This window comes from Triticum aestivum, chromosome 4B (genome assembly GCF_018294505.1).
Source record: "Triticum aestivum cultivar Chinese Spring chromosome 4B, IWGSC CS RefSeq v2.1, whole genome shotgun sequence".
NCBI lineage: Eukaryota > Viridiplantae > Streptophyta > Magnoliopsida > Poales > Poaceae > Triticum > Triticum aestivum.
In genome coordinates, this window is record NC_057804.1 from 9,269,198 (window position 1) to 9,341,286 (window position 72,089).

Sequence of the window (72,089 nt, forward strand, 5' to 3'; positions counted from 1 at the left end):
TTAAAAAAAGGTAAACATGTATTAGAGAAATGTTCATGACATATACAAAAAATGTAGAATGAAAACCCAAAGAAACAAACACAACAACCAAAATCAAAAAAGAAACAAATAAAAACATGAAGAAACAAGTGCAAACAAAATGGAACACAGTGAAAACTAATAAAGAAAGAAAACAAAAGAACCATTGAAAATCAAGAAAGAAATAAAAAACTAAAGATAAAAAAGAAGGAAAATGAGAAAGAAAATAGAAACCGATGAAAACCATGAAATTAACTAAGAGAAAGCAAAGAAAAAGCCTGAACTATAACGATGAAAAAAAGAAAATCAAATAAGAAATAAGAAAATCAAACAAAAAGAAAAGAAAACTAAAAAGGAAAATAATAATTAAAAGGCCCGAACAAATACATCAATGAGCAAGACCGATGAACGAACATAGGAGTAACAGGAAAGTTTCAGGTGAGATGGATGCTAGGTTCAGGAAAATATGAGAGACTAAATTCGATAGAGATTTGCTTAATCTGCCTCCCCAAGAGAATCTCCAATGTGGGTTCAAGACTTCCATCAAGAGAATATTCTTCTCTTGGAATACAAGACCTCCTTAGGAAATAAACTATCCTTTGTTCCCCTTTTATATTTGGGTGTGCTGGGTTTCTAAGATTATGTATGACTTCGGCTTAAGAGAGGCATATTTGGTTGTGGCTCTTTTCATCTCATTTGTTTTTCTTGTAATTAAAATATAATCCAAAATACGATCGAATGGTAAAGCAGGACAGAGGTAAAGTGCTTAAAGATACTTCCCCTCATTTTCATGGATAAAAACTACTGTACTTGCTTCATCCTACTTCACCTGTCCCATAATATAAGAATGTTTTTGATACTAATGTAGTGTTAAAAACATTCTTAGAGCATCTCCAGCCGCGACCCCAACAGGCCCCCAGGCCCCTTTTTTGGTGCTGGCGCCCAAAAAGTGGCCCAGTCGTGCCCAGAAGCCCATTTTTCATCGGTTAGGTCCAAAACTACCATCAGCGGACCCAGACCGAACCCGGCACGCTGGGGGGGGGGGGCCTGGGGGTGCTGGGGCAATCGTTTTTGGCATGAAAGAATGGCGGGCCCGCCGAGTCAGCGACCCCGCGCCTCGTCGTCCTCACATCGCCTCGGTTTCCTGCGGGGAATCAATGCCAAGGCTGCCGTCGATCAGCCTTCCATTGATTCCTCACGGGCGGCACAGTGAGGCGACGCGCCCCCTCCCACCACGCGTACACGCGGCGACGCCCCCCGGTCACTATATAAAATAGCACCTCCCCCGCCGGTGGATACACACCGCCCGCAGCCCCGCTCTCTCCCCGTGCACAGCCGCCGCCGTCGAGCTCTCTTTTCCTCTCCCTCCCCACAGCCGTCGCAGACGATGGGCAAAAGGTTCCCCGGCGACGCGCCGCTCACTGCACGAGTTGGATGCCCATCTCCTGCACGAAGCCAACTACCCGGCGCTCCTGACATGCGCGCGTCGGGGCGGTGGAGGCTCAACGCCGGCGGCGTCCCCCCATGCCCGATGTCACGCGTCCCGACAACTTCCGCGCCGAGATCCAGCGTGCGCAGGCGTCTCTGTCGGAGGAGGAGCAGGCCCTCCCGAAGTACGCCGCCGGCAACCACGAGGCGTGGGCGGCGTACTTCGAATGCCGGCAGGTGGAGCAGCTGGCCTCCACCAACAATGCGCCGGTGGTGTGGGGGAGCAAGAATAGCGACGGCCGCCGCCTGTGGTGGGTCGCCCCTGAAGGAAATATGCCCTAGAGGCAATAATAAAGTTATTATTTATTTCCTTATATATCATGATAAATGTTTATTATTCATGCTAGAATTGTATTAACCGAAAACATAATACATGTGTGAATACATAGACAAACATAGTGTCACTAGTATGCCTCTACTTGACTAGCTCGTTTATCAAAGATGGTTATGTTTCCTAGCCATGGACAAAAGAGTTGTCATTTGATTAACGGGATCACATCATTAGGAGAATGATGTGATTGACTTGACCCATTCCGTTAGCTTAGCACTTGATCGTTTAGTTTCTGCTATTGCTTTCTTCATGACTTATACATGTTCCTATGACTATGAGATTATGCAACTCCCATTTACCGGAGGAACACTTTGTGTGCTACCAAACGTCACAACGTAACTGGGTGATTATAAAGGTACTCTACATGTGTCTCCGAAGGTACTTGTTCGGTTGGCGTATTTCGAGATTAGGATTTGTCACTCCGATTGTCGGAGAGGTATCTCTGGGCCCTCTCGGTAATGCACATCACTTAAGCCTTGCAAGCATTGCAACTAATGAGTTAGTTGTGAGATGACGCATTACGTAACGAGTAAAGAGACTTGCCAGTAACGAGATTGAACTAGGTATTGGATACCGACGATCGAATCTCGGGCAAGTAACATACCGATGACAAAGGGAATAAACGTATGTTGTTATGCGGTTTGACCGATAAAGATCTTCACAGAATATGTAGGAGCCAATATGAGCATTCAGGTTCCGCTATTGGTTATTGACCGAGAATAGTTCTAGGTCATGTCTACATTGTTCTCGAACCCGTAGGGTCCGCACGCTTAAGGTTTCGATGACAGTTATATTATGAGTTTATGAGTTTTGATGTACCGAAGGAGTTCGGAGTCTCGGATGAGATCGGGAACATGACGAGGAGTCTCGAAATGGTTGAGACGTAAAGATCGATATATTGGACGACTATATTCGGACTTCGGAAAGGTTCCGAGTGATTCGGGTATTTTTCGGAGTACCGGAGAGTTACGAGAATTCGTCGGGGAGTATATGGGCCTTATTGGGCCATACGGGAATAGAGGAGAGAGGCCAAAAGGAAGGAGGCCTGCGCCCCCCATCTAGTCCGAATTGGACAAGGGGGGCAGCCCCCTTTTCCTTCTCCCTCTCCTCCTCTTTCCTTCTCCAACAAGGAAAGGAGGAGTCCTACTCCCGGTGGGAGTAGGACTCCCCCCTTGGCGCGCCTCCTCCCTAGGCCGACCGCCTCCCCCCTTGCTCCTTTATATACGGGGGCAGGGGACACCCCATAGACACAACAACAATAGATCCCTTTGGATCTCTTAGCCGTGTGCGGTGCCCCCCTCCACCATAATCCACATTGATAATATCATAGCGGTGCTTAGGCGAAGCCCTGCAACGGTAGAACATCAAGATCGTCACCACGCCGTCGTGCTGACGGAACTCTCCCTCGACACTCGGCTGGATCGGAGTCCGAGGGACGTCATCGAGCTGAACGTGTGCTAGAACTCGGAGGTGCCGTAGTTTCGGTGCTTGATCGGTCGGGCCGTGAAGACGTACGACTACATCAACCGCATTGTTCTAACGCTTCCGCTTACGATCTACGAGGGTACATGGACAACACTCTCCCCTCTTGTTGCTATGCATCACCATGATCCTGTGTGTGCGTAGGAAAATTTTGAAATTACTACGTTCCCCAACAGTGGCATCCGAGCCTAGGTTTTATGCGTTGATGTTATATGCACGAGTAGAACACAAGTGAGTTGTGGGCGATACAAGTCATACTGCTTACCAGCATGTCATACTTTGATTCAGCGGTATTGTTGGATGAAGCGGCCCGGACCGATATTACGCGTACGCTTACGTGAGACTGGTTTTACCGCCGTGCTTTGCACACAGGTGACTAGCGGGTGTCTGTTTCTCCAACTTTAGTTGAACCGAGTGTGGCTACGCCCGGTACTGAGAAGGTTAAAACAACACTAACTTGACGAACTATCGTTGTGGTTTTGATGCGTAGGTAAGAACGGCTCTTGCTCAGCCCGTAGCAGCCACGTAAAATTTGCAACAACAAAGTAGAGGACGTCTAACTTGTTTTTGCAGGGCATGTTGTGATGTGATATGGTCAAGACGTGATGAGATATAAGTTGTTGTATGAGATGATCATGTTTTGTTGAAGTTATCGGCAACTGGCAGAAGCTCTATGGTTGTCTCTTTGTTACATAAGATGCAAGTGCCAAATAATTGCTTTACTTTATCGCTATGCGATAGCAATAGTTGCAAGAGCAATAGTTGGCGAGACGACCATGTGACGACACATTGATATAGATCAAGATGATGAAGATCATGGTGTCATGCAGGTGACGATAGAGATCATGACAGTACTTTAGAGATGGAGATCAAAGGCGCAAGATGATCATGGCCATATCATGTCACATATTTTGATTGCATATGATGTTTATCTGTTATACATCTTATCTTGCTTTGATTGACGGTAGCATTTTAAGATGATCTCTCACTAAAATTATCAAGAAGTGTTCTCCCTGAGTATGCACCGTTGCGAAAGTTTTTCATGCTGAGACACCACGTGATGATCGGGTGTGATAGGCTCTACGTTCAAATACAACGGGTGCAAAACAGTTGCACACGCGGAATACTTAGGTTAAACTTGACGAGCCTAGCATATAACAGATATGGCCTCGGAACACGGAGACCGAAAGGTCGAACGTGAATCATATAGTAGATATGATCAACATAGTGATGTTCACCATTGGAACTACTCCATCTCACGTGATGATCGGACATGGTTTAGTTGATTTGGATCACGTGATCACTTAGATGGCTAGAGAGATGTCTGTCTAAGTGGGAGTTCTTAAGTAATATGATTAATTGAACTTAAATTTATCATGAACTTAGTCCTGGTAGTATTTTGCAAATTATGTTGTAGATCAATAGCTTGCATTGTTGCTTTCATATGTTTATTTTGATATGTTCCTAGAGAAAATTGTGTTGAAAGATGTTGGTAGCAATGATGCGGATTGGATCCATGATCTAAGGTTTATCCTCATTGCTGCACAGAAGAATTATGTCCTTAATGCACCACTAGGTGACAGACCTATTGCAGGAGCAGATGCAGATGTTATGAACGTTTGGCTAGCTCAATATGATGACTACTTGATAGTTTAGTGCATCATGCTTAACGGCTTAGAATCGGGACTTCAAAGACGTTTTGAATGTCATGGACCATATGAGATGTTCCAGGAGTTGAAGTTAATATTTCAAGCAAATACCCGAGTTGAGAGATATGAAGTCTCCAACAAGTTCTATGGCTAAAAGATGGAGGAGAATCGCTCAACTAGTGAGCATGTGCTCAGATTGTCTAGGTACTACAATCGCTTGAATCAAGTGGGAGTTAATCTTCCAGATAAGATAGTGATTGACAGAGTTCTCTAGTCACCATCACCAAGTTAGTAGAACTTTGTGATGAACTACAGTATGCAAGAGATGACGAAAACGATTCCCGAGCTCTTCGTGATGTTGAAATCGACGAAGGTAGAAATCAAGAAAGAGCATCAAGTGTTGATGGTTGACAAGATCACTAGTTTCAAGAAAAGGGCAAAGGGAAAGAAAGGGAACTTCATGTAGAATGACAAGCAAGTTGTCACTCCCGCGAAGAAGCCAAAAGCTGGACCAAAGCCTGAAACTGAGTGATTATACTGCAAAGGAAATGGTCACTAGAAGCGGAAATGCCCTGAATATTTGGTGGATAAGAAGGATGGCAAAGTGAACAAGGGTATTTTTGATATACATGTTATTGATGTGTACTTTACTAGTGTTTATAGTAGCCCCTGAGTATTTGATACTTGTTCGGTTGCTAAATATTAGTAACTCGAAATAGGAGTTACAGAATAAACAGAGACTAGTTGAAGGGGAAGTGACGATGAGTGTTGGAAGTGGTTCCAAGATTGATATGATCATCATCGCACACTCCCTATACTTTCGGGATTAGTGTTAAACCTAAATAAATGTTATTTGGCGTTTGCGTTGAGCATGAATATGATTTGATCATGTTTATTGTGATACGGTTATTCATTTAAAGTCAAAGAATAATTGTTGTTCTATTTACATGAATAAAACCTTCGATGGTCATACACCCAATGAAAATAGTTTGTTGGATCTCGATCGTAGTAATACACATATTCATAATATTGATGCCAAAAGATGCAAAGTTGATAATGATAGTGCAACTTATTTGTGGCACTGCCGTTTGGGTCATATCGGTGTAAAGCGCATGAAGAAACTCCATAAAGATGGATTTTTAGAATCTCTTAGTTATGGATCATTTGATGCTTGTGAACTGTGCCTTTTGGGCAAGATGACTAAAACTCCGTTCTCCGGAACAATGGAACGAGCTACTGACTTGTTGGAAATAATACATACCGATGTATGCGGTCCAATGAGTGTTGATGCTCGTGGAAGGTATCGTTATTTTTTGACCTTCACAAGATGATTTGAGAAGATATGAGTATATCTACTTGATGAAACATAAGTCTGAAATAGTTGAAAGGTTCAAAGAATTTCAGAGTGAAGTGTAAAATCATCGTAACAAGTAAATAAAGTTTCTGCGATCTGATCGTGGAGATGAATATTTGAGTTACGAGTTTGGCCTTCAGTTAAAACAATGTGGAATAGTTTCACAAACTCATGCCACCTGGAACACCACATCGTAACGGTGTGTCCGAACGTCGTAACCGCACTTTATTGGACATGGTGCAATTTATGATGTCTCTTACCGATTTACCACTATCGTTTTGGGATTATGCATTAGATACAGCTGCATTCACGTTTAAAAAGGGCACCATCGAAATCCGTTGAGACGACGCCTTATGAACTGTGGTTTGGCAAGAAACCAAAGTTGTCATTTCTTAAAGTTTGGGGCTGCGATGCTTATGTGAAAAAGTTTCAACCTGATAAGCTCAAACCCAAATCGGAGAAGTGCGTCTTCATAGAATACCCAAAGGTAACTATTGGGTACACCTTCTATCACAGATCCGGAGGCAAGTTATTCATTGCTAAGATGGATCCTTTTTAGAGAAGAAGTTTCTCTCGAAAGAAGTGAGTGGGAGGAAAGTAGAACTTGATGAGGTAATTGTACCTTCTCCCTTATTGGAAAGTAGTTCATCACAGAAATCAGTCCCAGTGATTCCTACACCAATTAGTGAGGAAGTTAATGATATTGATCATGAAACTTCAGATCAAGTTTCTACTGAACCTCGTAGGTCTACCAGAGTAAGATCCGCACCAGAGTGGTACGGTAATCATGTTCTGGAAGTCGTGTTACTAGACCATGATGAACCTACGAACTATGAGGAAGCGATGATGAGCCCAGATTCCGCGGAATGGCTTGAGGCCATAAAATCTGAGATATGATCCATCTATGAGAACAAAGTATGGACTTTGATTGACTTGCTCGATGATCAGCAAGCCATGTTAAATAAATGGATCTTGAAGAGGAAGACAGACACTGATAGTAGTGTTACTATCTACTAAGCTCGACTTGTTGCGAAAGGTTTTCAACAAGTTCAAGGTGTTGAATATGATGAGATTTTCTCACTCGTATTGAAGCTTAAGTCTGTCTGAATCATGTTAGCAATTGCCACATTTTATGAAATCTGGCAAATGAATGTCAAAACTGCATTCCTTAATGGATTTATTAAAGAAGAGTTGTATATGATGCAACCAGAAGGTTTTGTTAATCCTAAAGGTGCTAAAAAAATGTGCAAGCTCCAACAATCCATCAATGGACTGGTGCAAGCATCTCGGAGTTGGAATATACGCTTTGATGAGTTGATCAAAGCATATGGTTTTATACAGACTTTTGGAAAGGCCTCTATTTACAAGAAAGTGAGTGGGAGCTCTGTAGCATTTCTGATATTATATGTGCAAGACATATTGTTGATTGAAAATGATATAGAATTTCTGGATAGCATAAAAGGATACTTGAATAAAAGGTTTTTCAATGAAAGACCTCGGTGAAGCTGCTTACATATTGAGCATCAAGATCTATTGAGATAGATCAAGACGCTTGATAAGTTTTTCAATAAGTACATACCTTGTCAAGATTTTGAAATAGTTCAAAATGGAACAGTTAAAGAAAGAGTTCTTGCTTGTGTTGCAAAGCTGTGAAATTGAGTAAGACTCAAGACCCGACCACGACAGAAAATAGAAAGAGAATGAAAGTCATTCCCTATGCATTAGTCATAGGTTCTATAAAAGTATGCCATGCTATGGACCAGACCTATTGTATACTCTGCCCTGGTTTGGCAAGGGAGTACAATAGTGATCTAGGAGTAGATCACTGGACATTGGTCAAAATTATCCTTAGTAGAATAAGGATATGTTTCTTGATTATGGAGGTGATAAAAGAGTTCGTCGTAAAGAGTTACATCGATGCAAGCTTTTACACCGATCCAGATGACTCTAAGTCCCAATCTGGATACATATTGAAAGTGGGAGCAATTAGCTAGAGTAGCTCCATGCAAAGCATTGTAGACATAGAATATTTACAAAATACATACGACTCTGTAATATGACAGACCCATTGACTAAACTTCTCTCACGAGCAAAACATGATCATACCTTAGTACTCTTTGGGTGTTAATCACATAGCGATGTGAACTATATTATTGACTCTAGTAAACCTTTTGGGTGTTGATCACATGACGATGTGAACTATGGGTATTAATCACATACAGATGTGAATATTGGTGTTAAATCACATGATGATGTGAACTAGATTATTGACTCTAATGCAAGTGGGAGACTGAAGGAAATATGCCCTAGAGGCAATAATAAAGTTATTATTTATTTCCTTATATATCATGATAAATGTTTATTATTCATGCTAGAATTGTATTAACCGGAAACATAATACATGTGTGAATACATAGACAAACATAGTGTCACTAGTATGCCTCTACTTGACTAGCTCGTTTATCAAAGATGGTTATGTTTCCTAGCCATGGACAAAAGAGTTGTCATTTGATTAAGATCACATCATTAGGAGAATGTAGTGATTGACTTGACCCATTCCGTTAGCTTAGCACTTGATCGTTTAGTTTCTGCTATTGCTTTCTTCATGACTTATACATGTTCCTATGACTATGAGATTATGCAACTCCCGTTTACCGGAGGAACACTTGGTGTGTTACCAAACATCACAACGTAACTGAGTGATTATAAAGGTACTCTACAGGTGTCTCCGAAGGTACTTGTTGGGTTGGCGTATTTCGAGATTAGGATTTGTCACTCCGATTGTCGGAGAGGTATCTCTGGGCCCTCTCGGTAATGCACATCACTTAAGCCTTGCAAGCATTGCAACTAATGAGTTAGTTGTGAGATGATGCATTATGTAACGAGTAAAGAGACTTGCTAGTAACGAGATTGAACTAGGTATTGGATACCGACAATCGGATCTCGGGCAAGTAACATACCGATGACAAAGGGAATAAACGTATGTTGTTATGCGGTTTGACCGATAAAGATCTTCGCAGAATATGTAGGAGCCAATATGAGCATCCAGGTTCCGCTATTGGTTATTGGCCGAGAATAGTTCTAGGTCATGTCTACATTGTTCTCGAACCCGTAGGGTCCGCACGCTTAAGGTTTCGATGACAGTTATATTATGAGTTTATGAGTTTTGATGTACCGAAGGAGTTCGGAGTCCCGGATGAGACCGGGGACATGACGAGGAGTATCGAAATGGTCGAGACGTAAAGATCGATATATTGGACGACTATATTCGGACTTCGGAAAGGTTCCGAGTGATTCGGGTATTTTTCGGAGTACCGGAGAGTTACGGGAATTTGCCGGGGAGTATATGAGCCTTATTGGGCCATACGGGAATAGAGGAGAGAGGCCAAAAGGAAGGAGGCCTGCGCCCCCCATCTGGTCCGAATTGGACAAGGGGGGCAACCCCCTTTTCCTTCTCCCTCTCCTCCTCTTTCCTTCTCCAACAAGGAAAGGAGGAGTCCTACTCCCGGTGGGAGTAGGACTCCCCCCTTGGCGCGCCTCCTCCCAAGGCCGACCGCCTCCCCCTTGCTCCTTTATATACGGGGGCAGGGGGCACCCCATAGACACAACAACAATAGATCCCTTTGGATCTCTTAGTCGTGTGCGGTGCCCCCCTCCACCATAATCCACCTCGATAATATCGTAGCGGTACTTAGGCGAAGCCCTGCGACGGTAGAAAATCAAGATCGTCACCACGCCATCGTGCTGACGGAACTCTCCCTCGACACTCGGCTGGATCGGAGTCCGAGGGACGTCATCGAGCTAAACGTGTGCTAGAACTTGGAGGTGCCGTAGTTTCGGTGCTTGATCGGTCGGGCCGTGAAGACGTACGACTACATCAACCGCGTTGTTCTAACGCTTCCGCTTACGGTCTACGAGGGTACGTGGACAACACTCTCCCCTCTCGTTGTTATGCATCACCATGATCCTGCGTGTGCGTAGGAAAATTTTGAAATTACTACGTTCCCCAACAGCCCCCGTCCGCACGCTCCACGCCGTCCTCGTGTAACTCAAGGGCGACAACGATCCGCTGTTGACGTACCCGGCCGCCCCGGTCCCCTGCCGGAGTGGCGGCCAATGGATGCCGAGGAGGACCGGCTCCTCTTCCTCCTTCCCCCGATCCTCCTCCCACTCCTCTGGGGCGCCGGCGCTCTTCAGCGTCAAGGTCGAGCCCACGGAAACGCCGCTCGGCCGGCGCACCCGCAGCGCCGACATCATCATCAACGAGGGCGGGCGTCCCTCCTCCTCGGCTCCTCCCCACCTCATTAAGCCCAAGACGGAGCGGAGGCTCACCGTCGTGAAGACGGAGCCGGGGCTCGCCGACGTGAAGCCGGAGCCGGGACTCGAGCTCGACGACGACGCGACCATGTAGTGGGTGTGCGAAGACTGGGCACGACTAGATATGGAGCGCCAGCGCCACGCCCTGGAGGAGATCACCGCGCGCCGCTGTGGGCGCGACGAAGGGGGCGTCGCCGTGCTTGAAGACATCGACGATGACGCGCCGCCACCGGTTCGCTTGGCAACCCCGGGTAGGGGTCCAGCAGCGTGAAGAAGGAGAAGGACAATGACGGCGACTACACCGTGTGTTCAGCGAGTTCTTCGGCCTGTAGTCGCGACACTTTGTTTTTTTAGTAAATTTCTTGTTTTCTATGTAAAAAAATGTTGAACGCCGAAGTTTATGCCTTGTTCGCCGAAACTTTGTCATGTTTGCCGAATTTTAGCCATTTTTTAAAATAGTTTTAAAAAGGGCGTTTGGGGGCGACCCTGGGGGCGGCGGCTGATAACCCGATCGCCCCCAAGCCGATTTTTAGCGCTGGGTCGTTCATAGACGGTGATTTTAAGAGCCCCCTTGGGGGCCAACGGCTGGAGATGCTCTTAGGCTACTCATAGTGGGGAGTGTCATATACTAGTATCATGCATATGATACTACCTCTATAGTGCATAGTATCATAAAGTAATATCATAGATGATCTGCCCGCAAAAAAAGTATCATAGATGATCATATTTATTGCCATGCATGACACAAAGTAGCATAGCATTTAACATGATACGGTATCTACCTATGTTACTCTAAGGGGCTGTTTGGTTCTAGGACTAGCATTGCCACACTTTGCCAAGCTTACCTAAGGTTAGTTCATCAAAATGAGAGCCACAATTGGAAAGCCTAAGGGAATCTTGCCGCACTTTTTGTGTGTATGCCATGTGGGGTTCAAGTGTGGCCTGCCTAAGGTATGGCTTGAACCAAACACTCACCTAAGTTGGTCAAATTTGCCTAACCTTAGGTGTGGCAATTTGGCAAAGTTAGTCACAAACCAAACAACCTCTAACCCTCTCTTTTTTTAATTGTGTGCCACATAAGCATGTTTGCTAGTCCAAGTGCATGTTACCGGTTATGTTACTCTAACCCTCTCTCTTCTTTAATTGTGTGCCATATAAGCATGTTTGCTAGTACCAAGTACATGCTACCGGTTATGTTACTCCCATTATGGCCAGCCTTATATTTTAGGACAGAGGGAGTACAATATAAGACCTTTGTGCAAGCTATCTTCCCCACACAACACACTTCAATTCTGTCCCCTCCCTCCGGCATCAGGATCGAGAGGAGCCATGGTAAATAAAGTTACCATCTTTTTTAATTGACTGCAATGTCAATCCCGATAACTTGTACCTTAACACGGTCTTGGATAACTGGAAGGAAAAAATGCTTTCGAAGGCAGGGAAAGAAATCTTAATCAAGGCCGTGGCTCAAGCAACTCCAGTCTATGCAATGGCTTGTTTTGACCTTACAAAATCCTTTTGTGATCAATTGAGCGAGATGATCTGTAGGCATTGGTGGAGTCAAATGGATAAGGAAAACAAGATACATTGGGTGAGCTGGGAAAGATTGACAACGTCCAAACAAAATGGGGGTCTTGGGTTCAGGAATCTCCATTCGTTCAATATAGCAATGCTTGCAAGACAAGCATGGAGGTTGCTCCACAACCCAAATGCCCTTTGTGCCCGAGTATTATCTGCGAAATACTACCCAGATGGGCAAATCTTAAATGCAAAGCCTGCAAGGGGAATGTCATATACATGGAGGAGCATATTAAAAGGGATCAATTTGCTAAATAAAGGCATAATATGGAGAGTGGGGAATGGCAAATCTATTAACATATGGAACGATCCATGGATCCCAAGAGGAATATCAAGAAGGGTCATATCAAGGAAGGGCAACAATCTAATCACGCACGTCGAGGAGCTCATAAATCCAGTAACTAACACTTGGGACCTAGACCTACTGAACCAATCAATGGTAGGCGAAGATGTACAGGTTATACTCAGGATCCCAATTCATGAGCAGCTAGATGACTTCCCAGCATGGCACTATGATAAGAAAGGACTTTTCTCAGTCAAATCTGCATACAAAGTAGCACGAGATTGTGAAGCACATGAATCTGTGAAAGGGCTACCTGAATGCTCCAATCCAGTGGGAAACACATGTGGTTTTGAATGGAAGAAACTATGGTCACTCCCTCTGCCTAACAAGATTCTGCATTTCCTATGGAGAGTGGCCACCAACAGTTTACCATTGAGAATGAAGCTGAAACAAAGAGGTATGAATATTGATACCAGGTGCCCACTTTGTTTTAGATTAAATGAAGATGGAGGCCACATTTTTTGCAAATGCAAATTAGTTAAACCAATCTGGAGAGGACTTCAAATGGAGGACACAAGAGAGTTAATTGCTGGATGCCCAAGCGGCCCATCTCTCCTACATAAAATATTCAATCTAAACGAAGAAAAGAGGCTCACATCTTGTTGTTTGCTCTGGATCTGGTGGGCGGAAAGGAATAAAGCAAACCGAGGAGAGAAACCAAGAACATCAGATGAGATAATTACCTCTATCACAGTTCATGTTTTGGAATACAAGAACATGCAGGTAAAGAAACTAATACCAAGTAATAAGATGCAGCTGCAATGGTCTCGACCGATGCATAATATTTTAAAATCAACGTAGATGGGGCTTTTAGGGAACAATCCTTTTCAGATGGTTGGGGCTTTATAGTCAGGAATGATCGAGGAGTAGCAGTGGCAGCTGGACAAGGTCATCTTCAAGAAGTCGACAATGCTCTTCAAGCTGAAGCTCGAGCTCTTCTCCAAGCGGTGCAAATCACCTCATCAATGGGGTGTAATCAGGTGATTCTAGAAATAGATTCGACTGTACTGAAGAATGCTATCACATCAAGCGAGTATGATCTAGCGCCGCTAGGTATTCTATTTAGAGAAATAAAAGCCATGTTATGTGTTACTCCCTCCGTTTCTAAATATTTATCTTTCTAGACATTTCAAATGACTAACACATACGGATGTATGTAGACATATTTTAGAGTGTAGATTCACTCATTTTACTCCGTATGTAGTCACTTATTAAAATGCCTAGAAAGACAAGTATTTGAGAACGGAGGGAGTAGTTTTAAAAACTTTAGAATATCTGTTGTACCAAGATCATGTAATGTTGTAGCTCATGAACTAGCTGCGCGTGGCGCTCTGTTAGGGGATGGCGATCGTGAGGTCTGGCCATCTACCACAGTTTGTACTAAACCTGTGTGCTGGTGATATGCCGAGCACACCAGTTTAATGGAATACATTTGTGTTCCTTTCAAAAAAAAAAAAACACGGTCTTGGATTTGGCGCAGCACGGCGGCGGCACCAGCACCCGTGGCGGAGACGGCGAACGGCGCGCGCAAGGCTTCCATCTGGCCCAGCACCGGAGCAGCGCGGCGCACGGCTTCCATCTGGCCCAGCACCGGGGCAGCGCGCCGGGCTTCGATTTGGCGCAGCACGGCGGCGGCGGCGGCAGCAGCACCCGTGGCGGAGACGGCGAACGGCGCGCGCGCGGCTTCCTGCTTCCCCAGCACCAGAGCAGCGCGGCGCGCGGCTTGCATCTTGCCCAGCACCGAGGCAGCGCGGCGCGCGGCGTCCAGCTTGCCCAGCATCGGGGCAGCACGAGCGCCTCCGCCGATGCCACCGATGGAGGAAGGAAACCCCCGCCGCCGGACGTCTCGGACAGGCCGGTAAGTGCTCGTACGTACCTCGCAGTGGTTTCCAGTGAGGGTTTTCAGATGAGGTCGACCGTCGGGGGAAAGGCCCCAATCTTGCGGCGGCGGGGAAAAACCCCAATCTAGTTTTTACTGTGCTGTGTGAGCTGAAGGTCATCCAATGATGGTGCCCGAGCGAAATGGTGATGCCCAGGTTCACCAGCAATCCATTTAGCTGAAACCCACGACAGGTCATACTAGTTAGGCAAAGTTAGGATTTTGTAGTTCCAAGTGCTGCGGTGTGCCGTGTGCCTCCTCTGGTTTTACCCCATTGGGTGCTCAAAGGGTGCTGCTTTGGCATCAGTTCGTGAGGATCTCAGGATGGGGAATGTATGAATTTTATATAGAGTGAGGCATAACGCCTGTTTCTATTACAAGTGCAACACAAATTGCGTGCCTACCCTCGTTCGTCGAACACGATTTGACCGTTGCTTCGTTTCTCTGTGCACATTCAGGGTTCCTCCCGGCAAGGCGCGTCGGGTTCAACGAGATTGACGGACGCCCGTCTCATCGAGATGGGGTTCCCCGCAGAGAAGGTCGCGATGGCTGTCAAGCACGCTGGAGGAGGACAGGACGAGGATGATGCCGTCCTCGACTGGTTGATTAATCATGAGGACGTGAGCTGTTCAATTCCACTAAATAGCAGAGTGTATGGTGCAGTAGCTGCAGCGATTTTACACATTTTTGTGTGTTCTGTAGGCTGATCTACAGGGGTCCAGCTCATCAAGTGACCTGGAGGGGTTCGACAGTTCAACAAGTGACATGGAGGTGTTTCTCATCTCATCAACAGGCCTAGATGTATTATTACACTTCTCTTGTGAAAATTTGCTGCATTTGATAAGTGAGTATCGAATGACCTTTTGTCTACGTTTCCCGCAGGCGGTTGGCGAAGAGCTGACAGAGAGAGACAAGAAGTTCTTGACACTAGTGGAGATGGGTTTCACCGAAGAAGATGCCTCTTCAGCCATTGACCTATGTGGTAACTCACTCTCAAACATTTCCTCTAATGTTATTCTTTATACATGGTTCTTGACATGTCACTAGACTCTATTTTTGGCCACCATCATTCATTTAAAACCATTTGTGTCACCCCCTGGCCACTCCAAGCTCTCTCATCGACCGGTATTGCACATGTGGTGCCCTGTGCCATGTAGGCTTGCTGGAGTGCCACATGAGTCCCCGTACCATATTCGGACCTTCTAGCAGCAAATAACCACATGGGCACAAGCATTTCCCTCCAGTTGCTCCAAACGGCGCCAAATCCCCCACCCTTCCAAGCTAAATACACATTGCTGTAGTGTAGCCACACATTCTTGATATAGCATTATATGTTCAGATCACAATATATGTCATCCACACATCCACACAGAGATCAAATTAAAACGAACACTAGCATTTCATTGTACTGAAATTAAGATAAAGCATCCACAGACAAGAAGATGGCATCTCGAGGTCTAGGACATTCACGAAACACATCATGAGCAGATCATCTGTAGCTTGATCAGCAAGCAAAAGAAGCACCACAAGATCACAAAGTTCAGTTTCCAGACCCAAAGAGCATGTATCCCATCTTGCTCTTCTTTCTTTTCCTTGGTAGTATCGGAATGTTATCCTGTCTGAAGCTTTTGCACATGCCCAAAATCTCCTGTAAACCATCTAGCATATATATGTGCCTCACACACTTTCTATGATTTCTATGCTTTGCATTGGGGACTAGCTCGCTACCTGCATCATTGTTGCAGATCTGAATGTCCTTTCCTTTTGCAACAAGTTTAAGGACCAATACGAACTAGCACGTCTCCTCTACTACAGCCCGTGCCACATGGTTAATTGTTGGCATCCCCACCAGTTGCTGTTTTACTTCTAACGTTATCAAAATTTTGTACCAGGTGTGCATGAAGAAGATTCAGTACTTGCTGATGCAATATTGGCTGCACAGATAGCTAAGAGAGAAGAGGACTCAGCTGAAATTGTGCTAGTTGATATGCCTAAAGAACGTCCGTATTTTTACTTTGAGAATGTTGAACGTGCCCCGAAAGGAGTTTGGGACGAGATGTCTCGATGTCTTTACAACCTAGCGCCCGAGTATGTGGACTCAAAGGATTTCTGTGCAGCAACAAGAAAGAGAGGGTATATCCACAATCTTCCTGTAAAAGGAAGGTTCAGTATCAAGCCAATGCAACCGAGGACTATACAGGAGAAATTTCCACAGACAAAAAGATGGTGGCCTTGGTGGGATACAAGGACACAACTGAATTGTATACAGACCGTGATGGCCCCCGCTACAGCATCAGATAGGGTCCGAGAGATCCTTAGTGATTCTGATGGCACCCCAAGTGAGGCTCATCAGAAAGAAATCCTCCATCTATGCAGGCATTGGAATCTCATTTGGGTTGGGCCAAACACTGTTGCTCCGTTGGAGGCTGGCGAGGTTGAGTCTTTGTTGGGTTTCCCAACGGAACACACCAGAGTCGGCTTTAACAGGACAGATAGGTACCGGTCTCTTGGCATTCCACCTCTCTGTTCTAAAGGAGCAGTTTCCTGATGGGATCCGTGTCCTGTCACTCTTCAGTGGCATTGGTGGTGCAGAGGTTGCCCTGCATCGCCTAGGTGTTGGTCTAAATGTCGTGGTCTCTGTTGAAAAATCTAAAGTGAACAAAGTCATCTTGAGCAATTGGTGGAAAGAATCGCAGCAAACTGGGGTGCTGATTCAGAGGGATGACGTGGAAAAGGTCAATTACAATGAGCTCGAGATATTGGTGAAGAGATTTGGTGGGTTCGATCTGATCATTGGTGGAAGCCCATGCAACAATATTTCTGGTGGGAACAGGTACAGCCGTGTAGGGTTGGGGGGAGAGCAGTCTGGGCTGTTCTACCATTATGTCCGCATACTGAAACAAGTAAGGGAAATCATGCGAAAGATGAAGCGGCCCGCTTCGCTATGAAAGGTATATGATACTTATCTGCAAATGAATCTAAGTTAGCTTCTCCTTTAGGTTCTCTATCTATTATAGTGTACAAAGTAAAGTAGGTCACTCAGATACCTTAGAAGGTTCACTTTGTAGCTCAGGTTTACTCTTTCAGTACAGGCACTGGTTGCTTTCAGTTTTCCAGACACCTCAAGAAGTTTACTTCTAACCTTCAGTGCTAATTAATATTGTTTGCAGTTGGGAGATGCATTTAATTGGAGCAAGATTTCTAGCACTAAGCCAGACGATTACTTGAGCACCAACGGATATGGAAATTTGATTGTAGGCAAAGGACCTTGCTGTTTTTAGTCTGATTGATTGCAGCTTTTCATGTTTAAAGCAAACACCAGTTGAAAATGCCCAAGCTTTGAGCAAATTCTTGTAGTACTGTCCTCTTGTCTGTAGATTTATTGCATCATTGCATGTCAACACCTGCCAAGGGTGCTGAAAAAAAGTAGAATTCATGACATAAAAACACCTATAATGTACTGCCATGTCTAGACGAGCACCATATAAACATAGTGATGCCTGTGATACTATCCATTTGGATTTGGATGCATTGGAAGCAAATCCAGAAGTTATTCTTTTGGAACACTGTAGAAGAGGAGGTATATTTGATAAGTTTGTTGCGGTCTTGGGGGCAGTAGCAATTGCGCAGAGTTTCCCGGTTACAGTATTACACAGGTGTTTAGTTAGGAATCATGTGGAGATGTTTTCAGCAACCATATATTGCAGAGGTTTGCCACTTCCATCAACTATGGATGCATTTATCAACCATATATATGTGCCTGCAGGTCAATTCAACGACGAAAAACTGTGTTCGGATTCAGCCCAAGGGCCTTGCCAAATATTCGGCTAGCCAAAAATTATAGTCATCAGACCGACGGAAACTTTGTCAAATGCACGCTGCAGGTGTTTGGAGAGGCGTCTGCGCTTATAGGTAAATTATACAGGAAGTCTTCGGCCATCTTAATCCATGGTGACGATTGTTGGGACTAACCCCGGACCAGCTCGCCATCCCTCCCTCTCGCTCGCTCGGTCGCGGACAGAGGTAGACGACGGAGAGGAGGACACCCGATTTTTTTCAGGTGACGAACGGCATTGCCGCATGTACGGCCTTTTCTATTCCCAGCTCAAACTGCTCGGTGACACACCGCATCTCACAAACTGATTACAGCCGCTTAAGTAGCAGACACACACAGTGCCGGAGGCCACTAACCTAAACCACGCGCACACACACACGCACGCCCACCTCCTCGAATAGCTCCTACGGATGACTCGGCCAGCATCCACTACTAAAATGACACAACTACATGCACGAACTAACCTGCTAAGAGCATCTCCAGCCGTTGCCCCTCGAGAAGGCCTGAAAATCGTCACCTAGGGGCGAGCCGGAGCAAAAATCGGCGCTGGGGACGATTGGGTCCCCATCTCTTCCGCAAAGCGCCCGCTTTTCGGCCTAGTTTCGGCAACAAATCGGCCCGATATCGGCGCAAATCGGCCATTATTCGCCGTGGTTGGACGCAAATTCAATACAAGTAATTTTTTATCACATAGTTCATTACCGAAAATCAATAGAAATCATATAGTTCAGCAACAAATAATTCAATACAAATTAAGTTCAACAAATAAAAACTCTTATTTCATCACACGTCGAGCTAGGTGTTGCTCTTGAGCCTCATAGGTACTCCACCAGATCATGCTGCAGTTGTTGATGCATCTGTGGGTCTCGAATCTCCTGACGCATATTGAGAAAGGCAGTCCAGGTTATCGGTAGCTGATGATCAACTTGCGCAAGAGTACTGTCGGTGTCAAAACCGGCGGATCTCGCGTAGGGGGTCCCGAACTGTGCGTCTAAGGCTAATGGTAACAGGAGGCGGGGGGCACGATGTTTACCCAGGTTCGGGCCCTCTCTATGAAGGTAATACCCTACTTCCTGCTTGATTGATCTTGATGATATGAGTATTACAAGAGTTGATCTACCACGAGATCGATGAGGCTAACCCTAGAAGCTAGCCTATGATTATGATTGTTGTTCTTGTCCTACGGACTAAACCGTCTGGTTTATATAGACACCGAAGGGGGTTAGGGTTACATCAGGTCGGTTATAGGGAAGGGAATCTACATATTCGAATCGCCAAGCTTGCATTCCACGCAAAGGAGAGTCCCATCCGGACACGGGACGGAGTCTTCTATCTTGTATCTTCATAGTCCAACATTCCGGCCAAAGTATATAGTTCGGCTGTACGAGGACCCCCTAATCCAGGACTCCCTCAGTAGCCCCCGAACCAGGCTTCAATGTCGATGAGTCCGGCGTGCAGATTGTCTTCGGCATTGCAAGGCGGATTCCTCCTCTGAATTCTTCCAAAGTACCTGTTGCAAAGAGCAGTACCCGGCTCCTCATTTAATGTTACACTCCCTTGGCTTCTGTACTTCAATAATTTCCAGCTTTCACGTGTCAAGCGAATGTGAGGAGTCGGGGCATTTTTACACTTGCCACCCTAACTACTTAAATAAACCGTCTATTTAAAGAGACGGGGTGACGGTGTCCTGGACTAGGGGGTACTCACCACGTCGTCCCCCGATCAGTTAGATTGGGCCGAGGACCCCCATGGTCGTATACTCATGGGCCAGTTCGGACAGTTGCCGCATACAAGGAAGATTCCACAAGACTTGGTGATCAAGACAAGGACTCCTCCCCACCGGCGTATTCGGCTAGGACTATTGTAATCCTAGGCCTCTGGTACATTATATAAACCGAGGCTAAGCTAGTCGATAGATCATTATGACATTACTCATCATACCTCTAGGGTTTAGACCACAACATATGATCTCGGGGTAGATCAACTCTTGTAACCCCTATACTCATTGAAGTCAATCAAGCAGCATGTAGGGTATTATCTCATCAAGAGAGCCCGAAGCTGGGTAAAATCCCGTGTTCATGTTACCATCGATCCTAAGACGCACAGCTTGGGACCCCCTACCCGAGATCCGCCGGTTTTGACACTGGCATTGGTGCTTTCATTTAGAGTTCCGCTGTGTGATCGGCAAAAGGATCAATGCCTCGACTGTAGGTCAACTGCGACGTCGGCTTCTTCATCACCAGCTCGACTGCGCCCTACCTCCGATCGTCATGTTCGGATGAGGGCCTTCATCAATATCAACTCGGATCTCTATCAAGATCATGGAGGAGTCATCCATGGAGCTCGGGGGCTCAACGCCAATATTGCCCTCGGGCGACCGTGCTATTTTTCTGGACAGCAAACTCGTTTCCGCCGCCACCGCCTCCTCGAGTGTCGCCTAAATGATTGCTTCGGTGGAATTATGTGGAATTAAGTCTACAACAACCCTGCAAAATTTCGTCGAGTTCCGATGGAGGAATCTCCGGCAATCTCCGATATATCGGAGCCCTGTTGAATCTGGACGAGAATCCGGACGAGTTTGGAGCGCGGTGTCCAGCATCTAGCTCGTACGTCCTTTGGAAGATCCAACAGTTGATCGGCTGCGGAATTCCCATATCTACCACCTGCCAAAAATTCAGCTCGGCCCGACCGTCCAAACTCCGGGAACCTTCCGATTAGTGCATCACTTTTTGGATCTGTTTTCTGCGCGAGAACGAATCCGACCTGAGTTCATTTTCTTTATGAACAGCATTTCGGACATCCTTTTGAAGGAAGTTTTCGTATGGGGTATTGTGTTTTATTCTCAAACACATCCCATTAATATTAAAAGTATTTTTACAATACGATCTTCACCATCGCGCCGGTGTCAAACCGGCCCGACAACATCACTCCACGACGTCCGACCTGCGCTAGACACGTCGTCGCTTTGTTGAGCCGAGCTCAACTTCTTCGGATCATCATCTTGGCCAGCCGAACAATAGTTCGGCATCGCGAAAGATAAATCGTCACCAACATCGCCGCCCCACGGATTACACGGAGCGGGCACACCAGCATCGCTGCACGGTCACTTCATCAAGCCAACATTGACCACGTCACAAGCTACGACCTGCATCGGCATGGCCGAACCGTTGCTTCATCGAGCCGATGTCCATCGCGCCGAACTACTTCAACACCTCGGCTGACACATCTCCTCACCGACCTGCTCCGTCTCCTCGCCTAGACCGGGGGCTTCGTCATCCCTTCATCAACTTACTTCAAAGACTTCGGCGTCACCGGCCGACCGGCTTCATCCCATTTGCTGGACCACGGGCATTGCCTCGGCGAGCCAACCTTTGACAGCATCGTCATGCCTTCGCTTCATCACCCATCAAGCAATGGGTGTGCGGATCGAGTCCCAATTTTGGGAGTAACCTTTCTTCGGACCGCTACAACAAATAATCCAGGTGCTATTAATCCCAGCAACTTTTGCTTGTTCGGGTTTGTTTTTCCCAAGGAATTATTACTCTGCTTTGTTCCACCATCTATACACAGGCATATCAATGGGTGTACGCATTAACGATGATCGCATGGTGGTTCGGTCAGTTTCTGTACATAGTTCGGCAAACGCCGTATCTGGAACTTGGATCGACCTGTGAATTCGGGCTTTGCCACGCCTTTACCACATCACGCCTTGCATCGACATTGACCTCGACGCTCAGGCCATATCTCTTTCATTATTTACTTCGCTTGTATTAAATAAGTAGAAGATTTTTTTTAATATACAATATTATCTTTATTTGCGAAAACTCAAAACGGTGCCCGGGCTCATTTGCTCCCTCTCAGCAAAAAAATCAAAAAAAATACTAGAAAAATTCAAAAAATTCCAAATTTTTTTGCGGTGGTAGATAATTTGACGCGTGAGGTGTGCACCAAAATTCAACTCATTTGGACATCTGAGCAGCTCTCGGCAAAAAAGACAAATCGGGTCAAAACAGTGCGTGAACAGTATACATTTTTACAGACCTTGATTTTGTCTTTTTTGCCGAGAGCTGCTCAGATGCTCAAATGAGCTGATTTTTGGGGCACACCTCACGCGTCAAATTATCTACCACCACAAAAAAATTGGAATTTTTTGAATTTTTCTAGTATTTTTTTTAATTTTTTTCTAAGCGCGGGTGTAGCTGAGCCCGGGTGCAGATTAACCGCACTCCTTTATTTGTCATTACTTTTGGTTTGCACTATTTTATCTGTGCAGCCAATCGACTTAGACTGAGCCGTGATGTCGCTTCCATCGACCGAATTAAGTTGTCGCCTTGGCGCGCCGACCTGCTCCATTACCACGGCTGGACTGGGGGCTTCATCTTCTCGGAGTGCCGACCTCTCTGCTCGGCCACCTTGGGACCAGCCTGGGGGCTGGAACCTTGTCCCGCATCAAGCTCGGACCACGTCATCAATGCCGAACACATTAACTAGCTAAGTCGCTTTCATGCTCAGAAACTTTCAGTTTTAAATTTTGTTTGGTTCGACCAAGCATTATACTTTTTGGCAAAAAGTCGTTTGTGACAGAATTCCTTGCCAAAACTTTGTTGGCGATGCACAAATTCATATACCCCATTTATTCGGGGGCTTCCTTTATGAAGCTTTTCCTCTTGCATATGATTATACTTGTATGTCTTCGTTCTTTGTTCGTGTATTATGCCACAATATGCACCATATTGACTTAAGTGATTCCGCAAGCTGGGTTGCCTGGCTCCTGTGCTTACCCCTACATTCCCGATTGTTTGGCTAGGGAGTAATGGGGGCACCTCTGCGATTATCACGACCGGGTCATCCGAGCTCTGACCTCAGACTGGGTGAAGCCGAAAGCTAGCGCTCTTATTGTTTTCAATCATGGTCGGCACACAACGGAACTCATGAGTACAAAAAATCTATTGCACAAGTCTCATAGTAACAATGAGCACTGAGGAAAGGTATCGGTGGAGGTACTATTTTCTTCGAAGATGCTTCTTACACTCCGTTAGTATTATAGCATAAGTTCCCTGAGTGTGCTTTGTCTGTTACAGCCTTATGGCTTGATTGCCTGGTTATCGGAAACACCATCGATATTCTCGACAGGTGGAGTACATAACACTTTTCAGTCCTTAACCGAAGCCCCTCTTATTCTGGCATTCTGCAGTTCAGTCCATCGATATTGCCTCTTTACACATATACCCATGCATATGTAGTGTAGCTCCTTGCTTGAGAGTACTTTGGATGAGTACTCACAGTTGCTTTACTCCCTCTTTTCCCTCGTTTTCCTCTTCTTCTCGGATGTCGCAACCAGACGTTGGAGCCCAGGAGCCAGACGCCACCATCGATGACGACTCCTACTACACTGGAGGTGCCTACTACTACGTGCAGGCCGCTGACGACGACCAAGAGTAGTTTAGGAGGATCCCAGGCAGGAGGCCTGCGCCTCTTTCGATCTGTATCTAGTTTGTGCTAGCCTTCTTAAGGCAAACTTGTTCAACTTATGTCTGTACTCAGATATTGTTGCTTCCGCTGGCTTGTCTATGATCGAGCACTTGTATTCGAGCCCTCGAGGCCCCTGGCTTGTAATATGATGTCTGTATGACTTATTTATGTTTTAGAGTTGTGTTGTGATATGTACCCGTGAGTCCCTGATCTTGATCGTACACATTTGCGTGTATGATTAGTGTATGATTGAATCGGGGGCGTCACACAAGCAATGGCCAGTCGAAGCAAAAAAAGTTGAAACTGTGATATTCTCTAAAATCTCGCATATTATTTATGTATCGCACACCTCCTCATTTGCATGCTATTTTATTTAGAGACTTGCTTGTGTGAACAACATATTTTGGTTGTGGTATTTTGGTTCTGGATGATGTGAACTTGGTACTGATTGTGTAAGATTTAATATGGTGCTTGCTGAATCTCTTCTAAATGATGTGGACTTTCTTGAGTATTACTCTGTTGCTGGAAATATTTATATGCTGGAATTGTTAGATAGTCACTATATATTTGCTGGAATGTTGAAAATAGAGGGGGACTGCTGTCAAATTTTTTTCTGGACATGTTTCACAGTTTGCTTATTTGCCATTGAGGGCAGGATAGTCATTTTGGCCACTTACCGGTGTGAGATAACGCTGGACTAACTGCTAGTGGTATATAAGCAATAGAATTTGTTCATGTCTGGTATATAAGCATTGGAGCTTTGTTGGATGGAAAATCAGCCATTGTTGAGATTGTCGATGGTATAGAAGCAATTTTCTCTTCCTCTATTCCCATATTTTACAAATCTTGCGAATCAAACAGGCCCTGAACGTTTGTATGTATGTAAGGTTATGTGTAAAAAATGGCAGCTATGTTTGCAAGGCATGTTTTCTTCTTGTTTGGTAGATTATTATTCTTTTGACGGGAAAACCTCTCTGTGTTTTATTTCTTTGCCAACAAAGTTACATCAGTTATTACATGGGGTAACATATTCTTGTTTGGTAGATGATGTAAACAGGTGGATGAATGTTGTGTCATCGAGAGATACAACATCCTAAAATATGTTGATATGCAGAACATAATCGATCACACAAGGAATCACGTCTTTGGGCCGCTTCGTACTCCTCCCTCCGTTCCTAAATATAAGGCGTTTTAAAGATTCCAATATGGACAATATACAGAGCAAAGAAGGAAATTGCATACAGGTCCTTGAGGAACCCAACAACCACTCACTCCACCGTGAATTGAGGGCACAGTGCCACTGTCGACGGTCTCTGAAATCCATAGTCAGACCTTTTGCAGACGGGAAGTCTTCAAGCAACGGCCCCATCGGCCTAGCACACCAGAGAAAGCATGCACCACCACACCTCCAGCACTATTGACGAAGAAGGTAATAGAACTGGGGTCGCTCCTGTACAACAACCATGCGGCCAGATCAAAGGCCGGCGAAGAAGAGCCTCCCATCCAAAGGGATTTGGTGGAATACAAATTTGGCACTGCTTATTGTCATCACTTATATTTTAGGCCATACTTATGTTTTTTAGAGGAATCATAATGATTGGATTAGAAATAGCGGAGTCGATGAGATTTTCTTCCGTTGCAACGCACGGGCCATTTTCCTAGTAACTATAGAAGTACACATTACATCTGAAAGATTATTAAATGGATAAAATAAAGTCTCAATTTGCAGAAGCGTAAGTTCACACCATATACTAATAAGTTATACCACACACAGGCAAACCAATCCGACTGGCAAAGTTGAGTTCAAATACATTGTGTCTCTTTACAATGCATGTCTTAGTATCATAATGAAAATTAAGATAAGTAGATTTCTATGCTTAAATCAATACCCAATTTATAATTTGATAAGTGTGTAGGCATCTTATTTGTACCAAATCAAACCATGTGAATCTGGACGAGCATGTTAGCTAACAGAATCATATGTAAAAGTATAATCAACAACATTTTGGTTTCTTCGATGATTCTGTTACTAAACCCAACTTGGAAGCCGTATTTTCTATGCCCTTAGAAGTTTCCATGAATATGATGGCCTAATATACACTAGAAGCCACTATTAAAATATTTGTTAGTGTGTATATAATTTAAAAATCTCTACCATAATATTCAATAATATCAAAATATATATGAACACACGCATAGATATGCATATGTGTATACACTACATCATTTATGCAATATTAGAAAAATAAATCTGAAAGATTGTTTTAACAATAAAGAAAAAAATTTGGTACATCATAAAATTTTCATTTTGTAGAATTAAAATTTTCAATGATATACATTACAACTGCATATAAATGAATAATATAACTATTATTTGAAAACACTTTATGTGGCTAAGAAATAAAAATATATATTAATTATAATTGTAATATGATACACTTTGTTTATATAAGTATAAAAGTTTAGTATGAAAAACAACTAATTTACATTGCCCGGGCCGAAAAATACTTTGGACCGGCTCTGTGCGGCTGATACCAATGGGAGGAGACATTGAAGACCTGGTGCTTACCCAAAGCGGTGGCGTAGAGGATGCGCTAGGAGCAGTGGGATGGGCGGGCAACGTGGAGGATCCTGATCATCTTGGGATCGTCGGTGCGGAGCGAGAGGTCACGGAGGAAGGCGTAGCGCCAGATGGAGTCGTCGGAGAGGAGGCGGTGGAACCAGAGGCGACAGGTGGCGGAGAGGCTCAGCAGGTCAGGGGCTTGTAGGTGCTTGGCCACCTCCGTCCAAATGTCAGGGTCATACCTGCACCAACAATGGTATTATTGATCAGATTTCAAACATCCAAAGTTCAGGAAACCACCATCCCAATCAACCACTACTGCAATTCGAATGCTCTGATGCTGGCTGGATGATACCACTAGTGGTGGTTTCTTGAACTCTCTGCTGCAATCCCAAGCAGCAGAGCATTCGAATTGATTGCAGCACTCCACCGCAGCGGATAATTTCAAACCGCCGCACCCACCGCGCGAGACCAGGTGATTCAGAGCAGGAACTCGAATCGATCTGAATTGCAGCAGTCCACCACCATAGCGGAGAATTTCAAAGTGACGCACCCGCTGATCGCATACACCAGAGACCAGAGAGAGAGAGAGAGAGCGCGCAACACCTGCAAGGCTGGAGCCCGGCGCCGGCGGCTCGACTCCCGACGCTCTGCAGCCTGCACCTGGCCCTCTTGCTCAGCACTAGCCGCTTCTCCGCCGCCGCCCGCCGTGGCCCCTGCTCTGCGCCCTGCTTCCGTGACCGTGTCCTGGGCGGCGTGGGCTGGGGCGACGAGACCAAGTCGGGGTGGAGCCGCTACGGCCTCAGGCGCTTCCTCAGCCCCATCCACAGCCCCATCCACAGCCCCTCCTCTTCTCTGACTCCGTGCAGTCGGGGTGGCCGCCGGCGCCGTCTGCTGCTGCGTGCGGGAGGAGGTGCTATTTATTTTCTTCTCTTCTGCGAGAGTGGAATGAAACGGGCAGGATTAGTACATAAAACAAAATTTAGAATGCTAGTACGGATGTCCACAAGACATCCAAATCACAAGCTGCCTCTCCTACGGGCCAAATGAAAACTGCTCCAACAACCGCATTTCCTACGACCAATTAACAGGAAGTTAATGCCATTTGGGATGAATACTGTAGAAACTATGACAAGGAGATGAGGACACGGTTTCTCATGAACATAACAAAGGGCGCTCGGATGGAATTTCCCAAGTTTGATGGGGATGGATCAGACAATGTGAAAAAGGTACTTCCAAATGTCAGGTGCCCCAAAATGATTACAAAGTTTCTTTGGCACAGCTCTATGTAGTGCACGGGGGGGGGGGGGAGATGTATGGCTTAGGAGATCAGGCCTGCTTGAGAAACATCTTACATGGCCACAGTTTTGTGAACAACTTCTCAAAATGTTTTCACCAACAAGTTCCTATGATTTAACTGTCAGCTTCAATTCTTTCAAACAGGGAAATCTGTCCATTGCTGAATACATGGAGCAGTTTGAATCTCTGACGGCTCAAATGCAAGAGGAAAAATCCATCTCTCTCTTTCTGAACAATGGTTCATCAAATGCTATGTCAATAGTATGAAAGCACACATCAAATTTTCCAGATGAGACCACTCAGACCTCCAACTCTCACTGAAGCTTACTGGCTGGCTGTAGATAATGGAATCATTGCCTCCCAAAAAATCCACATTCCAAGTAGGAGGAGGAGGAGGATATGAGAAACATCCTTATAATGCCTTCAAAACAGTAGGGTTTGACACAAAATTGCCACAGCCAAAAATCACAAATATCACTCAGAAAACTAGAGAACCTGCTAAGTGTTGAAGATGTGGTGATGCATGGTTTCATGGGCACAAATGTAAGCAAGCTCCTGCTATTAACTTGTTAACAGGAGAAGAACCTACTGAAGTGACTGAAGAACAAGAAGCTGGATCTGAAGAGGAGCAGGAAAACGGCCAGAATTCCTCTGATAAATGTATGCAAATTTCTCTCAAAGCAATGGAGGTTGACAGTGTTAATACCATGTCAGTTTTAGTCTCAATTGAGGGCAAACAGGCCATGGCACTAGTAGATTATGGTAGTAATTCTACATTCATGAATTTGTCCTTTGCTCTAAAAACATCCTGTACTATCATCAAGGACAAATCAAGGCTTGTAGCAGTAGCTGGGGGAGGCAAGCTATGGTCTGGAGCTTATATTCCTGACACCCCATTCCCAGTGGCAAAAAGAAAAGTTCCAGCATACTTTCAGAATTCTGGATTTGCCTGGGCATGATATATAGTTCTGGGACGTGACTGGTTAGCAAAACACAGCCCTAAAACACTTGATCACATTAATAGAACTGTTACTATTATGAAAGATGGTCAATATCCTGTCAGCATACCAGTTTTCGAATCAATTACAGAGGCCACAGAAATATCTGAAACAGAAATGGAGAAAATGCTCAATAAAGGAGCACCTGGATTTGCTATTTATCTCTTAAATACTTCTAGTTCCTATACTGGTCTGACCAAGAATGAAATTCCTGTACCAGTTGCTGAGCTATTGCAAAAGTTCCCTGAAGTTTTCTCTGAACCTAAGGGACTACCACCTCCTAGAACTTTTGACCATGAAATCCCTCTCAAGCCAGGAGCTACGCCACCTTACTCTAGGCCTTACAGATTACCACATCATCACAGGAATGAGATGGAACATCAAGTCCAGTGCTTGCACAAGGCTGGTATGATAAGAGAGAGCCAAAGCCCATATGCTGCACCATCTATTCTGGTCAGCAAAAAGGTCAAAAGTTGGAGGTTACGCCAGGATTTTAGGAAACTCATTGTTGTGACTATCAAAAACAAATATCCTATACCTGTGATTGATGAGATGTCTGGAGCAAAAAAATAATACAAAATTGAATTTGAGATATGGTTATCATCAAATCCGAATGGGTGAAAAAGACATTCACAAAACAGCTTTTATCACTCACTTTGGGCATTTTGAGTACTTAGTTATGCCTTTTGGATTGGCCAATGCACCAGGCACATTTCAAGCTCTAATGAACAGTGTTTTTTTTCACCTTTTCTAAGGAAGCACACTCTGGTTTTCTTTGATGACATTCTAGTGTTTAGTGAAACTCTAGAAGAACACTTGCAACACTTGGAAGAAGTATTGTCTGTCTTGCAGAAAGAGCAGCTGTGTGTTAAACTTTCTAAGTGCCAATTTGCTGTTTCACAGGTGGAATATTTGGGCCACATAATTTCTGGGGAGGAAGTATCTACAGACCCAAATAAGGTCCCTGCTGTTGCTGAATGGCCCACTCCAACAACTGTGACCCAACTTAGGGGTTTCCTAGGCCTGTGTTGCTACTATAGGAGATTTGTCAAGGATTTTGGTCTGATTGCAAGGCCTCTCCATGATGCCCTAAAGAAGGACAGTTTTGTTTGGACACAACCACAGGAGATTGCTTTTAAAAGCTCTCAAACAAGCCCTTATTACAGCTCCAGTCCTAGCATTACCAGACTTTACACTTCCTTTCACACTGGAAACTGATCCATCTGGTAATGGTGTAGGTGTTGTGATCATGCAAAATAGTAGACCTATTGCTTATTACAGTCCCACTTTATGTCCCGAGAATGCTGCCCTATCTATCTAGTGAAGCAACAAATTTACACGGAATCAAATGGAATGAAGGATTGCAGAGGGGAGCTGTGAGCTGCACTAATAAACCGTTCATCATTCATCAACAAGAAGGGAAATGGGTGGAACCAGATATCCGGTTTCAGGCGCCGAAGCATGCCGACAATGACCATCAGGCGCCAAAACTAGGCTATTTACTTGCAGGAATAAGGGCATAAAATTAACAAAGGGTTGAGATGTTACTAACCAAAAGAGCAAAAGCAACACATCCAACATAAATAGCTGTTTAATATAAACAAGAACTGGATCAAGCATCATCCTCAGTTGTTTATTTGGCCCCATTATGAAGGCTGTGCTGCCCAGCAAAGGTTCAAATCAGCATAATGCAAAATGCAAATATTCAAAAAACAAAGCTAGTGGAGCCAATGCAAGAGCAGAATATATATATCAAACTGGCATCGACAGGATCATATGATTCACACTTGAATGTTTGACTATGGCTAACGCGAATGTAGAAGATTAATACTGTTCAGAACAAATATCGCATAAGCATGGCATTTGAAACATCAACTCCGACTAAGAGAAGACAAAGCATCAGTTCACTAGCACAGATATGTTAAATGTGACGTTCGAGCCTACCGTGAAGAGCAAACCCAGCATAGAAATCACTATGTTGACTAACCTAAAGTTCTTAGTGCTGAAGAAATAGACATTTACGCCTACGGCTCGTTTCTTTAGACTTAGATTTGGTAAGCCTGGATGTCTGAATGACACACATTTGATACTTGGAAGGAATGACATCAGCCATTTCTGAAGTACCCCCTCCGTTCGCAATTTACTTGTCATAAAAATGGATGTATCTATAACTAAAATACATCTAGATACATTCATTTTTTGGACAAGTAATTCCGGAGGGAGTACTCCACAGTAAGCATACTCATAACGATGGTTCTTGATCAACCGGTATATAGGATCCAACTGCTGAAAACAGCGTCATGGTGGCGAGTCCAGCAACCAAGCAAGCCGCGAAGCCGTAGACCCGCTGAATCTGTTGGAAAAATGAGCACGCGCAGCCAAGGAGCCTCGTGGCCGGCTAGCTGCTGCTCCGCTACGACACAAGCACGCGCAGAAGGTCCCCACCAGGTGTCTCCTCGGCTACGGTGGCGGCGTCGAAAGCTGGGCCGGGGCATGGATGGCCGGCGGCGTCGGAGGTAGATGCATGGGCGGCGCGGGTTTGTGGCGCTTGTGGCATGGCCACGCGGGGGAAGTCAGGCCGGGTCGATGACTGGAGGGGAGACGGCATCGGAGGGAGCGGCAGGGGGGCGGCAGATCGGCCGCGCGCCGCAGACCGGAGCCGGCGGCCGGTGGGCATGGCGTTGACCATGGAGGTAGGGAAAAAATTGAAAAGAGATGAGAGGCTGACTAGTGGGGCCATCTTCCACCTCACCATATTGTCCATGTAGACATGCCAAATCAGCCCGACAGACGGGTCCCACTCGTCAGTGTTGCTGTTAGAGACGGTTCAATTTTGAATTAGTGCGATTTGTTACTCACTTCCCGCAGAGTTGGTGGTTTTTTTGTAATTTTTAACAAAAACGATAATTGTTTAGTACTCTAGCCACAAATATGATGGTTTTGACCAATTTACTGGGTTGGCATGAACATGTGTGCTTACATGAAGGTTGAGAGCACATTATGAATCATCTCAATGATCATGAAAGCTATTATCTGCTTACGCAATCACTGGTTTGTAAGAGTAATCCTAGTGAGGTCTTCCGCTCCCGCTTAGAAAGCATCTTTGGTTTGTTCATGTCCTTTGCTCCTGCTTAGAAGCATATTTGGTTTATTCAGGTCTGTCCTTTAGAGTCGAGGTAAATACACTAGCAGTCATAGAATTTGCACATGATGGTCATGTTTGGTGCATAAACTTGTAAAATATGTGCTTGCAGTCATCAAACTTGCACGGACGTGCAAATATGGTCACATTTCACGTACACAGACGTATTTGTTGCCCACGCGCGTCGGGGGAAGAGTGCGGCGCGACGCAGCTTCGACCGGCGGGGAAAAGAAAGGGGTGGTGCGGCTTCGGACGACGGGTAGAAGAAAGCGCCGGCGTGGCTTCGAGCGGCGGGAAGAAGGAAGGGGCTGCGAGACACTGCTTCGGGCGAAACTCATGCTGGTTCGTGCTTGATTTTGGCCCGGAGTAGGTTCAGGTGAAAGTCATGCCAGCTTGTGTGCATTTTGTAGATGGATTGGAGTTCGTCCTCGTCGTCTTTGCCCGACGATTCGGACATTGAAGATTTGATCCTCGACGACGATGATGAGAACTTAGTGTTGTTGCATCTCGTCGACGAATTTGAGGCGGGGCCGAAGAAAAAGCGGCACGGATCGACGGTTGGCCGGCTATGCATTCCCCGCAACCGAGTTCTCGGCGACAAAATGCTCATGAAGGACAACTTCTCACCGAGGTACCGACCTATTCGGCTCACCTCTTTCATAGGCGATATCAAATGCTTAGGTTACTTATCGTCCGCATCGTCAAGGCTTGCGAGCAAAATTGCCGTTTCTTCACCCCCACGTAGGAATGCCGCCGGTTTGATTGGTTTCAGTGCATATAAAAAAATCAGCGGCCATGACAATGATTGCATATGGTGTTCTGGCTGACTACGCGGATGAATATCTTCGCATTGGTGAAGATACGACCATCAAAAGTGCCCGTGTCTTTGCGAAGACAATAATCCGGGTTTTTGGCCCGGAGTATCTTTGAACTCCAAATGAAGAGGACATTAGAAAGCTCATGGCAATGAATGAAACAAGGGGATGGCCGGGCATGCTAGCTAGTATTGATTGCATGCATTGGAGGTGGAAGAACATCCCGGTGGCTTGGGCAGGGCAATACACCGGCCACAAATGTAAACCCACCATCGTGCTTGAAGCCGTGGCTTCACATGATCTATGGATTTGTCATTGCTTCTTTGGTTTTCCGGGGATATCGAGAGGGCATTTCGTGTATTGCAAGCTCGGTTTGCCATTGCTCGAGGTCATGCTCGCTTCTGGGATAAAAAATCCCTCCGAAACATCATGACTGCTAGGAACAGATGAGACCAATGCATTTCTTGAGACCTACTGAAAAATTGAGAACCGTAATTCGCACAACCAACTCCAACATCATCTTATTGAGCATCGGTGGCAGCTCTATGGGGGGAGATAGATCCCCATTTGTATCCATTTATATTCCCATGAGACTTGGACAATTTGATGTTGTAATGATTACTTGAAATCGAACATTTGTAACGATGACTGTTGTTGCATTATGAGTTGCTTGACCATTTATACATTCGTATGTTGAATTTATTTTAGATTCCATTCGGTTGACATTATTGTGAAATGTGCAATTTGTTTGTTGTTTTATGAAAAGTTTACGTTGTGGCGAGCAGTCCAGCAGAACAAGATCCCACAAAACATCTGCAGGATCTGTTCGGCCGGAGCGCTCGCCGCACCGAATTTTATTAACGGGAGCCCTTATACGCGTTTTGTGGGACGAGCATTTGCGGGATCTGTTAGAGATGCTTAAAACGCAGCAATGCTATTTATTGCACATACATTTCAGAAAAACATGTTTTTTTGGGAAAAAACAAAACAAAAAAAAAATCATGAATTAGAAAAAAGTTCATGCCCACTTAGATCGTAGGGGGGGGGGAGGGGGGGGGGTTGTTTACCAATAACCCATTCAGGGATGCTTAAGGTGCCGTTTAGTGTTTGGCGGAGTCCAATCGCATGAAGAGGGGCCCACCGCACTAACCACTAGACCAAAGTAACCTTGTTGTCTACTAAAAGAAAGCAGTGGTAGTTAACCTTTTCGTTTATTAAAATGTTATACCCAATATAAATTATCTGAAAAAGAAACATAAATTCAAAAACAACTTCATGGATTTCAGAAAAAGCTCATGAAATGTTAAGAAATTTTTTAAAAGTTCAACAATTTTGGGAAAAAACCATCGGATTCGAAAAAAGTTCATCAAGTTGAAAATAAGTTCAGCGACTACGAAAAAAAGTTCATTGAATTTGAAAAATATTATCAAAATTGAATAAAAAACATCATTTTTTTTTGAAAAAAGTTAACCGATTTTGAGAAAAGGTCATCAATTTTTTTTTGAAAAATCATCTAATTTAAAAAAAATCATATAATTTGGAAAAATGTTCATGGAATTTGAAATAAATCATGTAATTTTATGTAAACTTCATCAATTGAGAAAAAAAGGTTCATGAATTGTAAAAAACAATGGCCTGGTGGTACGGGCGTAGCCCTCGCAACAATGAAGGAACCCCGGCTCCCGCACCTTTTTCCTGATGGGCCGGCACAGCTGGGCCCAAGAGGAGGCTGGCTGAATGGACGATCACGCTGGCTGACACGCATCTTAAAGCCTGTTTCATATATATAACGAGGCAACCCTAATTCTCACAGTATCTCCCTCCCACCCGCCGTCCGACCACCACTCCTTCCCACCCCTCCACCGCCGCAGCCGCCGATGAGGACCTGGAAGAGGAAGAGGCGGAGGGAGGTTCCCTCATCCGACCGAGGGAAACACGCCAGGCAGACCCCAAGTCCAACTGGCGCTGGCGGTGGCGGTGGTAGTCGCGCCGCGCATCTACCGGATCCGGGGCCCGTTGAGGTTCAAGAGGAATCAATGTCGACGGTCGCCCCCACCCGTTCAAGAGGAAAGGGTATGTACCCAACTTGTTCATATATGGACTATGATGATTTCATATTTGTCGCCCCAGTCTTAGGGTCCGTATAGGTGTTCATGACTTAAACAAGAAGATGAAATTTCATATGATTCAACAAAAAATTAAAACATGGGTCCTGAATAAACATAAATATCATTATTTATACTAAATTTATTTGTAATTTCTACACTATTTTTTCTATGTTACAATCATATATAATATATTGAGGTAAGTCTCATAAAGTGTTAAAAATGTTCATTTTACATTTTAGTGTGTTACACTTCTAATTTTTTAAAGAAAAAAACTTTCTAAATGAGATGAAGTTTAAAGAAACAACACATGTATTCCCAGATTAATTTGGGTAAGTTAATTAATAATTTATATCTTGGCAGGAATCTCAAAAGTGTGTGGTATATGAAATATCCCAATAACTGTTTTCTAGTTTATAATTAGATATGTGCAAATAAAAATCTGGCTTATTCTAGATGGATAGCGAGTAGTTGACAAAGTGCATCAGGATCCCGTGATCTCCACCATTTATCATTTTTTGACAAATGGTGAATTTTATTGGCTTAAAATGAAGCATCAAGAGGATACAAACACAATGAGACCACCCGGCGTCCTCTGCATAGCGAAGATGCACACATGCAACACCAACACACGCATACAAGAACATGCCAACAGATAGCAAAGTCATATAATACCAAAGCTATGTATAAGCGAAGGAAATACCCAAAAGAGATCAGATCTACATTTGGCAAACTACATCAATGACCATATCCGCACCAACCATCTCATGACACCACACAAGCAACGAAGTTCTTCAACATCAACACCTTCAAGAAGGGAGCGACGCTCAATAGTCGTCGTTGCCAGATTCGACCACTCAAGATTGGAATCTAGGTTTTCACCTTTAAGAAACGATCCAAGCATATCCGAGCAATGCCTTCAACAAGGTAACGACGTAAAAACATCGCTATTGCCAGGCATAACCAACTCGGGTCACCCAGGCTTTCACCTCGGAGCTCGAGACCGGGTGCTCGAGTAGCACCACCATCAAGTCACTCAAGTGCTGTCGCCAGCACACATTTCCATGATCCCAGCAGCTGCAAGCGATGTGTTAGTCGTCGCTGCACCACCATTCTTCCGCGTCAAGCCGGCGTCCATAGTTTGCATCTCACCGTTGAAGTCATCCACCAGACCTGGAGAGAGAAACCCTCACGAAGATCTTTCGGTGGTCACTGCAATCCACCATCTATCATGTAGAATGGTGTTTTACAAAAAGAATAAATACACCCAACCAATTAGTCGGCCCTGTATGCTAGTAAAAGAGTGTATTGTAGTTCCTTAACCAAGATATTACAATAGGTGACGCCAATATCGAGTTACTGTTGTTTTTGGCAAACTTTGGTCTTCCTTTTCTACTTAAAAAACTTCCAATAGAGCTTCATCATGGAGGCAGATTTAAACCAGTTAGTTAGATCTTGCTTGCTTGCTGCCATTGTATTTACCCGTGTTATTCGGCCATGTGCCAGTATGTTATTTGCACACAGTTTAATGTGCACAAGATTCTATGTTAGGATATGTTTTTGTTTGGAGGGCAAATTTTCCTTCTTTATTTTGCTTGAAGGCAGCCGTGCTTGGATTATGTATGCCATGTGTCATTCTGTTATTGCAACGGCTGAATGTATGCATGTATGCAAGATTATCTATGTAGAAATGTTTTGTTGTAAGATTATATCCTTTTTTTCTCCTTGTAAAGGCAGTTGTGTTTGCAATGCATTTTTTCTTCTTGTTTGATAGATGGATGTAAACAAGTGGATGGATGATGTGCCAATGACTAGACAGATCTTTTGCAAATATGGATGTGGGACTACTTTGTCCGAGTGCTGCTATGCACACGATGATGTGCAGACGATGATATTGTGATTGTCAAGCTTCAAAAGATTTCACTTTCTAAACCCAATGTGAAGCTACCACTAGGCATGATGTGAACATATAATTTCAACTTCATGATATTCAATTCATTCAACAATTTACTCATAGGATATAAGTGAAGCACAAGAGTAAATGACAAACTACTCAAAAAGATATACGTGAAGATCAAGCGAGTAGTTACGTAAATAGGTAGTAAATTGTGGAACCTCTTTTATTTAAAAACTTTCAGATCTAAGTATCTTATTAAAACAGCAAGCAAAAAAATTACATTCCAAGGATAGCACACATCATGTGAAGAATCAAAAACTTAGAATCAACTGATACTAACCGATAATTGTTGAAGAAGAAAGGTGAGCTGCCTACCGGGGCATCCCCAAGCATAGATGCTTGAGGCTTATTGGAATATTAACTTGGGATGCCTTGGGCACCCCCAAGTTGAGCTCTTATGTCTTCTTCATTCCTCTCATATTACGGTTTTCCTAAATCTGAAAAACTTCATCCATGCGAAACTCAACAAGAAATCGCGAGACAAGTTTGTATAAATCAATGCAAAAACCTTATCATTCTCTATTGTAGCAAATCACTAAAATTATTATTCAACATTGAATACTAAATGCCTTTGCATATTTAATACTCCTATCCTGAAATATAATCATTAAACAAGCAAACATATGCAAACAATGCAAACATAACAGCAATCTGCCAAAACAGTATAGTCTGTAAAGAATGCAAGAGTATCAATACTTATTAAACTCCAAAGATTATGAAAATCTATCAAAATGTAGAGAATTTATCAGAGCTTATTGTGCAAAAAGTTTCAACATTTTGTCACATTCTGAATTTTCTAGGGAATGTTTGCAACAACGGTAAACTTTCTGTTTTCAAATAGCAACAAGTAGACTTTAGAAATAAGCATGACAAAGGCTATACTTGACATTTTTATTGAAATAAAAGATGCAAAACATTATTCTAAATAACAGCAAGCAAATCCTAACAAAATAAGATGACGCTCCAAGTAAAACTCATATCATGTGACGAATGAAAACATAGCTCCAAGTGAGGTTACCGATAATGTTGGAGACGAAAGAGGGGATGCCTTCCGGGGCATCCCCAAGCTTAGTTTCTTGGATCTTCCTTGAATATTACCTTGGGGGTGCCTTGGGCATCCCGAAGCTTAGGGTCTTGTCACTTCTTATTCTCCTCATATCGACATCTCACCCAAAACTTGAAAACTTCAATCACACAGAAGTTAACGAAACCTTGTGAGGTAGGTTAGTATGATAAAGAGCAAACCATTTCACTTTTGGTACTGTCAAAGACAAGATTCATAGTTGTTTCCACACAATGCATACTGTAGCATATCATTTCTACAATTTATATTGAGCAATATAAGTCATAGAAACTAGGAAACAAGCAAACTATATATTGAAAACAGAATCTGTCAAAAACAGAACAGTGTGTAGTAATCTGTACTCAAACCATACTTCTGCTACTCCAAAAATTATGAAAAAATTAGGACCACCTGAGCAATTTGTATATTAATCTTCTGCAAAAAGAATCAACTCAAAATCACTCTTCTGTTAAAAATGATAGTTATTTTTGTGAGCGCAAAAGTTTCTGTTTTGCAGCAAGATCAAATCAACTATCACCCAACATGATCCCAAAGGCTTTACTTGGCACTTTATTGAAACAAAAATAATTAAACATGATTACTACAGTAGCATAATCATGTGAACACACAAAAACAATAGATAAAAAGTTTGAGTTGTCTCCCAACAAGCAATTTTTTTTAATGTCTTTTAGCTAGGCATGACGAGTTCAATGATGCTCGCATACAAGATAAAGATTGAAATATAACAAGAGCATCATGAATCATAAGTTCCTCTCTCATAATAATTTTCAGTAGCATCATGAATAGATTCATCCATATAACCATCAGGTAAAGCATTCTTTTCATGATCCAAAAGCATAGAAAATATACTACTCTTTATGGCATACATGTCATCATAATATTCATCATAAGTAGCAACTTTGTTCTCATCATAATAATTTTAAACCTCTTCCAAAATAGTGTATGTATCACTAAATAAAGTCATGAACTCTTTGAATCCACGTTCATCAAGATTGTAATAAGATTCAACACCCTCCAAAGTAGTGGGATCACTACTACCTAGTTGACACTCTTCCAAACCCACTTTCATCATTGTAATCATCATAAATAGGAAGCATGCTATCATCATAATAAATTTTCTTATTGAAAGTAGAAGGAATCAAATGATCATATTCATTATGCAAAGCATCCCCAAGCTTATGACAAGCATTATTTTCAGCAAATAAATCTTCAAACATTTCATACTCATCAAACATAGCATCCCCAAGCTTGTGGTTTTGCATATCATCATAATCATTCTTATCAATAACATGAATGGCACCAATAGTATATCAAACAATATTATCATATTCTTCCAAGCAAGTGCCAAAAAGATTTTCAAGACCATAGAAGACATCATTGTTTTTCCAAGCATAATCATCACAACAAGTAGTAGGCATCACAAAATCATACTCAATATCACCATCCTCCATCAACATATTTGATTCACTTTCATGAGGCATAATGGTGATAGGAGCAATATTACTTGGGAGAGATACCTTTTTACCTCTATTTTTTCTTCTTCACCACCTCACGTGTGGGTTTAATCAATTTTTTCGAGCTTCTCGTTGAAGAGATTGATTGGACAAGAAGCTCCTTCTCGTTACCTGATTCATCATAAAAAAACACTAGGAGGGTATTGGGAAATATTTTCCCTTTCATTAGTACTCTCTTCATATTCTATTTGTTTTATTGTCTTTAGATAGTTGGCAATATAAGTCGGAATTGCTGTCAAATTCGCTCAATTGGGGTTTCTCGGTTTGCGGGTCCAAGCGGCGATGCCCGAACATACCCCGTGTAGCCAACCCGTAAAAGAGCATCTACTGAGAATATCCTTTTTCCCGGGTCCATTTGCGGGGTCTGACTCTGCCCTCGCCCGCGTCCACCCGCAAAGCCGTTTTTCCGCGAACTGCAAACGTGTTTTGCGGGTCGGCGTTATACGGGGTCTGCTAGAGATGCTCTTAGTTCCGGTTCCAGACACCAACAAGGGCAAATCTGGAATGTTCCCCTTGAGCTTATTACTCCTCATGGCCAGGGTTTTCAGCATTTTTGATTGCTCCAAGCTTGCAGGCAACCTACCAGTTATGTTGTTTGTAGAGACATTTAAGCTAGTGATGAACAAGTAGAAGTTCCAGATCCAGTCAGGTAATGGACTAGTGGATGCTCTTACCCACTGAAAAAATAGTAAGTGCTGCACATGCACGAACATGCATGTTCCAGTTCACCATTAATCCCATCCCACTTGGCATGGGTTCATGAGATCGGGACTTGGTCACCGACAAGATCACACCGTCCAATAGCTCTGGAAATAAACAATTCAAGTCATTGATTTGCCACCACGGCGTCAATGATTCACCACGCACCTATATAAATTAACCTGTCGTGGTGAATCATTGATGCTGCGGTGGCGAATCATTGACGCCGCCGTGGGGACATTCGTTCCCTGTACAAAGAAAGTCTGGTCTGACGTTAATTCACGGGGACACACCTTATATACAGGTGTCATTAGACTTATCACCTTTGGATCATCGTGGAGTATTAGAGTAGTAGAAGCCGTGATGATATTGGTTAACCAACCTTTGCGCTGATGCCTAGCATCTTGCGATGTGATTAAATCTATGTAATACATCGAGGTCTCCCAGATCATTGCATAGCATCTTGATCACCGCATCACGGTTGATATGGCCACCTTTCACATGGGTATCATAGCATCTTGATCACCGCATCACGGCTGAAATGACACAATAAAATTCTTTTTGTGCTTGAAACATTACTTGATGTTTTTTAAATTAAATCTGGCCTCAGCATTGGTTGATGCGGATAACCAAAAAATATTAGTTGATGAGGGGGACAAACAAATTCAAAACTTGCATTGCCTAAATAAATCACAAATTGATTATATATAGGATGGACAGATGGACGAGTCAACGACTTTGCGTTTGAGGGAGAGTGGAAGAAAATTAGTAACCCTAGCTAAATTAGGTGTTTATACGGGTACCAGCACCGCTGGATGGAGTTCGTTGACTAGAGATGCCAGATTGGCTTCCGGCCCAATGCAAGGTCGAGTGGCAGTACAGTATATACTATATTGGCTAGCTAGCTATAGCTAGGTAGAGGTACACACAGAGGCAGAATTGATCCGTGCATCTCCATCTCGCCATGACGCTAAGCAGCTGGGTGTGCCTTGCAGCGCCGCTGCTGCTGATGATGTCGGCGGCGGCGGTCGCTGGGAATCCGGCCATGCCGATTGGGCAGCCCAACTGCAACACCACCTGCGGCAACGTGAGTGTGCCTTACCCGTTCGGCATGGGGTCGGGCAGGTGCTACTGGCCAGGGTTCAAACTCAGCTGCCACCACGGAAGCAAGCCCCAAGGCTGCTCCTCGGCGACGGCGGTGCTGGTACGTTTGAGGTCGTCGACATCTCCCTGCAGGACAAGTCGATGCGCGTCGTCAGCCGCGAAGTTCATGCCATAGAGATTGCCGGTTCGGGCGACGGGCGCGGCCAGTGGAGCTGGAGCCTTGGTCTCGGTGGTGGGGTGTCATACGCCCATACCCATACATGCTACACTCGTCGGCAAACGAGTTCATCCTCATGGGTTGTAATGTGCAGGCGACGCTGCTAAGCATGTTAGACTTAATCTTGATTCATGTATGTGCATAGTTTGTTTTTCAGATGGTTAGTGGGTTTAGTGGCCCGAGTGGAGGCTGGGTTAGGGCGTGCGTGAGCCAGCCCGGTGTATATATATGTGTTGATCAGATGAATGGAAAGAAGGCCAAGACACCTCCCTCCAACTGTTGCGGCCCCTCCTACCGGTCACGGCGGTATTTTGATTTTCGGCCGAAAGAAAGGATTTCAGCCATCTCGGCCTGGGCGAAATCTATCTTCGGCCAAAATCGGTCAAATTTCAGTCAAACTTTGGCAGAAGTTTTTTTAAATGGCCGAAATTCGGCCATCTCGGCCTGTGGCGAAGAAATCTCAGATTGAAAATCAAAACGCTCCCCCGTTGGCGCAGCTCTCCTCTACGTTTTGCTGTTGGCGGGGGCGTGTGAGGCCCTTGAGTAGAAGTAGAAATTCGTTATCTTTGGCGTTGGGTAGACATGTCTTGCTGCTGCAGCTGACGTGATCAAGCTTTGCTTAGGCGGTACAATCAAACGTGGATGAAGTTGGTTGAGTATGTTCTTTAGCATGGCGGGTGAAGGTGAGTTAAAGGTACGACGGACTTCTTTATCATTTTGAGGGCTGCTCAAACATGTAAAATGAATCAAAGATTTGTGTTTCTGCTCAGGAACTTACCATCAGTTGTTCTTCCTACATCTCTGAATCTGAATGACAGCACTGAAATCAGAGCTCCATTTTTTTTTGAGTAGTTTGGATTGCTTACCATATGTGTCACATGGTTGAAATCAGAGCTCCTGCGGCTGGGAACGGGCAACACCGTACATTCCAGGGATGATTAACTTCAAACTAGTTGGGCATCATTGAAGCTGTTTCTAATCATAAGGGCCTCTTGGATACACAGGATTCTGAAAGTGTAGGAAAGGACATACACATGAACCTCTACTACCATAGTGTAGCAGTTTTGGATTTGGAATTACCACTTCCCTCCCAGCTTCCCGCCAAAACACTTTTGAGGTGCTCGGAGCCGTTGATTTCCCACATTAGGTTGGCATCTACCGTTCATCAATTGTCAATGCTACGTATCCAACGGCTAGCATGCGCCGGATTCACCTCTCCGGCCGTGAGTCGCAGGTCCACACTGAACCAGCAGCATTAACCACGTAGAAGCTTTACAGTATTTCCCTTAAAAAAACATAGAAACTACGTGCAGAAACTTACACGTCTATGCTCTGGCCGGTCCCAATGGATGGATTTTTTTAGCTTGACCGAGCCACTTTGGCACATTGGTGAATAAACAGATAAACAGTCAATCGCATGTTCTTCAGCACAACACGCGGGAGAAGGCGATTTAAAGGTGCCACCAACTTCCTGATAGTTTCAGAATTAGTTAAACTTCATCAAACAAAGTGGTTGCAGTTACAATGAGAATTTGTTTCTGCTTCCAAGCATTAGGGCGACTTTGCTACGCGGGATTCTGAAAGCATATATAGGAAGGACGGGCACAAGAATATGATATAGATGTGCATGTGCAAAACAGAGAATTTACAAGATAAAAGCCAGAACTTTTGTAAACTTTACGTACATGTTTGGTTCACAGGAATACGAAGAACGCATATATCCTAGTAAACTGAGTCAAACCAAAGCCAAACACACTTGAAAAATTATACATGCTTCATGTGTACGTATGAATTATAAAATGAGTTTCAAGTGGGTCGTACAATAATATCCAGCGGGGCAAGAGAGAGAATTCAGCTGGTTATTATTCTTACAAGAAAATAGCATATGAGTAGTTCAGACTGTCCATTCATATTACAAGCTAAGGCGCTTTACACAATAGCAGTTGAAGAGTGTTCCAGATCGTAGCAAGTGATGGAGTCCTGACTCTGTGTTGCCATGGAGGGGCCTCTTCCTGCTGGGATCATCCTGTTGATGCTAACCTTCATCTTAATAGCAGTGCACAGCTTGCTGAGTACCCTGTCGGTGAACCGAAAGTAAGCCTTCCTCGCGACCACGCTGCATATGAAGGTTGTGAAAACCATGGAGATTCCAAATGCAAACCCGAGCAGAGTAAATAGACAAGTCAGCGTGCCAAATCTGAGTTGAAGTTTACGGTGCCGGTGTTTGTTACTCTCTGGCACACAGATTCTGTCAAGTGGAGGCCCGCATAGATTTTGGTTTCCCAAGAACGAGTCCAAATCGAAAGTTTGCAATTGATTTCCTGACGGTATCTCCCCTGAGAGATCATTGTAGGACAAATTCAGGAAGCCCAAAGAAGTTAGCGACGCAAAGCTGTCAGGAATTGGACCCGATAGATCATTCCATGAGAGATCGAGTGACTCTAAATCCACCAAATTCCCAAGTTCAGCAGGGATACTTCCTCCAATGTGGTTCCTTGACAGATTCAAGTTAATCAGTGAAGATAAAAATCCTATTTCGTTTGGAATCTCACCACTTAATAGGTTTGCTGAGAGGTCAATGCCCTTCATCACGTACATTTCTTCCTCATAAAGAAAATTATGACCTTTCGTCATTACCTCCAAGGTATCTGTGTATACGAAAAAGTAAGCACCCCCAAGACCATAAACCTTGTACTGAAGGAAAGGCGATGTTCTTCTGTCTTGGTCTTGATTGACCAGGTGCAAGGCTGTTAAATTTCCCCAAAAATGTGGTACAGGGCCAGATAGTTTGTTGTTCGAAAGATCCAAATAATGCAGAGCAGGAAGTTGGGACAGTTCTTCAGGTATTCCACCAGAAAACTGATTGGACCCCAACCTCACAAGTATCAGAGATTTTAGGCTGTCACCTATCCATTTTGGTATGTTTCCTGACAAATTATTTTCTGCAAGATCAAGGAACATCAACATTTGACATGACTGCAATGAGGTGGGCAATACTCCTGACAACCTGTTCTTGCTAAGATGCAGTGACATGAGGGAATTTAGAGAACCCATGGTAGATGGTATTTCTCCCCACAAGTTATTGCTTGAAAAGTCTACGGCATACAGCTCCGATTTCTTTTGCCAACAATTGGGAAGCTCTCCTGAAAGGTTGTTATCAGATAGGTCAATCAGTTCCAATGATATCATGTTGCATAAATCTGTTGGGATTACTCCACTAATGGAATTTTTTGACAGTGATAGGTAATGCAATTCTTTGTCTCGAAAGCTATGTGGCAATGGTCCTGATAAGTTGTTGCAGGATAGGTCCAACACTCGGATGCTAAGCGGCAAATCTGGAATGTTACCTTGAAGCTTATTATTCCTCATGCTTAGAGTTGTTAGCATTGTCAATTGCTCCAAGCTTGCAGGCAACATACCAGTTATGTTGTTTGTTGAGACATTTAAGCTAGTCATTGACAAAGAGAAGTTCCAGATCCAGTCAGGTAATGGACCCCTGATGCCTGCACTGCCTAGATCGGTCATCTCGATTATAGTTTGTGATTGCAGCCAAGTTGGAAACTCTGGTCCTACAAGGCAGTCATGCAGTCCGAGATTTATGAGCTGAAAAGGTGGCATCCAGCTTTGTTTGACTACAATCTCGAATGAATTTGATGCTAGATCTAAAGTATCCAATCTTGACAAATTGGCAAAGTGGAGTTCCGATAGTGTGCCTTTAAATCTATTGAAGGAAATATCCAAGTATGTCAGGTTTGATAGGTTACCAATACCATGTGGCACAACTCCAGACAGTGAGTTCGCACTGAGATCAAGGATTCTTAAACCTGACATGACCTCAAGCCAACCAGATAGGTTTCCGGTTAACTTGTTACCAGAAAGTTCAAGGATCTGCAACCGCTTCATACAGGGAAACAGGCTCTTGGCTGCTTCTGCAATATCTCCTGACAAGATGTTCCCGGACAAACTGATTTGAACCAAGTTGCACAACCTACTAGCTGATGTTGGTATTGCTCCAGTCAACTTGTTGTCCCCAAGCCCTATGAACATAAGTGAAGTCAGTTTGCCAAGGTCATCAGGAATCATGCCCGAAAGCCCACAACTAGTCATGTCCAACTCTGAGAGGGCAGATAGCTTGTCAATCCAATTCGGCATGGAGGAATTCAGATCGTTATTCTTCAGATTAAGCAGCGTAAGGGAAGTGAAGTTGACTTGAGAAAGAGAAGTGAGGTCGGTGGCAGGAAGACTAGCATCATTCAGGCGAAGCACTTGGAGTGATGGTAGCATGTTCACTGCCTGCAGCCAATCCACAGAAGCGGCAAGATACAACCAACTGAGGTCGAGATACCTCAGGGATGTCAGCTTGGAAACCCAACGGAAGTTATTGACAGTGATCCCAGGACCTCCAAACGAACCCAGATCAAGATAGACGAGTCTCGACAAATTACCGAGTTGAGGAGGAGCTATTCCGCCAAAACTGGCATGCGACAGATCAAGATACCTCAACATCTTGAAGGAGCCTATGAATTCCGGGATGGGCACCGCACCAAAGTCACCATGGCTCAGGTTGAGGTGCACCAATCTGGTCAAAGCAGCCAAAGATGGACTGATCTCGCCTTTGAGGGAGTAACCACCAAGGTCCAGCTTGACGACATGGCCGGTCTTCTTGCTGCAGCTCACACCGCCCCAGTTGCAGCAGTTTTCTCCTTGCCATGAGCGTAACCTCCCACCAGCATCAGTGATGCTGGCGTTGAAGGCAGCCAGTGCATCCCTCTCCACGCCGATGCACGCAGCTTTGCCCCTGGTGAAGTTGATCACGAGGCACCATAGGGCCAACCCCGTGAGCAATCTGAGCATGGTATGACCTCCCATGGCTGTGGAGTAAACTGTGAAGCTAAACTAAGCTGGCCAGGTAATACAGACCTCCCATGGCATCTCAAGCATCGTATATCCTCCCATTGTATTGCAGATCAAGATTTGTCTTCTCTCCTTGTCTGGTCTCCCTGCATGTCCTTATCTCAAGTCTGGTCTCGTATACCTGTCTTGTCTGCTTGCAGTTTGTGCTGACCAGCCAGCGGACTCATCGGTTCAAATTAAAATAACTGGTTAGACTGATGGTGCCGAGGAGACCCACAATTCTCAAAATTCTACCACAAATCGCGAGGAAGAGTGCCGCCTCCAAGAATTATATGGAGTGGCTATACACCACTTTCCAGTACGCCCTTTGCCCAAATCGAACATCTGCTTCGTCGTCGCCCTCTGTTCAGCCTGTTCCTTCGCCACCTGCAAGCACACCCCCAAATTTGAAATATGATAAGCTTCCTTCCCCACCTTCTGTAAGTGGCCATTTCTGGAACAATGTAATGTGGCCATGGTTGTCATAATAAGAATTTTTCAGAAGTAGTGTGCAGCTTGGTTCGATCCAATCCCCTGTCTTCATCCTAATTTGGTTCTGTAGTGTCACTGTGTCAGTGTGACTGTGCATGTACATGGAATTATCCAGACTGATCCCAGGAACTCTGAATGAGCCCAGATGAAGATAGCTGAGTCTGGACAAATTACCGAGTTGAGGAGGAGTTGTTCCGCCGTAACCGGCATGCGACAGATCAAGATACCTCAACATCTTGAAAGAGCCTATGAATTCTGGGATGGGCACGGCACGAAAATCCCCATGGCTTAGGTTGAGGTGCATCAATCTGGTCAAACCGGCCAAAGATGGACTGATCTCGCCTTTGAGGGAGTAACTACCAAGGTCCAGCTTGGCGACATGGCCGGTCTTCTTGCTGCAGCTCACACCGGCCTAGCTGCAGCAGTTTTATCCTTGCCATGAGCGTAACCTCCCACCAGGATCGTCAATGATGCTGGCGTTGAATGAAGCCAGCGCATTCCTCTCCACGACAATGCACGCAGCTGTGCCCCTGGTGTTGTTGATGATCACAAGATAGCAAAGGGCCGGCATTATGAGCAATCCAAGCATTGTATGACCTCACATGGTAAATTAAGCTAGCTGGGGAACACGGAAGCATCTTATGACCTGACTTCACTGCTAGTCTGGTCTCCCTGCATGTCCTTATCTCAAGTCTAGGAGATAAGTCTAGTCTCCACCTTCTGCAAGTAGGCACAAATGGGATAATAACAAATCATGAGTAGTAAACTAGCTGGTAGTGTGCAGCTTGGTTCTATATATCCAATTCCCTCTCTTCGTCCTAATTTGGTCCTGTAATGTCACTGTGTCACTGTGTCTGTCTGTACAGGATATGAGTATACAGTACTACTTAAGCAATCTGCAATTAACAACGCTGCGGTAGTGGTAGAAGTATGAAGTTCAGGGTGTGAGGGGGAGGGAGATTCCAACCTCTGACTCGTCGGCGTCGGAGGCGTGTCTCTGTAGCTCCTCGACGGTCCGCTCCGCGCCGCATCCGCCTACCTCTCCCTCCGACGGCGCCTCCGACCCGCCCCCGCCACCGCCGGAGGCTGACGCGGCGAACCTGGCCGCGCACGGCCACGGTCGCAGGGAGACGCGGCAGCTGTGGTAGGGCCTCGGAGCCGAGCCGCAGAGGAGCAGGCGCGGGCGGCATTTCCGGCGATGCGGGGCCGCGGCGGCGACGACCAGCAGGAGACCGGCGGCCATCGCCGGAGGAGATGGAGGCAAAAAAAAGGAAGACTGGTGGGACTAGACGATGGGATATTTTCCCAGGGAAGAGAAAGAAAGGATGCGTGCTGTCGATATTTCAATTTGAAGACTGGACATGATAAACAGTAAAATCTAAAAAAATTGTCAAAATTCGAAAAAATCTGAAACTATTTGTGGGCAAATGACATCCAAGAAGTTCGTGGCAAAAAGAAAAAGGCAAAATCGGCTATGAACAGTGTATTTTTTTCAAACTTTCACACAGGTTCGAAATTTGTCTTTTTTCCACGAGCTCCTCGAATGTGTCCGAACTCCACCATAGTTTACACGGGCGTCACGCATTCGTCAATTTTTTTTTCAGATTTTCTTGGATTTTTTTTCTATTTTAAATTTTTTTTACTATCCAAACCCGGGAGCATCTGCACCTATTTTTCTGGGACATATATCGCCGATTTTCTAATGGAACAATCAGTCTATAGTTTCCGTTGCAAGGGATCATGAAATCTTTATCATAATTGGTTCACTTCTACTCCCTCCGTTCAGAATTACTTGTCACAAGAATGGATGTATCTACAACTAAAATACATCTAGATACATTCATTTCTTAGACGAGTAATTCCGAACGAAGGAAGTATCTTTTTAGAAAAAAGCCAGGTTAAACTATCACATTTCTGCAATGTACTATTCTCTTGAGAGCCTCAAATTTTATTGTTTTTTTAGGGAAGACTTAAGCTTTATTAAAAGTTCGTAGCTCCATCTGCTGTAATCTCCGAGCTTATACACTCTGGAGGTACATGAAGCCAGGTCTTACAAAGAAAATTCTTACAACCTTCCCTTGCTAAGATATGTACGACTTTATTCGCAGACCGATGCACCCAAGCAATTCTAAAGCCACTAAACGTAGAGAGTAGGGTCTTCAACTTTTCTACTATTTGCCCATTGCCAGATAGATCCTTCTGCTCACTCGAGATCTTCCGAACGGCAACCTGTGAGTCTGTCTCAAGGATCAACCTCTGGATGTTTAGTTCTTGGGCAAGGATAACAGCTCGTCGGCACGCTAGTAATTCCACCGTCTCCGCATCAGCAGCAAGAGGAAAAAAATGGCACGCTCCCGCAATGAACTCACCATGGTTGTTCCTGAGAACAGCTCCTCCTCCTCATTATCCTTGGTGTTTGGCCAGCGCCCCATCAGAATTCGCTTTAACCCAACCATCGTCAGGTTTGCTCCACTTGTCCTGTCCCCTTACCACTGACTGTTTGATCACCGTGTCCTTGCTCGACCTCCACTCTTCCGTCAGGTACAATACTCGTTGAAGTACCAACTTTGGATCTTCCATCTGGTTGGTGTCCCTTGCCTTATTACGTGCTAACCAAAGCTCATACCAGCTCCTCAAGACCAGATCCCTTTCTTCATTCCTCGTCCTGCTCAACCGGTCCAACACCCATGCTCTCATTCCGCTGTAGGCCGCAATCCCTTCAGGCAGTCCCGCTAAGGGGGCGGCCACCGTGTCACCAAGCGGCTTCCAGTAATGGCGTGAGTGGGGACAGCGGCAGAATCTATGGATGATGGTCTCCTCCCTGCCACACGCGGCACGGAAGATTCCAGGCTTGATTTTCCGTCGGTGAAGCTCCATACCAACCGCCAGACCATTAGATAGCATGTGCCATGCATGTATTTTTATCTTATTCTGCAAGTCTGCACTCCACAACTCATTCCAACTCTTATGATCAGCCACAGATGAGGATCCTGAAGCCTGCTCCCTTTTGGTTGCCTTCAGCGACATACCAAGATGATATGCTGAGCGGACTGTAAAATGCCCACTCTTTGTGAAGTTCCAAGCCTTGTAGTCCCTTTTTCCCTGACCGCCTATGACAATAATTTTGATATCTGCTACGCCCCCTTTAGAGAAAACCCGGTTCAGTTTGTCGACATCCCACTCAGAAGACTGGACCTTTAGGAAATCTGCCACCTTGGTTAAATTTGGGACAAACACAGCACCCAGTGGTGTCATGCTCCCTGCCCCTGGGGATCCAATTGCTATTATGTACATTGATTGTAGAGCCGTCTCCCACTCTCCACACCAACCCTTGTGCTAACAGATCCCTCCCATGCATTAGACTTCTCCATGTGAAAGAGCAACCTTGTGGACAAGGGGCTGACATTATATCCATTTCCTGAAAATATCTAGCTTTTAACACCCCTGCGCATAATGAATTTGGCACCATAATGATCCGCCACACCTGCTTTGCTAGAAGAGCTTGGTTGAAAATCTCAAAATTTCTGAACCCCATTCCACCTTTCCTTTTTCTCGTGCACATTTTATCCCACGCCACCTAGTGGACTTTGCGTTCCCCATCGACTGCTCCCCACCAGAATTTCGAAGAGATAAATTTCAGGTTCCATCACATTTTCTTGGAGAGCTGGAGGCAGCTCATTGGGTATGTCGGTGTTGCTTGCAGCCCCGACTTCACCAACACTTCCCTCGCAGCCTTTGACAAACCTTGTCCTTTCCACCCGGCAACTTTTGCTTTTGATGATTCTTTCACGTGCTTAAAAGACCCATCCTTAGATCAACGTTCACTAAGGGCCTCTGATTCAACCCCAATGCGTTTTTCAGCTCACATTTGCTTTCCTCCCTACACCCTTTGCCAAAAAAGATAGACGATTTTTGCATACCTTCTGACTGGACGCCTCTTCATATACATGAATAATGGATCTAAGCCTCATCATATTAGAGTGAGAGGCTTATAGAAACACTATGCTATCATCGGCAAAGAGAAGATGTGTGATACTCGGTCCCGTCCTGCCAAAAGATACCCGCTGAATCTCCTTCTCCTGTTGCGCTTGCTTGAGTAGCGCTGAGAAGCCTTCTACACAGAAGAGAAAGAGATACAGAGACAACGGGTCCCCCTGTCGAAGCCCCCTCTAGGGAGAAAGCCTTCTGATAAATCACCATTCAGTTTCATAGAGAATCTTGCAGAGGTGACACATCTCATCACCATGGCCGTCTGATAATCCACAAGTGTAGGCTTGGCCCCTCGCGAGGGTCTTGTGATGTTGGTGTTGAAGCTGGGCCGTACCTGGCCATCGATGAAGCCACATGGTGGGCTCCAGGCAGGCAGGGCTGGATACCCCCATATCCAGGACACCGACATAATCCCCTCCCTCGCTCCCTCCGATACTGCACCAGTTGTAGATAATTCAAACTAGGAGCTCAAATGGATTCGAATAGCAGATCCAGCGCAGCCGAAAACTTCAAGCCGGCGCACCCGCCGCACGCACGCACGCATACACCAGAGAGAGTGTAAGAACCAATTTCCTCAGAGATCGAAGAACAACCAAATTCTACTCGGATAAGTGGAATTTCATGGACAAACTAGGTACAAGGAGGGAATTCGGGAGTTCAGATACTCGGCTTTTTGTACAGAGATAGGGTTCTACCTAATCCTATGAATTTATCGAATACAAGACTTGCCCGATCCAGCCTCGGAGCTCAGCTTATATCTATGATCCAGCTCACCGCTGTAAAACATAAACATCACTTAATGGTTACAAAGCAGTGACTGAGCTTAACGAAAGGGTGAAACGGTGAGGAACCCATCCGAGCCGTTGAGCCGATCTGAAATGGTAACTTCTCATCTAGGTCGTTGCTTGTCTAAATCCATCTTGCTTCTTTTTCCTCCCCTTCAGTAGTTGCGTGGTTCAGGTCCTGACAATGCCGCCGCCATGACGACCGCCTTGTCCTCGAGGCAAAACAGTTTATGACCAGGAAATGTTCTGTTGAGGCTCTCCCAATGCACTAGGCACCGCCCCACTGGATTTATACAAAACTTTTCTAATTATATACGAATTATTTTTTTAACATAAATATTTTATTAATTTGCTAGTCTTTTGACATCTATATTTTCAAATATAATTTATGTTACATTAAATGTGTATTTGGAAAGAACATTTATGTTCATTTTTTAACGATCAATGAGAACACTTTTGGCTGCAATGAATCTCTGCTAGATCTATGCAAATTAACAATGAAAAAAAATAATCTTCTTCATGATTGATGCCTATCAGTAGATGTACTATTGTGTATTTTATGCATTTGAAACTAGTATCTTTTATATCTTTCTCAAAGCTCTAGAGAATATGTGTCTACAAAATATCTTGATATAGATCCCTGATAATATGATTGTTCATATCAGATGGAATAATAGAACCATTAATTGTCACTATCCCATTAAGCCGATTCTTATTTATCCACCAAGACGAAAGCTGAGAAGTTGATTGGAGCCCTTGTTTGGACAAAGTTTGCCGATGGCGAGGCAAGATGGTGGAGGATATTGCCTGCGACCCCAGTCTAGATCTCATTGCAGGAACATCAGAATGGTGTTGTCCCTTCTTGGCAGATCCTACTAACATAAAAACAATGATGATTGTTATCGATGTTAAAACCGGCAGACCTCGGGGTAGGGGGTACCGAACTGTGAATCTCGGGTCAATGGTAACAGAGACATGGGAGACAATGTTTATCCAGGTTCGGGCTCTCTTGATGGAAATAAAACCCTATGTCCTGCTCTTATTTATATTAATGAAGTCCTGTGCCTCTGCCTTGTGAGTAGTAGTTTGGGACGTACAAGTAGGAGATGAGCGGCGGGCCACAACACAGAAGGTGACCTAGAAACATGATAATTCGATACTATTTTCAGGTCATACAGCTTCCATACAACATCATGCCATATGAATTACCATATATAGTCAGCTTCCATGCAACATCACGCCACCATGGCGTCAACATCTCCAGTATGCTTCTTGCTAGGTGATTTCAGCAACGGCACCCCTGGTCGTTTAGGTATTTGCTGTGTACCTGGCATGTCAAATTCCACATGTCTTCAGTAATAGTTTGGGAAAGAAGAACTGGTCCACAAACAACCAGCGCTAATACAACAATTGTCCTATATTTCCATGCGAAATGACAACTGAGAAAAGATCAAACTAGATAAGCATGCAACGCTCGCCCTATATCTTAAATTATATGTCACGGCAGAAGTGTGAATTGTTCTGGTGAGAATTTCACCGTTAGCATCCCCAAATAGCTCGCGTTTGACTTGGAGCTGGATGTATATCATCTCACATCTCAGTGCTATATATCAACATAATGTGTTCAAAACCTCCCTATGTTCCCCCCCAAACAAGTCTTGAGATGAATATAGCATCATGACCTAGCATATCTTACAATGGATTATCCACCCTGAACCCCCCAATATCGATGTGTGTGAAATGACGATTCCGTCACCAACTCCATCAGGAAGAACATGGATTAATCTGGTAGTTTAGCATGTATCGTTGGAAGTAACAGAGAGCAAGGCAGGGGTGAAAATAAAGTAGAGTCAGTTACCTGGAGCAGTTTGGAGATATGCCGAGATGCTACTTGCGTCGAAGCCCCAGGCTAAACCAAGAGTCCTCTCGGCGCGAAACTCGGCCGCTTGCGTGATAGTCTTGGTCTGCATGTCAACAGCAAGCACCCAAGCTGTGTGTTCGCTTTGGCGGTAGTCAATCTTGGCGAGGAAGTGAAAAATGGCATCATTCTGCAGGCTGAGGGTGGGCAGGCCAACGTGGAGAGTCGACAAGGTTGGGAGGGTAGCCGCTGTGGTACCAGAATCAACCTTTATATGGGTGGAATCGAGGTTGCCTTCGGTGTGCCAGTCCTCGGGCCAGGACCGATTTGCCTTCTGGATGCTCCATGCCGCGACCTCCCAACGATGGGAGGGGGGCGTAGAGGAGCTTCTGTCGGGGTGAGGCAGCATCTCGACATACTTGATGGTGTTGCCAAGGACCGCAATGTTGCGATGAGACCTTGGATTGCCAGCGCCCACGTTGGGGCGGGGCCTGAGGGGCGGTGGCAGATTCAGGCAGCTGAGCGTGGGGCGTCCGGCGAGCACGTCGCAGAAGATGATGTTGCGCCAGAGATCCACCCAGGCCACGGTGCCCTTGGGTCCTCCAATGGTGAATGTCTTGGTTGTAGAGTGTTTTTGTGGAGATGAATCTATCACCACCGGCTTCTTGCTCCAGGTCTTGGTAGCAGAGTGATAGATGCAGAGCTGAGGAGATTTTTTACCCCAGAATAAGTGAGCTTGTGCGGCAACGACGAAGTGACCGAACTCTGCCTGTCCATGGGGGCGTAGGTTGCCGGTGCCGGTGCCTTTGTTGGGCTCGCGCATGATGGCGAGCGAGAAGCCGTTGATTTCGTGTTGTGGGCCAGGGTGCGGGAGGTGGTAAAGTTGGCAGTAGCAGGCGTCGTAGACGAAGTATTGGCGATTTCGGAGAAGCTGGGCATCGGTTGGACGCTTACCGGGGACGACGCATAGGAGGACGAGGCCGCCGTCGGTCTCGGTGGCCACGATGAAGGGCGATACGGCGAACTCGGTGTGGTCCATGTGGGTGGCGTGGACGCAGAACTAGGAGACGAGCGGCGGGGCGACGGCGCAGAAGGTGACCTGGAGTTGGCCCTTGAGCTTGGGGGCCTTCATATCGCAGAAGGCGGTGGTGGCGTTCTTGCGGTCGGCGAAGTAGGCCTTTGGATCGATGAGGACAAAGGGCGGCCGCTCGCCGCCGTCGTCGGGGCAGCCGTAATCGGGAGGTGTCGGCTTGCCGGCCATCGATCCACCCAGTCTGCAAGGTCGCCGTGAATCGATCCCAAATCGATTGCCTTGTTCAAGCTGGATGGATCACAAGATCGTTGCTTCGTGTCGGCGGGTGTGTGTGGATGGATTTATGGGGCGCGATGGATCCAGGTTGGGTGGGGAGATGGATTCGAGATGAAACCGAATTGCAGTGGGAGTCGGAGTAAAAAGGAGCCTACCCAAGTGCTGCCCAGCCCAGCCCAGCCCAGTCCAGCCCGGGTTGGAGTGAAATTAAACATGCATGCAGGATGGAGGGCGCGTAGGAGGGCGAGGCCGCCGTCGGTCTCGGTGGCCAGGATGGAGGGCGCGACGAGGAACTCGGTGTGGTCCATGTGGGTGGCGTGGACGCAGAAGTAGGAAACGAGCGGCGGGGCGACGGCGCAGAAGGTGACCTGGAGTCGGCCCCTGAGATTGGGGGCCCCGGCCTCCATATCGATGACGGCGGTGGTGGCGTTCTTGCGGTCGGCGAAGTAGGCGCGTGGATCGATGAGGACGAAGGGCGGCCGCTCGCCGCCGCCGTCGTCGTCGGGGTAGCCGTAGGCGGGAGGAGCCGGTGGCCACTGCATGTCCTCCTCTTCGCCGCCGCCGTCGGGATAGCCGTAATCTGCCATCGGATCCCAAATTGTGTGGATGGATTTATGGGGTGGGATTGGCACGATCGATCCGTGTTGGGTGGGAAGATGAAATCGAATTGGAGTGGGAGTCGGGGTCAAAGGGGATCAATGAACGCAGGCCTCCGCCGCCGCCTGCTGCTGGGAGGAGCGAGTGGGAGCGGTGGGTAGTTATTGCCGGGGCTAGGGTTTTATTCGGGCCTCCTCCTCCGACCGCCGCCACTTTGGGCTGCAACTTGGGCCACGCCCCAGCCCACGGCGAACCACCTCCCTATTTTGTTCTCTTCATTTATTATATTATATCCCCCTCAAAAAAATTATTATATTATATATGATCCTCAAAATAATTATTATTATATTTATTTCTCAAGAAGAATATTATTATATATAAGGAAAACAAAACAGTTTAACATCAGCAGTAATACCAGGCACTGTCCGCGCGGCAAGCATGATAGGCAATCTTCAAACCGTTCAAAAAATAAAATAAGCATCACTAGGTTCGTCGATCAGCAAGCGTTTACCTTTTTTTTTTACTAGGACAATGTCCGTGGTTGCCACGGGACAGCATAAAAATGTTGCACTGGTTGCTTTCGTCCCTGCAACTTCATCGCTTCTTCCATTTATTCTAATTTTTTTCGACATGCATCTTATTTCTCCTACCCCACCAAGACAAATTTTGATCTACCTTCGCCCTCTTTTATCATCGCCTACTCATTACTCTACCTTCGGTGTCATCACTTCATACAGTTTTACTTGCACATGACAAGATAGCTCTAGGCCTAGCTTCTCAACAATGTATAAGTCGGGGCTAGGGTTTTACTCGGGCCTCCACCTCCTCCTCCTCCTGACCGCCACCACTTTGGGCTGCAACTTGGGCCACGCCCCAGCCCACGGCGAAACATCTCCCTATTTTGTTTTCTTCATTTATTATTATGTATATAATCCTCAAAAAAGTTATTATTATTGTAACATCCCAAATTTTCAATTTGGAATGTTATACATAGTCATTCATGCATATCATATTTTTCTGCACATTCGTTTTGCGATCCTCGAAAATCTAATCAATGAAGATAGCTCTAGGCCTAGCTATGACAAGATAGCTCTAGGCCTAGCTTCTCAATGTTGGAAATATGCCCTAGAGGCAATAATAAATTGGTTATTATCATATTTCCTTCATTGGTGCGCGTCGGTGCTATATAAACGGCTTTTAACCCCTTTCCGCGACGGAATTTGGAACCGTCGTCAAGTGAGTGTGGGCGATAGGGGGTCCTTCCCACACGACCCCGAAATCGTCGGGGATAGGCCCTCCTGGGACACAGGCTAGAGCCGTGTGCGATCGGGCGAGGCAACGAAACTCAATCATTTCCGTAGGTATGTACATCTCACACGGTGAATCTCAAAAAAACATCGCGCGTCCAGTTAATACCCTGCTCTCCTCTGAACAACAACGAAAACATCGCTCTTGTCTAAAAAAACGAAAACATCACTCAAGAAAAACTATGTAGTGCTCACACCTCAAAAACACAAATACTTCTCGAGCTGCTTGGTCCCAGCTGTCGGCCACTCCTTGCGCAATTCTCTCGTTTATTGACTACATAGGTTGACAATGGTGTGGGACCGTGATGTCAGGAAACCAGGAGGAAGCAAAAAAAATACAGTTGTAGTATATAATAAGGAGGCACTTGCGTACGTGCGGCTATGGCCCTGGTTGGTCCCCACTATCATCCTCTCCAAGTAAAGTCATCTCCTCATTACTCATGTCTGTTGACCATGTTGATAACGCGAGATGACGGCGCCACGGCGAGCGCAACAACTGGAAGGACGATAGAGTGGGCCTCGGGGGCCCTACGGATGGTCTGATACAGCGCCCGCTGCTCATTCGGGAAGCCAGGATCATAGGTCCACATGTCCGCGACGGCATTGTCGTTCGCTTGTTCACCGGTGCTCGTTGACGAGACGGAGGTTGCAACACAGGCCCTCCTGCGCTGATAGCTCTTCCGCCATTAGGGCGTCGAAGTGCGGCCGCACCTGCTCTATGGTGAACACGGCATGAACCGATTTGGACAGTGGTGCCGGCTCCTGGTCGGAAGCTACGTTCATCGTCTGATTGTCGTCACTCAGCTCGGCGAGCTCGCTGGCGAGCCAACCTGTCTGGCTGCTGGATCGACCTACTGTCAAGCATGAGTCTGACTGCCCTGGCCCACCTAGACCGCCTCCCTCGCCCGCGCATGCTTTCCGCCCGAAGCGGTCAGCGCCGCCCGTCTCGCTTCCCGGTGCAGGCGATTGCTCCGCCTTCAAACGACACAAGTGTTGTCCGTCCTTCCGTCTGCCGCCCACATTAATGATACGCGATTGCCGAGGCGGCTACTCCGGTGCCACACGTCTGGCCCTCTGCCGCCCACCATTGCTATATAAACTGCTGCGCCGACCATAGCCGCAGTCATCCGCATCCGCTTCCTTTCTCCTGTCCACACCACTACTGCCCACCATGGCTTCCTCGCGCTCCAGCGCTCTTCGGGACGGGCGGATGACAAACCACAAGGAGATGGCAGCCATTGCTGCCGACTCCCTGGCCGGCAGGCAGCCGGAGGACGACGGCGTCCCAATGGAGAACATGGTAGTCGACGATCCGACGCCAACCCCCTCCTCCGTGTCATCCTTGCCGGTGCATTGCACCATGACCATCGGCGAGGCCCGTGCCCAATCCATGGACACGCTGAGGCAGAAGCGTGAGGAGCAGTTCCGGGAGGTGCAAGCCGACGCCGCCTACAACCACCATCTCCTCCAGGAGCACCTGCAGGCGGAGGAGCAGATCGCCACAGAGCGGGCGGAGCAGGAGGTGCTGCTCGACTCGTACCGGTCCGCCCGCGAGGGCCGACTCGAGCGCTGGCGGTACCGCATGCGGGTGGCGGAGGCTGCGGCCGTCTACAAAGAGGGCGATGAAGCGGGCGAGGCGCTGTTTGGCGAGACCAAGGACGAGGCAGAGGACAATGCTGGCTCTGACGAGTCCCCGCTCCGCTGGCGTCGACGAGGCCCTACTCCGCCGAGGCCCCGCGGCGCCAACAACGAGGCAGAGGACACCGCCGGCTCCGCTGAGGCCCCGGCCCGTCGGCACCGAGGCGGAGGCCCTACTCCGCCAAGGCCCCGTGGTGCCAACAACGAGGCAGAGGACACCGCCGACTCCGCCAAGGCCCCGCCCTGCCGGCACTGAGGCGGAGGCCCTACTCCGCCGAGGCCCCGCCCCGCCAACAACGAGGCAGAGGACATCGCTGGCTCAGCCGAGGCCCGACCCTGCCGACAACGAGTGGGGGGATTTCCCCCGCTCCGCCGAGGCGCCGCCCCGCCGGTAACGAGACCGAGGACATCGCTGGCTCCATCGAGGCCCCGCCCCGCTGCCAACGAGGTCGCGCCATACAGAAAACGAGGAAGAGTAGAACACGGTAGGTCGCCGCCGCTCGGGTCCAAGTAAGGCCACCGCTGCTACCCTCCGGTTGAAGCCAAGGGTTGACCATTGATGGCGATTAGCTTCTTGGCGGTGACATGGAGTCGGAGAGCTATGTTGGAGAAGGACGTTGCTTCTACTTAACTGCTGGTACAGTTGGCTCACTAACACGTGGGCCCAGCAAGCATCTGGGCCACATTTCAGTTACGCAACTGCACATGTAGCTAAGTCACTGAAGCTCAGTCCGCTGGAGAAGAAGCTTTTGTTTGGCTCAGCCGGACACAGGTGGGTAGCTTCAGTTAATTTATTATACCTCTAGTGCACCCCTTTTTAGTTGAAGAATGTATGAAATGTATTGAAATCTGGCATGTTCTGACCGTGCATGAATGAATTTAGTTCGATTAGTTCGAATTCTTGTATCACTGGCATTGGATGAACATGCAAAACAAAACGTACTAGCATTATTCCCAGGGTGATCACCTCATTTGCAGCAGTTTCACATGTACTCCCTCCGGTCCTTTTTAGTCTGCATACAAGTTTTGTCTGTAGTCCAAGTATCTCTACTTTGACCAGAGTACAAAGAGTTTGAGCAGCTTTTTAGTGTTCCTCTACATTGCAATCAAACACGCAGGCCTGGCAATTCATAGAGAACATTCAAAACAATCGATGATTATGCATCTGAGCGATTCACATGTCAGAGCCAATATTTACATCACAACTAAAGAATAAAGAAAAATAGATCGACGTTGCTGACAGCAAGGGCGTCCCATTCAAAACTATCAAACGCATGTCTTCTTGCTAACATCACTGAGCAAAATTTGACAAGGTTGTCCCATTCCAAAATGTCAAATGCGTGTTGTTTTGCGTACATCAATGAGCAAACTTGACAAGGGTTTCCCATTCCAAAATACCAAATGCCTATGATTGTGGAATGGGCAGGGTTTGCCATCAGTTCAGACATTGACATGGCACCTCGTGCTAAACAAACCAGCTGTTCTTTTTGTGCAATTCCACCAAAATCAACCAAATTCGTGCATAGCTTGTATGATTTCGCCTTTATATGTTGCAACGCTTGAACATATCAGCACCTCCTTTCTTGTGGTGGAAATGAATGATTCAAGAATATTCGATGTATTCGTGAACATTTTGTGCAGTTCCCATTGAAATCAAGCTGAGCACCCCTGTTTGCATAAATATAAAAAAGTGATTAGTATAAAGCAAATTGTACTATGAATTGACAGTTTAAACAGTCAACCTACATGATCCATGCAGAGCACACATTTAAAAAATGGAACTCACCGGAAGGAGTCGTAAAACAACATTGTACTGACCATCACCGCAACAAAGATGGAGATCCGTGAGTCCTTCTGAGCTGAAGTTAGTTTGTTCTTGTGGGTAATAATGTAACCATCCTTCAACTGCTCCCTTCTTAAGAAGAGAGGCTTGGCTTCTTTTTCCTGGCATAATCGGAACTAGGCACTTCACATACTCCATATTCTTCTTCAAAGGAGGATGATCATGTTGTCAAAGACAAGAGGACAACTAAATAGCATCCCTGTTTGCTCGAAAAAAAGGAAAGGAAATATTTAAAACAACACGGATGAAGCACTTCTCAAGGACAATACCACTTTCTCATGACATTATCTAAACAGTAGCACAACACCAATAGAGATGACAAAGCTCAATCATATGGATGAAATCCGTGGGCGAGTACCAACCTTTGTCAGGAGGCTTATTGTGTAGAGCATACAGATCAAGCACTTCTCCGGAACCATCTGTAGTTATCTACTGTAGTTGCCATGCTTACTATATACTCCTCAATTTAGTTTAATGTTTCCAACATCTTATTGTGCAGTTCCACTAAAATATATGATATCTTCAAAGAAGATCCCTGTTTGCACAAGTAGAGATAATTACATATTACATTAAGAGTGGCATCAAATCAGTTGCAAAACAATTGCTCGTTCCAGCCATAGCAATAAATTAAGATGCAAAACTATATCATTACTTGTGTCATCAGAGTTCCAGTGCTTCATTACAGCACTGGGAGTTGATTTTTGTTTTTCTTCCGCCTGTTCTTCCCCTTCATCACTTGGTTCAATAACAGACAAGCTTCGCCTTCAATGTAAGTCAATTAGGGAGCACAAGTATAGCACTAAACAACGACATTAATTTTCTGATGAAAGTGGCAAAATACAGGCTAATAGTTGTGAAATATCCTTATCTTACCTCAATGGGATATTACGATGCGCATACAGATTGGAAGTCTTGTCTCCATTTGTGCAGTTCACTAAAATCAAGTAACTTTAACGTACAAGTAGCACAACATACGAAAGCACACTAACAATCATGTGAAAGAAAGCTAGTACTGACCTCTCATGACGCGGAATTCAAACGACTCACAAGAAGAAGATCTGAACCAAATTTGCCAACACGGATAGGAAGTAAGATCTCTTGTGCAGTTCCACTAAGATCAAGCAATGAAGCAACGTTGTCGGTATGACATTTTGGTTGAACTGCACAAAACACTCTTAAAAAAGGTGTTTTGTGCAGTGCAACAAAAGGTCACAATAGCAACAAGGTGAAGTAGATAACCCTGTTTCCACAGAGGTGCAAAGGAAACAACTAGTGGTCAATAACGGTGGATGACACCGAAGCCAACAAAAAGAAGCATCTAACTTATCTAAATGGGAAAGAAAGCAAGACAGTGGCATTTCTCAAATGGTGGTATTGATTAATATTAACAGAGATATTATATTAACAATAAAATTCATTAAACATGTAATTTGCTTTTAACTATGGCATTGCATCAATTTTCCAGCGACATTATTAGAGGGTGTTTGTTTACATGGACTTTTTGGTGTAGGGACTAAATAAAGTCCATGTCAGTCCCATCTAAACCAAACATGAGGGACTTTTAGGGACTAAAAGTGGGAATTTGGGACTAAAGAAAGAAGACCCCGAGGGAGAGTCTTTTTTGGGACATTTTCCAACAGTTGCCCCTGCCCCGCATCGCACCTTGTCTCTATTAGTTCATTACTAGGGGTAACATGCTCTTTTAGCATGTTATTTAATAACCTCCAGTCCATGTTTAGTCCCTGGAACAAAGCAGGTAGGGACTAGGACTTTTTAACCAAACAGGGCCTTAGATTAACAACAGCTAAAGAGTTGCACGGGACAGTAGACGCACCAACACCATGTGCATCTACCGATGTATGAAGAGGTGATGCACAGTCTGTTGCAACAAAGAACAAACAACCAAGGAGCATATTTGTGTTGGTCCCAGTTTTGTTATCTTTAGACAACTTTCCCTATGTGAGCACAGCGAATCTAGTCATGCTCAAACTCTACAGCCTTGTCCCCGAAACAAAAAGATCAGTTCGTTACAGATATGCGTACTTCGTTTGTCATTGTTTTCCCTTTTCGACCAACGTAGGTGCTGGATAACCAGTATGTACTAGTACTTTCCCCCTTCCTTTCCTCTTTGAACCACGTCCCAGATTCATGCTATACAACTTTCCCCACTACGTTCCCCCCATTCCTTTCCTCTTTGAACCACGTCTTAGATTCATGCTATACAACTTTCCCCACAACTTCCCCCCTTCCTTTCCTTTTTGAACCACGTCCTAGATTCATGTTATACAACTTTCCCCACTACTTTCCCCCATTCCTTTCCTCTTTGAACCACGTCCTAGATTCATGCTATACAACTTTCCCCACTACTTTCCTGTTTGATCCAACACCTAGATTCGAGTGCAGAAGCAGAACATGCCCACATGCAGCTAGAGCAATGCATGTGGAATAAGTAAATTATACCTTAAGGTTCTTGGGTTGTGGTTGTGGGCGACCGGAGGCCGTTCGGCCCACACTACATATGGCGGCGAGGAAGAAGGGGTCGGAGGCCCTCTCGTGCCGCCATTGGGTGAAAGAGAACAGCTGCGCCGGTGGTGGATTCCCTCCCTCACTTAAGGTGACAGCGTTAAGCCTCCTTCCCTTCCCGGCGGACGGATCCTGCCGGCTCTTTGACCAGCAGTGAGGGGAGAGAGAGAGAGGCCAACAAAGTCTTGTTTAGATCTAGAGAGGGTGAGAGAGTATGAAGAGAGCAACTACAAACGTTGAGGCTCCAGTGTGTATATATATACTGGAGAGAGTGTGTGAAGAGTGCAAACCATAGAAAAGCGCCAAGGCTGCAGCGTATACGTGATGAGGTGATTATACGGTCACTATGAGATCGTATAGCTCTGTATCCATCCATTTTGACAAGTCAAAGAATCCTCCTGGCACCGCCCCAGATCACTTTCTCTCTCTATCATGCGGGGCCTACCTGTCATTGGGTGGAAGAAAGAAGTCGAACAAAAACAAAAATATGCTCAAGTGTAGTTATCCAACCCGAGACCTCAAGTTTGATGAGCGAACAGGCTAACCAGCTACACCACCCTCCCATTATGTTCAACAAGAGGAAAATAACCTTTTATACATTCCTGCATTCGTGTGACAAGCATGCCGTGTTTTTTTTGCGGGCGAGTCATTGGGATTTAAATCATAATCGTGTCATGTGGCTTTGGTGGTAAGGTCTTTTGGGATTTAAAGCAGTGTTGGTAGTACAGAATTAATGCAGCCTTAGTCATCTTACCTCTCTCCACGTAGTATGTTGGGTCCCACTAGTCAAAGGGTAAAACAAACAAATTAATAAAAAAAATTCAAAGCGCCAACGGTGTATCTTACCTCACACATCTCGCTACTGCTCGTGAACACTGTTCAATTGATCCCTCTATTTGCTCACGTACTATTTTAAGTGAATCCTTATTATAACATGCACACAATTTTGGGCACTTGTATTCGACCTAAGTCAGTGTGCCACCGTATCTCATACTACTCCCTCCGTCTAGGTGTAATAAGTCACATTAGAAGGTGTAGCGGGACCAAGGTGCAAGTAGATTGGAGGAGAAGGAGAAACTTGACCGGTCCTTCCTCCAATCAAAGCCCTGATTTCTATCTCTAAACGCAACAATTAATCCCAACAACTAAGAGCAAGTATAATAAGCCTAGTCAGCTGGCTATAACACATGCCAGGTCATTGAAATCAGCTGGAAGGGTGAGAAAGAAGGAGAGAGAGCGCAGCGGGCGCTTGATCTGTCGCCGGGCGTTAGCACAGGTTACTAGAAAAAGTGCTTGCATGCAGCGTGTGAACAAGTGCAGTCTTCTTTCCTCCCAATAAAGTATGTTTCTTTACTTGTCTTCACATGCATATATTAAATACTATAGCCAACCTATTAGCCGGCTTATTATATGAGTATACTTTTAGAAGGCTATATGTGACATGGCGCCAATATATAGCCAGCAGCAGGCTCTATTATTAGCCATGCTCTAAGAGATGTCGTTTTAATTACCATGCAGGGCCATGTATTAACTCGCATGCAAGCCGACTTTGATTTCTTGACTGATCAACATGCACTTGCGCTCCATGCATTGGGTTTTCGGGGGAGAGTAACAAGGCAAAGTAAGGCTGGTCATAGTAGTGAGTAACTTGGACTAGTAACATGCATATGTTACTAGTATATGTTACTACTAGTACCTTCGTCCTGATTTATAGGCCCCCTTTGTAGTTTGTGCCAAATTTTGACCAAAGATTTAACTAACAAAATGTTAATGCATATCAACAAAAAATATATCGTTGGATTCGTATTTGAACATAGTTTTCAATGATATATTTTTTTGTGACATGCATGAATATTTTTTTAGTTCAATCTATGGTCAAAATTTGGCACGAAATACAATGGGGACCAATAAACCAGGACGGAGGTAGTACGCGAAGTTTGCCGTCGAAAGCGTGCCGATCTAGCTCTCATGAGCTAGCAAGGTTTTTCTAGCCCGCCCAAGCTAGCTGGCCCAAAAAAGCCAACATATTTTAACAGTTGCAAACAACTAACCTTGCCCGGCTAGGCTATAAACTGTTCTTGCTAAGGATCCAAACGCTCCCTAGTAACTAGCATGATATTCCTATTCTATGAACCTGTGTGTGCGTGTGCGTGTGTGTTTAACAACATGTGTGTGTTAGAGAGAGCGACACATCGACCTACTCCTACAAAGAGATGGTGTGTAGTGTACGATTTAGCCGCGAGAGTCGATGCATCCTCTTCCGGGCGTCCGGTCGGGACAGGCGGACCGCTGCCACACCCTCTCCTGACCAGCCTGGCCCACCCAAAGCCCCTCCATCGCCCGCGCGCGCTTCCCGCTCGAAACGGTCAGCGCCTCTCCAAAGAATCGGTGCCGCATTCATGCCCGGGCAGAGCGGACGCGACCTCTCACTGGCGCCTGCGTTGAAGAGAGAAGCGGATTCAAGAGTGATGGTTGCTTTGTCTGTCCAACTTACTGCTAGGTCTATGTGATTTGACGGCTCATTGGTCATTATTACTGAGGTGGTAGGACTGTTGGATGTTCCACGCTTTCGGCAAAAGGAGGTACTACTAGATTACAATTTTCTCCATCCTTACAGCGGAGAGTGCGAGAGTAGTGAAAAAACGCAGGCCCAGTGATTACATGGACCACCTCACATTATCACCATATTCTCTGGACACCATGCGACACCTAACTCTTTACATAGTACTACTAGTATAGTACGTACTGTAATTTATCAGCGAGATAAATTTGTACAATGCTATGAAGCTTCCAGCTTCTGTTTCATGTATCTTGCATCCAACGTTGCCCATTGCAACATTTCATCAAATACAAAGGAGACTAACATGCATGCTATTGCATCTTAATGATTGACAGATCATAGCCAATATGTACTCCCTCCGTTCCAAAATAAGTGTCTCAACTTTATGCAAACTTTAGTATAAAGTTGTACTACTACTAAAGTTGACACTTATTTTGGAACAAAGAAAGCTAATGAAAAAAAACGATCCATGCAGTCCCTAGCCCTTGAACCGTAAAACCCTTTTAACCAGGCTTTAATTTGCTGGCAACATTGGAGCTTCCGAAGAAATGAAGTTTGCAACCCTTTGACCATCGGATCATTTTGTGCAGTTTCACTAAAATCGAGATGAGCATCCCTGTGGCAAAGAAATTGAAGAAGCGTGATTAGAATAAGATTACTGGGACTAGTTGATGAGACATAAACTCATCACAAATACAATACATAGAAGCCATTAGAGGTATGTGCGGGGCAAAGAAGTAGAGAAATATCCACATGGAGTGATGTGGGCAGCTGGAGCAGTGGTGCAAGCCGGCTGTAAAGGGAGTTGTACCTGAGGGATGTCGGGACGTAGCTCAACCTAGACGAGGGCGGCAGGAGGCGGCAACTGCCCACGTCGCAGCAGTGAGAAAGGGACGAAGGCAACCTCACCGGCTTTGTGAGAGAGAACGGTGGGGACCCTTGATCGGGACGTGCCGACAGTGGGTTTTCGCCGTCAGCGACGGCGACCGCATCTACACTAAGCATCTACCCCTTCCCCCGGCGGACGTGATCCGCCGGGATGTTAGAGATGTGGCCACAGTCATTTTGTGCGAGAGAGTGTGAAGAGAGCAACCCCAGCAAGCAACCGTGAAGGCTCGTCCTGCCTATGTATATAGTGGAGCGGTTTCCTTTTCTCTCCACATGAACCTATTTATATTGCGTACGTTCCACTGAAGAAAAAAAACTTCATTTATAAATGACGCGACACCTACTACTCGTTCTCCTATAAACCTTGCGCTTTGCATCTCCAAAATATTAACCTTGCGATTGGCTCTCCACCTTTTTGGGAAGTCGAGCAATAATAGTACTCCCTCCGTCTAGGTGTGTAAGTCATCTTAGATTGTGCACCGTGATCAAGGCGGAGTGGAAAACAGAAGAACTTAATATCTATTTGCTAATTAATAGCATTGCATGCGATGAACTAACCACTGCTTTGTCATGTTTGTTAGTCTCAAATCATTAAAAGCATGCATGGACCACATCTCTTACTGGTTGACATGTCACAAAATAAGAAACGACAAGGGAGTTAATGTACCGTGCCTAAGTGTTTTGGGATTATTTGATTTTCGTAAGGTGACTTACACACCTAGACGGAGGGAGTACTGCAGTATATATCATTCTGGCTGTATGAGACCGAATGAATTACTGCACGTCCACCACGTGGGCGAGGGTCGAGGGGCGAGGGAGAGTGCGTACTATTACGTCCGTTTCAATATGGACTACATACGGGGCAAAATGAGTGAATCTACACTCTAAAATACGTCTATATACATCAGTGTTTGGAGTATGTACTAGTAGTTCATATTGAAATCTACTAAAGGACATATATTCCAAACAATATGATAATCTCTCTAACCAAGGTAGGGACGAGGAGTAAACAGAGGGAGTAGTAAAAATTTCTCCTCGTACTGCGAGCCACCACGCGCATGGGCGAGGGAGCGGGCGTAAGGCATAGTACTACTACCTCCGTCCTGGTTTATAGGTCACCTTTGTAGTTCGTGCCAAATTTTTTACCAAATATTAAGCTAACAAAATGTTAATGCATGTCAACAAAAATTATATCGTTGGATTCGAATTTCAACATAGTTTTCAATGATATAATTTTCGGTAACATGCATGAACGTTTTGTTAGTTCAATCTATAGTAAAATTTGACACAATATACAATGGGGACCAATAAACCAATATACAATGAGTAGTAGTAAGCAAGCTTCACCTCGTCTTGTGAGCCACCGCGCCCGTGCGCGGGGGAAACGGCGTAGTAAGCAAGCTTCTCCTTGTTCTTCGAGTTGATGGGACACATCAAAAGTAATACGTACAGAGCATCTCGAGTGTATAGAACCTTGCCTATAAGGTAGGCCCCGCATGGTTTGACTCTTTTCTAACATAACGCGTCAAGTAGCAATTTGTTTGTCCACCAGTGGTAAACGATCCTCCATCAAGTGGACAACCAGTACACGTGTCAAATTAACATGTGGGCCGCCTTTTCATACAAAAATGAGCTCCACCGTGTACCCGCGCGGGTGTGGTTGGGAAAGAGACGGGAGTACGTGCACCATGTGTGCACCTTTTCTCTTCGTGCACGTCCCCCACCTACGTGGGTGTGTGTGAGAGAGATACAAACCTAGACAGATGGCGTGTGTGTTCGTGAGTCTTTTTTGTTTGGGGGGGGGGTGATTTCGTGAATGTATCTGTGGGAATATGTGTCGATGATATCTCAAACAAAATTTTGCATGCAATGTGTGTGAAATAGAGGCCTATCCATATCATATATAGAGGGGGCGATCCACGAGAAGAGAGGAAGGGGTCATAGATATCGATAGAGTTGAAGAGAGGATCAAGTGGGTGGGTGCGAGATCGGTGAAGAGAGCCATCGAAATTGTGTGTGTGCAAGTCAAAGATATAGGGTGACTGACCTACCAGAATGTCAGAGGGCACAGGGCAAGTTTGTGTGTGGCAGGGAGACATGACTAGAGCACTTGATGTATCGGTGTGTTGAGAAGGAGAGACCCAGCTATGTCTTGAGGGAGAGCGGTCGGAGAGAGAGATAGAGAGAGAGAGGGGGAGAGAGAGAGAGGGAGAGAGGGGTAGAATGCTGGATGGGTGATGGAGTTGCTTCTCGAAGATGGTGGGAGAGGCCTACTAGATAAACTGAGGGTAGAACTGCAATATTATCACTAAGAGTGGCGATGTGTTTCTGTGTGTGCCTGTGCGTGATAGATCTGTCGGGGCACATGCATGGATGAAGAAGGGGAACCATGTGTTTCGTAAGTAAACCTAACTAGATCGGTAGATCAATTGTTGTTTGTTGGAGGAAGGGAGAGACATAACTAATGAGGTAGATCGATCGACGCGTGGGGAAAACGAGTTATAAGGACCTAGCTAGCTATATGCATAGCGGGAGATCGGTCGGTGTACATCCATTTTGTAGAGGCTGCTACCTCTTGAGCTTGCGTCGGATTTTTCCCTTGAAGAGGAAAGGGTGATGCAACACACTAGCTTAAGTATTTCCCTCAGTTTTTAAGAACCAAGGTATCAACCCAGTAGGAGACTACGCACAAGTCGCCTCGCACCTACACAAAACAAATAAGAACCTCGCAACCAATGCGATAAAGGGGTTGTCAATCCCTTCACGGTCACTTACGAGAGTGAGATCTGATAAAGATAATAAGATAAATATTTTTGGTATTTTTATGATATAGATTAAAAGTAAAGATTGCAAAATAAAAGTAGATCGGAAACTTACATGATGGAAAATAGACCCGAGGGCCATAGGTTTCACTAGTGGCTTCTGTCAAGATAGCATAAGTATTACGGTGGGTGAACGAATTGCTGTCGAGCAATTCATAGAAAAGCGAATAATTATGAGAATATCTAGGCATGATCATGTATATAGGCATCACGTCCGAAACAAGTAGACCGAAACGATTCTGCATCTACACATCGACCGCTATCCAGCATGCATCTAGAGTATTAAGTTCATAAGAACGGAGTAACGCATTAAGAAAGATGACATGATGTAGAGTGATAAACTCAAGCAATATGATATAAACCCCATCTTTTTATCCTCGATGGCAACAATACAATACGTGCCTTGCTGCCCCTACTGTCACTGGGAAAGGACACCACAAGATTGAACCCAAAGCTAAGCACTTCTCCTATTGCAAGAAAGATCAATCTAGTAGGCCAAACCAAACCGATAATTTGAAGAGACTTGCAAAGATAACCAATCATACATAAAAGAATTCAAAGAAGATTTAAATATTGTTCATAGATAAACTTGATCATAAACCCACAATTCATTGGATCTCGACAAACACACCACAAAAGAAGATTACATCGAATAGATCTCCAAGAGAATCGAGGAGAACTTTGTATTGAGATCCAAAGAGAGAGAAGAAGCCATCTAGCTAATAACTATCGACCCGAAGGTCTGAGGTAAACTACTCACACATCATCGGAGAGGCTATGGTGTTGATGTAGAAGCCCTCCGTGATCGATCCCCCCCCCCGGCGGAGCGCCAGAAAAGGCCCCAAGATGGGATCTCACGGGTACAGAAGGTTGCGGCGGTGGAAATAGGGTTTCGTCGTGCTCCTCGATGTTTTTAGGGTATAAGAGTATATATAGGCGAAGGAAGTCGGTCAGGAGAGGCACAAAGGGCCCACGAGGGTGGGGGGCGTGCCCACTGTCAGTGTCAAAACCGGTGGATCTCGGGTAAGGAGTCCCGAACTGTGCGTCTAAGGTCGGTGGTAACAGGAGACGGGGGACACGATGTTTACCCAGGTTCGGGCCCTCTCTATGGAGGTAATACCCTACGTCCTGCTTGATTGATCTTGATGAATATGAGTATTACAAGAGTTGATCTACCACGAGATCGTAATGGCTAAACCCTAGAGGCCTAGCCTGTATGACTATGATAATGAGTATCCGCCTATCCTGACTACGCTCTCCGGTTTATATAGACACCGGAGAGATCTAGGGTTACATGGAGTCGGTTACATAAAAAGGAATCTACATGATTGATCGCCAAGGCTTGCCTTCCACGCCAAGGAGAGTCCTGTTCGGACACGGGTGCAGTCTTCGGTCTTCGTATCTTCACAGCCCATCAATCCGGCCCATGGATAAGACCCGAACCTGGCTTCAATGACGAGGAGTCCGGCGCGCAGATTTGTCCTCGGCATTGCAAGGCGGGTTCCCTCCTTCCGAACTCCAGAATAGTCTTTGGACGTAGTGAGTATATCCGGACCTATGTATACAATTGCAAAGAATACAATATTCCACGAGTCCAATCTGCTGACAACTGTTTGTGACATTACATCACGCCTACCCAGATATTATTTCGAACCGTTGGCTAGCCCGCCGTCCCACGTCTCGAGACACGGTTTTACTGGCACGTCTTGTCAAAGCAAAGATCGTGTCCCCTTATTCACGGGATTTTCATCAATGCGGGCGTGGGTAACCTGATGTCTACTACGCAACCTTCTCCTTGTAGACGTTGTTGGGCCTCCAAGTGCAGAGGTTTGTAGGACAGTAGCAAATTTCCCTCAAGTGGATGACCTAAGGTTTATCAATCCGTGGGAGGCGTAGGATGAAGATGGTCTCTCTGAAGCAACCCTACAACCAAATAACAAAGAGTCTCTTGTGTCCCCAACACACCCAACACAATGGTAAATTGTATAGGTGCACTAGTTCGGCGAAGAGATGGTGATACAAGTGCAATATGGATGGTAGATATAGCTTTTTGTAATCTGAAAATATAAAAACAGCAAGGTAACTAATGATAAAAGTGAGTGTAAACGGTATTGCAATGATAGGAAACAAGGCCTAGGGTTCATACTTTCACTAGTGCAAGTTCTCTCAACAATAATAACATAATTGGATCATATAACTATCCCTCAACATGCAACAAAGAGTCACTCCAAAGTCACTAATAGCGGAGAACAAGCGAAGAGATTATGGTAGGGTACGAAACCACCTCAAAGTTATTCTTTCCAATCAATCCGTTGGGCTATTCCTATAAGTGTCACAAACAGCCCTAGAGTTCGTACTAGAATAACACCTTAAGACACAAATCAACCAAAACCCTAATGTCACCTAGATACTCCAATGTCACCTCAAGTATCCGTGGGTATGATTATACGATATGCATCACACAATCTCAGATTCATCTATTCAAACCAACACAAAGTACTTGAGTGCCCAAAAGTTTCTACCAGAGAATCAAGACGAAAACGTGTGCCAACTCCTATGCATAGGTTCATGGGTGGAACCCGCAAGTTGATCACCAAATCATACATCAAGTGAATCACGTGATATCCCATTGTCACCACAGATACGCACGGCAAGACATACGTCAAGTGTTCTCAAGTCATTAAAGACTCAATCCGATAAGATTACTTCAAAGGGGAAACTCAATCCATTACAAGAGAGTAGAGGGGGAGAAGAAACATAAGACCCAACTATAATAGCAAAGCTCGCGATACATCAAGATCGTGCCAAATCAAGAACATGAGAGAGAGAGAGAGAGAGAGAGAGATCAAACACATAGCTACTGGTACATACCCTCAGCCCCGAGGGTGAACTACTCCCTCCTCGTCATGGAGAGCGTCGGGATGATGAAGATGGCCACCGGTGAGGGATTCCCCCTCCGGCAGGGTGCCGGAACAGGGTCCCGATTGGTTTTTGGTGGCTACAGAGGCTTGCGGCGGCGGAACTCCCGATCTATTCTGTTCCCCGATCGTTTTAGGGTATATGGGTATATATAGGAGGAAGAAGTACGTCAGGGGAGCCACGAGGGGCCCACAAGGGTGGAGGGCACGCCCTAGGGGGGTGGGCGCGCCCCTACCTCGTGGCTCCCTCGTTTCTTTCCTGACGTGCACTCCAAGTCTATCAGGTTGCGTTCCTTCCAAAAATAACTTCTCCAGAAGGTTTCATTCCGTTTCGACTCCATTTGATATTCCTTTTCTTCGAAACACTGAAACAAGGGAAAAAACAGGAACTGGCACTGGGCTCTAGGTCAATAGGTTAGTCCC

The 72,089-nt window shown here is 45.4% G+C and overlaps 2 protein-coding genes and 1 pseudogene across 4 annotated transcripts; 1 reads left to right on the top strand and 2 right to left on the bottom strand.

Annotated features, from left to right (window-relative positions):
• Positions 1 to 13,920: 13,920 nt before the first annotated feature.
• Positions 13,921 to 17,966, top strand: LOC123090550 (DNA (cytosine-5)-methyltransferase DRM1-like; annotated as a pseudogene).
• A 23,261-nt stretch (positions 17,967 to 41,227) lies between these two features.
• On the bottom strand, positions 41,228 to 47,942 carry LOC123090551 (receptor-like protein EIX1). Of its 3 annotated transcripts, none has more exons than XM_044511864.1 (3): positions 47,596 to 47,942; positions 47,275 to 47,348; positions 41,228 to 47,158 (listed from the first exon to the last, which is right to left on the bottom strand). In XM_044511864.1, exon 3 carries the CDS (start codon positions 46,110 to 46,112, stop codon positions 43,173 to 43,175), a length of 2,940 nt encoding a protein of 979 aa, XP_044367799.1. In that variant the 5' UTR covers positions 46,113 to 47,158; positions 47,275 to 47,348; positions 47,596 to 47,942; the 3' UTR covers positions 41,228 to 43,172. The 3 variants fall into 3 exon arrangements, with proteins under 3 accessions (XP_044367799.1, XP_044367801.1, XP_044367800.1); XM_044511866.1 differs by having other exon boundaries at positions 41,228 to 44,386; positions 44,591 to 47,348; XM_044511865.1 differs by lacking the exon at positions 47,275 to 47,348 and having other exon boundaries at positions 41,228 to 46,523.
• Positions 47,943 to 52,418: 4,476 nt separating this feature from the next.
• LOC123090552 (uncharacterized) lies at positions 52,419 to 55,338 on the bottom strand. Its single transcript, XM_044511867.1, has 2 exons — positions 53,262 to 55,338; positions 52,419 to 52,730 (listed from the first exon to the last, which is right to left on the bottom strand). Exons 1-2 carry the CDS (start codon positions 54,298 to 54,300, stop codon positions 52,639 to 52,641), a joined length of 1,131 nt encoding a protein of 376 aa, XP_044367802.1. The 5' UTR covers positions 54,301 to 55,338; the 3' UTR covers positions 52,419 to 52,638.
• Positions 55,339 to 72,089: the final 16,751 nt, after the last annotated feature.

What these genes read in the sequence shown, in the direction of transcription:
- LOC123090551 (XM_044511865.1), bottom strand. Translation starts at nt 46,112, where the DNA reads ATGGGAGGTCATACCATGCTCAGATTGCTCACGGGGTTGGCCCTATGG.
- LOC123090552 (XM_044511867.1), bottom strand. Translation starts at nt 54,300, where the DNA reads ATGGACCACACCGAGTTCGCCGTATCGCCCTTCATCGTGGCCACCGAG. An exon ending in ATATCTCCAAACTGCTCCAG is followed by an intron (nt 52,731 to 53,261) that starts GTAACTGACTCT and finishes TTGACATGCCAG; the next exon opens with GTACACAGCAAATACCTAAA.